This window comes from Polypterus senegalus, chromosome 4 (genome assembly GCF_016835505.1).
Source record: "Polypterus senegalus isolate Bchr_013 chromosome 4, ASM1683550v1, whole genome shotgun sequence".
Taxonomy (NCBI): domain Eukaryota; kingdom Metazoa; phylum Chordata; class Cladistia; order Polypteriformes; family Polypteridae; genus Polypterus; species Polypterus senegalus.
This window is the reverse complement of record NC_053157.1, coordinates 237,773,928-237,826,055: the sequence shown is the minus strand read 5'-3', so window position 1 is coordinate 237,826,055 and position 52,128 is coordinate 237,773,928. Positions and strand designations below refer to the sequence as shown.

Genomic DNA, 52,128 nt, shown 5'->3' with positions numbered 1-52,128 from the left:
ATAACCAGGACTGGTGTTCATGCCAGGTAACCTGGCACCTGTGGGACGATTGAAAGGCCTGCTCTATTAATACAGTAGATGGCAGCATTGCACCTTATCAATGTGTCTCTATGCCACCCTTTAGTAATATCAATAGTACAATTTGTGGAGATGCACCCTCTCTATTAAAATAAGTGCATTGTCTTTAGTTTTTCTTTCTGGCTTCATAAATTGAGATGTTTGGTTGAGTTTTCACAGCACAGACACTGCAGGCTTTAGTAAAGGGCCAAGAGAAGGGAGAAAGAACTGTGTGAGGAGTTCATCTAGAATGTGCCGGAAACTCCACTGATAAAGTCAGGTGAGTTGCACTTAAATCAGTTTAGTGGTACAGTGGAAAACAGAGAGTCCAAGGCAGGAACCAATCCTGGAGGGGGCGCCATCAGCGATCAATTTAGAGCTGAACTGGACACACACGTGAGTTTGGAGCTAAGCAGGTCTGATGATTTTCTGTTGGTTTTAGAGGAGACATAGAGTTCTACATGTGATGGTGATGGCACCTCCATTGTGGAATAGGAATTCTGTTAATTGGGGAGGATAGTCTTTACCTGACTGGAATAATGCATAGGAGGTGAAGAGACAAAGTCTGAGGAGTTCATCTTGAACATTGAGAAGGTCAGTTAACATGGCGGGTATTCAGACAGCAAAGTGAGCCACAGACCTGAAGGTACAAAGCCATCTGTTTTATGAACAGTTACCCATCCCTCCATTGTGACGGCCACTTTATTCAGTTTAGTGTTACAGTAGAAAGCCTGGGGTGCAAGGCAGGAACCGACCTGGAGGGGGTGCCAGTCCATTGGGCATCTGCAGTGAGTTTAGAGCTGAACTGGACACACGTGAGTTTGGAGATAAGCAGTTCTGATGATGTTCTGTTGGGTTTGGAGGAGACAAAGATGTTCTGTATGTGATGGTGATGGCACCTCCATTGTGAAACAGAAATTCTGTTAGCAGACGGGAATGATACATAGAGAATGAAGAGAAGAAGTGTCAGGAGTTCATCTTGAACCCTGAGCAGGTCAGTTAACATGGTGGGTATTCAGACAGCAACATGAGCCACAGACCTGAAGGTACAAAGCTACGCATCCATCCATTGTGACAGCCATTTCATTCATTTCAGGGTTACAGTGGGCACGGGCAGCATTGGCTGCAGTGTAGGAACCAATCTGGAGGGGGCACCAGTCCATCAAAGGAAACAATCCACAATCACCAGTCCATGCAGAGTCCATCTTGAACACTGACAAGGTCAGTAAACATGGAGGGTATTCAGACAGCAAAGTGAGCCAAAGTCCAGTAGGTACCAAGCCACCCGTTTAGAAACTGCTACCCGTCCCTCTATTATGACAGCCACTTCACTCAGTTCAGGGTCACAGTCGAGACTGGCAGCATGAGGTGCAAGGCAGGAACCAACCTGGAGGGGGATGCCAGTCCATTGGGCATCAGCAGTCAGTTTAGAGCTGAACTGGACACACGTGAGTTTGGAGTTTAGAAGATCTGATGATGTTCTGTTAGGTTTAGGGGAGGCAAAGACGTTCTGTATGCGATGGTGATGGCACCTCCATTGTGAAATAGAAATTCTGTTAGCAGACAGGAATGATACATAGAGAGTGAAGAGAAGAAGTGTCAGGAGTTTATCTTGAACCCGGAGCAGGTCCGTTAACATGGCAGGTATTCACACAGCAAAGTGAGCCACAGACCTGAAGGTACAAACCTACCAGTTTAGGAAATGCTAGCCACCCTTCTATTATGATGGCCCTTTTATTCAGTTTGGTGTTACAGTGGAAAGCATGGGGTGCAAGGCAAGAAAGAACCTGTAGGGGGTGCCAGCCATCAAAGGAAACAATCAGCCATCAGCAGTCGGTTTAGAGCTGAACTGGACACACGTGATTTGGAGCTAAGCAGGTCTGATGATGTTCTGTTAGTTTTAAGGAGATAATGGTGTTCTGCATGTGATGGTGATGGCACCTCCATTGTGAAATAGGAATTCTGTTAATTGGGGGTCAGGAATAATCTTTACCTGACTGGAATAATGCATAGAGAGTGAGAAGAAGTGTGAGGAGTCCATCTTAAACACTGAGCAGGTCAGTTAACATGGTGGGTGATCACACAGCGAGGTGAGCTGCAGTCCTGCAGATACAAAGCCATCTGTGTTATGAACAGTTACCCATCCCTCCATTGTGACAGCCACTTTATTCAGTTTAGTGTTACAGTAGAAAGCATGGGGTGCAAGGCAGGAACCAACCTGGAGGGAGCACCAGTCCATCAGTGGAAACAATCCGCTATCACCAGTCAGTGCAGAGTCCATCTTGAACCCTGAGAAGGTCCGCTAACATGGCGGGTATTCACACAGCAAGGTGAGGCCGCAGTCCTGTGGGTACAAACCTACTAGTTTAGGGACTTCTAGCCATCCCTCCATTATGATGGCCCTTTAATTCAGTTTGGTGTTACAGTGGAAATCATGGGGTGCAAGGCAGGAAAGAACCTGTAGTGGGTGCCTGTCCATCAAAGGAGACAATCAACCATCACTGGCCAGTTTAGAGCTGAACTGGACACACATGAGTTTGGAGCTAAGCAGGTCTGATGATGTTCTGTTGGTTTTAGAGGAGACAATGGGTTCTGCATGTGATGGTGATGACATCTCCATTGTGATATCGTAATTCCATTAACAGAGGAGTCAGGAATACATAGAGGGTGAAGAGAAGAATTGTGAGGAGTCCATCTTGAGCACTGAAAAGGTCCGTTAACATGGCGGGTACTCACACAGCAAGGTGATGCCGCAGTCCTGTGGTTACAAACCCATCAGTTTAGGGACTTCTAGCCATCCTTCGATTATGATGGCCCCTTAATTCAGTTTGGTGTTACAATGGAAAGCATGGGGCAGAAGACAATCAAAGGAAACAATCGGCCATCGGCAGTCAGTTTAGAGCTGAACTGGACACATGTGAGTTTGGGTTACGTAGGATTGATAATGTTATGTTAGTTTTAGAGGAGGCGACAGTGTTCTACATGTGATGGTGATGACACCTCCATTGTGAAATAGGAATTCCATTAACAGAGGAGTCAGGAATACATAGAGAGTGAAGAGAAGAAGTGTGAGGAGTTCATCTTGAACACTGAGGAGGTCAGTTAACATGGCGGGTATTCACACAGCAAGGTGAGCCACAGTCCTGCAGGTACAAAGCCATCCGTTTCATGAACTGCTTGCCATTATGTCAGCCATTTATTTTAGTTAAGTATCACAGTGGACACGGGCAGCATGGGGTGCAAGGCAGGAGCCAACTCGAAGGGTCTCCAGTCCGCTGCAGGACAGACTCCGCCATCAGCGGTCAGTTGGGAGCTTTTGTTGATCTGGACACACGTGTGTTTGGGGCTGGCGGTGGTAACTGCAGAGATTTGGGATCTGAGATTTCTGTGGTTGTCAGACGTGACACACGTGTGTGTTGTTTGTATTTTATTTGTGATGTCTTGCTTTTGGTCTTGCGGTAATCGTGGTGTGGCATATCCATACATCCCAATGTGAGCCCCTTTGAAATGGCGGCTTTAGCTTTAGCCAGATGTTGGATCATTCATAGTTGTTTGAGGGCCAGCCTTTTGTTTATCTCTGCTGTCGGAATGCGTTTGGTTGAATTAATTTTTCTCTTTCCCCTCCTCTCTGTGTTTCTCTTGAACAGTTGGATTGTGTGTCCATATCAAGCAGATTTCCAGATCGGCAGAGAGCTTCTTGGGCTAACCAGGGGGTTTTACAGCATTTGAGATCTCTTGGAGAAGTTTTGTTGCTTGTTTTCTGTGCTGGTACAAAACTGGAAGTTAACCTTGAAATGAAATGCTCTGAGTTTATGGAGCAAATATGTCACTTTTATGTTCACAGGGTGTAAAGGAGTCTCCTTCCCAGTTCATACGGCATTTCCGTGAGGTGTCGAATGGCCTCCAGGCCAAGGCTGTCCATGCGAAAAGGAAACGGGAGAAGAGAAGTGTAGACATTCGGGAGAAGAGAAGAGTTTTCCAAGGAGCCATGGAGGCAGCCAAAGACGATGACATGGCTGACAGACTGGCCCACATTAAACAAGAGGACTGTGACTGGGCCGCCCCAGAGGATTTGTCTGTGAAGGTGGAGGACTGCGAAGGCGCCGTTTCGGTTTTTAAAGAGGAGGAGTGCAAGGGGGAGACCCTTGAAGTTAAAGTTGAGGATGCAGAAGGTTTCTCAGCGAGTCTTGAACTGCAAAAGCAGGAAACCGGGAATATTTTCAAGGAAAATAGTTGCAGGTTACTGCCCCGGTTCACCGATTTGGGTCAAACGGCTACGTGGCAGAATTCCGTGAAAGTGAAAACCGAGTCGTGCGACTTTGAGGATGAAATCGTTGAAGGGAATGGGAGAGGAGAAGAGGAGCAGTCGCCCTCTGGGAGCATTGGAATGAGTAAGTTATGCGAGTAAATGTAAAAGTTAGTGTCCCTGAGAACATTTATAAATTTCACCTGTTGTTGCACTGGCATTTTTAGCAGACGGAGTGGGATGAACGTGTGATTGAATATGAACAGAGAACAGCTGCTTCGGTGCAAGATAATTAACAATGGTTGAGCTAATAGATCAGAAGTTGAGAAAGTCTCAGTGAATCCAGAAAATTCTAAAGTGTCAATTACGTGATTTTATTACATGAAACTGTGACTAATGTAACACCGTGTTTAATGAAAATAACTAAAGTCCTGTTTTGTTAGACATGAGAATTTCCTAAATTTTGCTTTAGTTTAAGAGTAAATCTGGTATTTTCGTCGTATGTGTTCATTTTCCACTTTTAATTGTGCTCTAAAGTGAAGCGTTTTTCATACATTTTAAAATTTCCTTGTTTGCTCTTGCACTTCACAATGGGGCTTACACTCTGTTACCATTGTGACAGTAGGGGTCGCTGTTGCCCCGTGAAACCTGCCGACAACACGTTCAGACACCGGGTAAAATATCAGAAATGATTTGAATTTCTCGAATAATGTGCACAAAGCACCTCCACAATAAACAGTAGTAATAATCACAATAAATCAATCCTCCTCTCCACCCAGCAGCTCTGGCACACTCCCTCCCAACTCCGGCTCAGTCTGCTGGGTTTCCCATAGTCCTTTTTATAGTCTGCAACCCGGAAGTGCTTCTGTCCTTCAGTCCATGTGATGCCATAGCAGTCCGGGTCAGATGAAAACTTCTCCTTTTTCTTCAGCCCGGAAGTACTTCATTTCTCCCATCCCCACGACTAGGGCTATAATAGAAACTTTCGTGCCTCCCTGCAGCGTCCCCTGGCGGCCCCCATGGTCTCCAGCAGGGCTGTGAAGATGAACTCCAATCTCCATGATGCCCTGCGGGAATTCGGGGCACCTCCATGTTGCAAGGAGGACTCCATCTAGCGGCCTGGGGGTGCTGGCCGGGATAAGCTGACGGCCATCTCTCACACCATACAAAGCTTTGTGTAAAGTTATGGAGGAATAAGACAGACGTCCGGGGTTAAGCCCAGCTCTGAAGATGACACATCTACAGTAGGGTCCGGTTGAAGAATAGGAGGATAGAAACGAGACAACCAACAAAAGAAGAGGATTCATAAGGGCCTTCAAACAAGGGGATCAGTGACCAGGGAACATGGAGGGGCTTTAATTAGAACTGGTCTGAATCATCATGAAAGCCCTCCATTTCATCAGCTCCACTTGTCAGATGCCATTCATCCATTACTTGTAATTTATGGCCACAGGTAGCTTTAGAAATAAGGTAGACGTCAACCTGAGCAAGAATAGCAGCCCACAGGTGCGCACATCCAGATTTAGTCACACCGGATGGCGATTAACACAGCAGTCATGTGTGTGGGATGTGCAATGAAGATGGAGACTTAAAAAGTTCATGCACACAGTGGACAGACCAAGAATAGAACCACATTGTGGGGCATAATAATAATGATAATTTAATATTGTTTAATATTGTTTTATATCAGTATGCTGCTGTTGGAGTATGTGAATTTCCCCTTATCTATCTATCTATCTATCTATCTATCTAGCTATCTAGCTATCTATCTAGCTACTATTGTGTGCCACCACTCTAATTGTTGTATTTAATTTGCTTAAAAACATGTAACTAAACAATTTCTGTTATTTCAGATTTACAGGAGAATGGCAGCATTTCCCAATCTTCATCTGCTCACGCACTTCTTCAATATGGACTGCAACACAAGTGGAACAAGGGGAAAGTGAAGAAATCTCCAGGAGGATTAGAGAGTTTGTCCCCAACCCCTGTGCAGTGTAGTTCTCTTTCTTCTGTGAACCTAACAAAGACAGAAGATCTCAAAACTGATCAACAGGTGAGAAAACACATCCAAATTCACCCTGGAGAAAACCCTCATTGTTGCCCTGAATGTGGCAAATGTTTCCCAGGGAGCAAGAGTCTTAACAGACACTTGAAAACTCACTTTGGAGGGAAACCACATTGCTGCCCAGAATGTGGCAAACAATTCTCAAATATAAGCAGCCTTCAAAGGCACTTAAGAATTCACACTGGAGAAAAACCTTATGGCTGCACAGAATGTGGCAAGCGATACTCGGACAGTAGCAGCTTGCAAAAGCACACGCAAATTCATTCTGGAGAGAAGCCATATTGCTGCTCTCAATGTGGAAAAGGATTTTCCAGTAGTAGCAGTTTTCGGATACACGTACAAGTTCACACCGGAGAGAGGCCATATGTCTGCTCTGAATGTGGCAAAAGTTTTTCAAGCAAGGGTATTCTTTATAAACATTCCAAAATTCACACTGGGGACAAACCTTATTGCTGTTGTGAATGTGGCAGACAATTTTTGGACAAAAGCAGTTTTCGGGAGCACACACGAATTCATACTGGAGAGAAGCCCTATTGCTGCTCTCAATGTGGAAAAAGATTTGCCAGCAGTAACAGTTTTCGGATACACACCAAAAGTCACACAGGAGAGAAGCCGTATGTCTGTGCAGAATGTGGCAAGAGCTATTCCAGTAAGAGCATTCTTTATAAACACGCCAAAATTCACACAGGAGAAAAACCCCATTGCTGCACTGAATGTGGGAAAAGATTTTTACACATAGGTCATCTCCAGTGCCACATCAGGTCTCATACTGGAGAAAAACCTTATTGTTGTCCTGAATGTGGAAAGCGATTCTCACAAGTAAGCAATCTACAGAGTCACATTAGAACTCACACCGGAGTGAAACCTCACAGTTGTTCAGAATGTGGCAAACAATTCTCACGCCTTAGTTCTCTTAACGTACACAGAAGAATTCATACTGGAGAGAAACCTTATTCCTGTTCTAAATGCGGTCAGCGATTCTCCCACAGCAGTTCTCTTGATAGTCACGAGAGAATTCACACTGGTGAGAAAAACCATAGCTGTTCTGAATGCGGCAAGCGTTTCTCAGACAGCAGACATCTTAAAGATCACATGAGAATTCACTCTGGAGAGAAGCCCTATTGCTGTCCAGAATGTGGCAAACGATTCTCCCATTTAAGCAACCTTAAGATCCACACAAGAACCCACTCTGGAGAGAAGCCATATGTCTGTTCTGAATGTGGCAAGAGTTACTGCAGCAAGAGCATTCTTTATAAACACGCCAAAATTCACACCGGAGAGAAACCTTTTTGTTGTTGTGAATGTGGCAGACAATTTTCGGACAAAAGCAGTTTTCGGGAGCACACACGAATTCATACTGGAGAGAAGCCCTATTGCTGCTCTCAATGTGGAAAACGTTTTTCCAGCAGTAACAGTTTTCAGATACACACAAAAAGTCACACTGGAGAGAGACCATATGTCTGTTCAGAATGTGGAAAAAGCTATTCCAGCAAGAGCAATCTTTACAAACACGCCAAAATTCACACCGGAGAAAAACCTCATTGCTGCTCTGAATGTGGGAAAAGATTTTTACATATAGGCCATCTCCAGTGCCACATTAGGTCCCATACTGGGGAGAAACCTTATTGTTGCCCTGACTGTGGAAAGCAGTTCTCACAAGTAGGCAACCTACAGAGTCACATCAGAACTCACACCGGAGTGAAACCTCACAGTTGTTCAGAATGTGGCAAACAATTCTCACGCCTTAGTTCTCTTCATGTACACAGAAGAATTCATACGGGAGAGAAACCTTATTGCTGTTCTAAATGCGGTCAGCGATTCTCCCACAGCAGTTCTCTTGATAGTCACGAGAGAATTCACACTGGTGAGAAAAACCATAGCTGTTCTGAATGCGGCAAGTGTTTCTCAGACAGCAGGTATCTTAAAAATCACATGAGAATTCACTCTGGAGAGAAACCCCATTCCTGTCCAGAATGTGGCAAATCTTTTTCCCATGTAGGCAACCTTAAGATCCACACAAGAATCCACACTGGAGAAAAACCTTATTGCTGCACTGAATGTGGGAAAAGATTCTGTAATAGAAGCCATCTTCAAAAACACACTAGAACTCATACTGGGGAGAAGCCGTATTGCTGTTCTGAATGTGGGAAACGCTTCTCTTGCAGTAGCAGTTTTCAGAGGCATAAACAAGTCCATACTGGAGAGAAGCCTGTTCGAAATGTGGCAAATGATTTTCAGACTGTCTCCAGCACCATGGAAAATGTGAAGGAAAACCTTATTGCGGTCTTGAATGAGGTAACGTCATTCACAAGTACATAAGAATTCATAGTGGAGTAAAGACTTATGGTAATTAATGTGGCAAACAGTTCCTAGGCAAAAGGTAACTTTGGAGCCACATCTGAATTCACACCGGAGCGAGGCCTCGCCGCTGTCTGGATTATGGCAAACGATTCACATATGGCAGGATCTTCACGAAGCAAACCTTACTGTTGTCCTGAATGTGGTAAATGATTCTCGCCCAACAGTGGCCTTCAGTGAAAGGATTCATACTCGTGGTAGCTGTTTTGAAGGTGGAGTGCAATTCTCTTGTATCAGCAGCAATCTTCAGCAAAACATAAGAGTTCACACCAGAATGGAAAGACAAAACATAACCCAAGTATCAAGAAATGACAGATGTGGGACTAAATGATGGAAATTGTAGGGTCTACGGGACTAATTGAAAGGAGTTTCTAGGACAATTTTGATAGCCTACTTATCTCCATAACCCTATATTAATTACAGGGTGGTCCAGATCTAATTATGCAGATCCAGATCGTCTGGATGACTTTGATTTATGCTGAAGGATGATTCCAGTTTGGCACGAAGACGATTCTTCATGTCGTCAGTTCGCGCACTTCTCGATGGTCCGGGATTTTTCGGGTGATTTTCTATGTGATAAGCTTAATAAGTAACGAAAATTGCATAATTAGATCTGGACCACCCTATACAAAGACAGGATTGAATAGGAACCATGAGATGAACAGCAGTACGACTTCATGTCAAGACTAAAGAGTGATGTGCTCACCTGTTTGATACTAAGCCATTTGGAGACACTAACCCCTGAGAGAAGCTGTAATGGTGTTGAGAATGTGGCAAGCAATTCATCCATCCATCCATTATCCAGCCCGCTAGTTCCTAACTACAGGGTCACGGGGGGTCTGCTGGAGCCAATCCCAGCCAACACAGGGCGCAAGGCAGGAAACAAACCCTGGGCAGGGCAAGCAATTCTCACAACAAAAAGGTTCTTTGGAATTTACAGTCTGATACAAAAACAAGTATAAGTGATTACTTCACACTCAGAACACTATACAGGATCTGATTTGTACACCGGTACTGTGATTTCAAAGAACTGAACTGTATTAATACCCAACAACAGAACGAGCTTCGAGGAGTACTGTGCTGTGTGAATGACTTTCAATCAAAGAGCACAGCCAAAGGTGTTTTCTGCTACAGTGAAAAATACAGATGCACATAGAAATCCAGTTCACAGTGTACTGCAAAGCAACAAGAAGTACAGCAGAGGACTTGAACGGGATTAGTGAGTGAAATTAGGGTAAGGCGTACCTGAATATGTTTGTCTAGGAGCTTTGGAGATGATCAGTTGTCCCTGTGGCAATGGAGTTGTGCCAGCTTTGGGAAGTAATGAGAGGAATGACAGCTGGGGTGATTGGAGAGTGCAGGAATCTTCCTCGCTCCGTTCATCAACCTGGAAACGAAGAAGTCATTTAGTGATGGAAGGTGACCACTAATGCCCTCCATAGCAAAGCAGCCCACCAGCTGTAGCCTGGTACTGGGAACGGAGGAACTGGAAGGGATAGGTAATGCAAGAACATTCTTGATGATAGCTAAATAAAAGCTTATTAGGATACCCAAAAAATGTTGAGCTTCTTAAGCTGGTTGTAGAAAGTATGTTCTCTGCTGTGGAGGTGATGTTCTTGTCCCAGACTGCTGGTAATGGTGGTCCACACAGATTGAAATGGCTCAGCCTGGCCGTAGATGACTAAAAGTGGACAGGCAGGAGGGAATCTGGGGAAGTCGATCTCCATTTGCACTGTCTGGATGATGTGGAAATCCATTAATATTACAAGGTGGTCTATGTCACTTGGTGGGGGGGCTAGCTTACTGTTACTAGAGAGTCATTTTCTCAGCAAAGTTGTTCATTGCAATTGAATTGTCACAGGTGCCGCAGTCAAGATTGTAAGTTAGAACAAGAGGAGTGACAGGGCAGAGACGTGGAGCACCTGTGCCAACAGAGATGGTGGTCCAGGCTAATATACGGCAGCCTTCAGGTCATCACGGTCTATTTGGGGGTCCAGCCAGACTAGTGAGCAACTCTGAGTTGTTAAGGGGGCAGCGAAAATGCACAAATAAGAGCCAAGCAAGCATTGGGAGCATCGAAGCGTGTAAGAATATGATGAAGGCACCAGCCAAGTGCCCAGTCAACTGAGCCATTTGGTCTGCCGTGGGGGGTCAATGAGGAGATCAGTACTGGCAGTGGTCCAGCATCAACCTCACAAAAGTGTTCATACCTGGTCTGAAATGATAAAGTCCACTAATTCAGTCATAATCTGGAGCCAGGACAGTTACAGCAAGCTGTAACAGTCCAGTGTGCAGCAAATAAATCAGACGCCCCGCCAGGTGACTAGAAAGGTGCAGGCGGCTTCCATCTGAATGAATGGGCTGCTCCAAAGATCTGTGATGTGACTTAATTGCTAAGCTTACACTTCATGTTTCTTCCATGCAGTATATAATCCTAATAATATGTAATAAACTAATGTCAACCATGACTTGTGTAGGGGTTGTCTTACTCTGTTATAAAGCCAATAGTTGTTTTTCGTTTGCCAAGTTATAAAAGGAGGAGTAAGATTTTCAAAAATAGAATTGTAAGATGGCGTGACCCAGGGAGTTTCGCTCTTTAGTGTAATAGACTGAAACATCTTAGCCTGTTCACAAAAAAATTAGAATGTTATTACTTTTCGGCAGATAAAGGAGACTGTGATTTAGTGGAGAGCTGGAAGTGTGAAATGGCTCACCACACTTCACCAACTGGGGGCTGTTCATAGTGGAAGATCAACACCTGCACACGCTTTTCATCCCAAGGTCGTTTTCTATGATGGTGAACAAATGAAAAGCCTCAATAACCAGGTTTCCATCCAAGGAGTTTTTTTGCGAAAAAATATTTAGCGCTTCAAATTGTAGCTGCTGGAAATGCTAATTATCGATAAAATGTTGTACATGTCGACATAATATTTTTCCGTTTAACTTTAGCTCATAAATTCCATATCGAAACTACATTGGAAACACTTTTTGTCGGGGAAAAAGGGCTTTGACGCAAATAAATGTGTCACATGATCCATTTTCATCACGTCCAATCAAAACGAGAATGGCGGAGCGGTTCGCACGGTCTGATGAAGAGACTCGTTATTTCTCGTGATGAGCCAATGCAGTAGTGGATAGGCTGGGTCTCCTGCCACTAAAAGGGGTCTCTGAACTCCCTCCACATCAACTGTAGCCTGGGGGTGTCTCTCAGGATGTCTAAATAATACAAAAACCGTAAAGGTAATTTACTGTGCCAGTCAAAATATTGAATAAACCGTGTGTTTCATTATCTAAACATTTTTTTTCTTATTATTAAATGGCAGATGTTTTAGCATATATGAGAAATTCTCTCATTAATATTAACTTTAGTTTTTTTTTTTGATTAAACGTCGTTATTTTGTATTAATTCAAATTTTAGTTTAAATTAAAAACCTTAAGGGAAGCAGGTTACAGTACTAATTCAGTTGTTATCGCACTGAGAAGGGATGTTGAAAGGTAGGCTCACTTGTACAGATCCGATGCTGCAAACACAGAGGCATCATGGGCACTTCCAGGAGTGCCAACGCAAACGTCTCGTTTCGTGCACCTGTCATCAACAAGGGCCTGGAGAACAATAGATGGCCACCCTTTGCGATTAATGTAATCGCGGTAGCCTTCCGTCGGGGGAAGAATAGGCGCATGCGTGCCATCCAGCGCACCGTAAATCTGTGGCACAAAAGGAATTGCGGTATGAAATTTCATTGGCCTCCGCTACAGTCGGAAGTCTGATATAACTTTAATAGCGGTGCACACAGCATATACACAGCGATGGACGGTAGTTTTACTAACCCCGAAAGTTTCTCCAACTACTCCATACTCGCCAGCTTGTAAAGGGCGATGGCAATCCGCTTTTGGGTTGGAACCGGTGGTCGGTGGCAACCTGTGATGGGCGCAACATCAGGACTGATGAATCCACACAACATCTCAAACGGCGGCCATGTCATTCTGAAATGTCGCAGCCAGAGATTTTCTGTGAAGTGTCTCCCCACCACCTCCTTCCGTCGTCTCTCCCATACCCGCACTGGGGTACTTTCTTCGAGCTCAAGGGCTATCGGACAAGCAACTGCTTCATTCTGCTGTCGTCTTCGGATATTATGTACAATTATTTGTAAAAGTGAAATAACAGTAAGCTGGCAAATTAAAAAAACTGAATAATCTCTCAATTTCTTTATTCTTTGTTTAGTGGGGGTGTAACGTGGAAAACAAAAGGTAGATAATTTGCGACAAACACAAAATTATGTATGGAAACGGCTCAAGGGCAGATTTTTTTCGCGATACAACAAAACTTATGCGACAGTTCGTTTTGGAGGGATAGCGTCATCACGCACACCATTTTATCGATAAAAAGCCAGTTGGATGGAAACAGGCTGGAGACAGCAAATTTCGCACATTTTTTTTTTTTTACGTATATTCTGTTTGTCGATAACAAAACGTCGCAAAAAACTGGATGGAAACTTGGCTAGTGAGAACTTGGGCTGCTATTAAATGGACGGTTGATCGAGAGAGTATTCAGTACTCATCACGTTACAGGTTTAACTTTTCCATTGTATTCATCAGTCTCCACTCGATAACCTATAATGACAAATTGACAACATGTTTCCAGAAAGGTTTGTATGTTTATTTAATAATCAAAAACGGAAATCTCTCCTTCCTAGAAGTATACACACCCCTTAATTCAATGCTCCTTAGAAGCCCCTTTAGCAGTCTTCTTGGGTAAGTCTCTTCGTAGACTTTGGGTTAGGTTTGTTTAAACAGTGGGCACTGGAAGTGTCTTACACAGCCTCACTGGCAAATACATGTTGGTCTTCACCATTTCCGCCTCGTTTCTCTTTTTTCCTTCTCATACTATGATATTACTGCCATCACTCCATAAAGGATTTTCACACCACTGAATCTGAGGTTCCCAATCTTCAATCTGAGTTTGTTTTCTTATTGAACTTCTAAAACTTAGATCTTTTGCTTACTTGTATCCAAATATTCACACCACACCACAAGAAGGTATGACGGCTAATAACATGGGGCCCTAGAATTATGGCCGTGTAGATCCTGTTATTATGGAAGTGGGCAGCATTGAGATTTCACCCTTACTCTTGGTTGTCTATTTAAGGGGGCAAATTGTATTTTCACATGAACTTTGGAGGTCCAAGTTCAGGGTCAACCATTGTTCTCAGCCCCTGGAGCAAATTTCAGGTTAAGGGTCTTGCTCAAAGGCCCATTAGAGTAGGATCCCTTCTGGCAGTAATAAGATTTGACTCTGTAAGGGTTGCTGTGGAGAGCCACATAAGCAAGTTCTGGCATCTGTTTTGGTTTAATCCAGAGATATAAGTAATATGTTCCTCCTCAAAGGTCAACTAATAATATCTATCTATCTATCTATTATATAGTGCTTGTCATATCTATCTATCTTTTATATAGTGCCTTTCATATCTATCTATCTATCTATCTATCTATCTATCTATCTATCTATCTATCTATCTATCTATCTATCTATCTTTTATATAGTGCCTTTCATATCTATCTATCTATCTATCTATCTATCTATCTATCTATCTATCTATCTATCTATCTATCTATCTATCTATCTAATCCTGCCAACTATGCTAAATGATCTATCTATCTATTGTGAGAGGTCACCCGAACACCATCAGACCAACACCAGCAGGGTTTTAAAACACACATATATAAGTCCCAACAGAGTCCCGCACAGCACACAGTGCTCCCGCATCAAACACCCGTCAACACAGGCTTCTCAAATGTCCATGGGCCGCCTTTCTTCCTCCTGTCGCTGAAGCTTCGTCCACCTCCAGATCCCGACTCTCGCTCCCTGACCGTAGGAAGGCAGCCCCCTTTACAGTCACCCGGACGTGCTCCAGGTGTTTGCTGATGTTCTTCCGGCGGCATTTCCTGGTGTGGTGGAAGTACCGCATGAGCACCCTGAAGCACTCTGGGTGTCGCTGGTAGGTCGTTCCTTCACCTTCCCAGGTATGGCGGAAGTGCAGATCTCCCGGGCTTTATGAGGCTTGGGGTGCCCCCTGGTGGTAGCCACAGGCCCCCCACAGGTTTGAGCCTCCCTGCTACTTCCCCGTGGTCCCCTTGCTATCCAGAGTGGTTGCCCCCTCATGGCCCGGGGGACATATAGATCGCCTCCCGATCCTTGCCCCCAGCCTCCTGCCACTCTATCTATCTATCTAATCCTGTCAACATGCCTTGAAATGTGGGGCCGATCAATGCACCTTGAAATGTCTGAGTCTGAGAAGTGGGCTTTACAGGCACACACTTGAGAGGGGGCATTGAGAAGGGGCTTCGGTCTGAAAGTGCTGAGACACATGAGAGTACTGAGGGCAGGTGCTAGAGCGACACACAGTGCCAGTGACAGAACATATTTTAAGTCTATTCTGTTACCTTTCTTTGACAAGTATCACAGCTAGCATTATAATATTTTGATTTATGCAATATAACACGATGATGTGTACAATTACACACATCATTAACATGTCACTCAGCTCGGGCTCATTTCCTACCATCTTCAAACACTTGTCACAAAAACCAACACTCGCCCCATCCCAAGTACGCAGTTTCAGGCCTGTCTCTCTCTCTCTCTCTCTCTCTCTCTCTCGCTCTTTCTCTCTCTCTTCTCTCTCTCTCTCTCCCTCTCTCCTTTCCTTTCTGGAATGTTCTGTCTCTTCCTTCCTTGTACATAATGGGTTTGCTCGACACCAGCCAGTCCAGTTTCAAGAAGGACCACTCGAACTGAGACAACTCTACTAACAGTGACTTGCTAGAGCTGCCCACATGTCATGTGTCCTGATCATGCGAGATCTCCCCTCTGCCTTCGATGTGACGTCAACCACGACATCCTTCTTGCCACCCTCTCTGACACTGGCATCACCAGAAATGCTCTCAGATGGTTTGAGTCCTACATTTCAAGCAGATCCTGCAATCTGTCCTGGTGAGGGGAGTTGTCAAAGGCACACCAGACATGCGCAGGGGTGCCCCAAGGATTGGTGCTAAGTCCTCTACTCTTCTGTATGTACATCTATCTATCTATCTATCTATCTATCTATCTATCTATCTATCTATCTATCTATCTATCTATCTATCTATCTATCTATCTATCTATCTATCTATCTATCTATCTATCTAATTCAGCCAACTATGCTAAGCTATGTATCTATCTGAGACTGGCATCACTGGAAATGCTCTCAGATGGTTTAAGCCCTTGTCGCATGCGGCTGGGGGTGGAGCCCAGCCGGGACGCCCAGGAGGACCAGAGGAGGGCTTGTGCCTCCTCCAAACCATGAGGAGGCGATCACCCTGGTTGTGTTGGGAGCCATGGGTAGAAGGCATGGAAGCCCAACCCTATAGGGGCCTGTTGCCAGCGCCCCGGTGCCAGAAGAACCCTGGACCTCAGCACTTCCGCCACACCAGGAAGTGCTGTGGGGAAGAAGACTGGGGACACCCGGTTGGCTTCCGGGTGCGCAACCGGTACTTCTGCCACACGGGGGTGTGTCCGCGGGGGATTGCCGGGAAAGCAGCTGGAGCCCATCCGGGTTGTTATTTAAGGGGCCGCCTCACTTCCGTTGTCAGCAAGAGTCAGGTGGAAGAGGACGGAGCTCGAGATTGGAGTGGAGGCTGCCAGAAGGAAAGGCATTTGGTGACTGTGAGGCCTGGACTTTGGGGGATCGGTTCTGGAAGCACTGGGACGTGCACTGAACTTCTTGTAAATATTGTATTTAATAAACGTGTGTTGGGTGAACTAACGATGTCCGTCTGTCTGTGTCTGGGTCCCGGTCCACACCCTACATATTGAGCAGATCCTGCAGTGTGTCCTGGTGAGGGGAGTTGTCAAACGCACACCAGATATGCACAGGGGCGCCCTAAGGATTGGTGCTGAGTCCTCTACTCTTCTGTATGGACTCCATCATCCAATGCCATGGGTTGTCTTATCAATGCTTTGTAGATGATACACAGGTGGAGATCACGTGATATCAGCCAGAGACCCTGCATGTCTTACTACAGGTGACCACCATCTACAGGTCAACCTGTTAAAAACCAAAATTCTTGTAATCCCAGCCAGCCAGTCTGCTCAACTCTGCATCTCTGTACAGCTCGGCTCATGGTCATTAACACCTACCAAGTGTATACGACACCATTGGGGGAGTGGTATGGCGGCAAGTGATGTGCAGCTATCTTCCTCTTACCACATTTCTGCTGTTTCTCACTCATGCAGGTTCACACTGCACAACAACTACAAGATTGGACCTCATCTGACACAGCAATGTAGCACAACTTCTGGTCCAGGCTCTGGTTCTTGTTGTGTCTGGACTACTGTATCTAACTTCTGGCAGGAGTACCCACATGTTCCATCAAGCCACTGCACTCTGGCCCATCTGCAGCAGCCCACCTTGTATTTTACCGGCTGAGACGGGTACACATCACTCCTCTCTTCAGGGCACCACATTGGCTCCCTAAAGTTCAAATCCCTGACGCTGGCCTTCAGAGTAGTCAATGTGTTGGCACCTGAGTATATGGAGACACTGGTGAGGTGTTTGACACCTGCTCGCCCACTTAGGTCTACTGGGGAATTAGGGGTTTGGTGATGGCACCTCTGTGTGACATCGAGTCTCAATGCCGATTCTTTTCCTGTGTGGTTCTGAGTTTGTTAAACGGGGTGCCCACCACCACCCATACTGCTGCCTCCCACAATGGATTCAAGAAGCGATTGAAGACCCATCTGTTCTGAGAACATCTGTCTGATTAATAGAAAAAAAAACAAAAAAAACAAAACAACTTTGTGATATTTTTAATTGTTGCTTAATTTATTGTTTAAGTTGAATTGCTTAATCAATTGTAACCTCTGATTGTAAATGTATTGGCTACTTCACTCGTGACTATCCCTGTCCTCCTAACCCTGCTGAACAGACAGGCCCTCACTTAATGTTATTTGGTTAAGTTGGCCTCTTTTGTGAGTCACTTTGGATTAAAGCGTCTGCCAAGCAAATATACTGCTCATAAAAAATGAAAGGACCCCGTTTGAATGAGAGTATAGCATCAAGTCAGTGACACTTGGGGGCTGTTGATCTGGTCAGTTAAGTAGCAGACAGGCTTGTTCATCAGTTTCAGCTGCTTTGGCGCACTAGAGGGGGACAATAATGAGACGACCCCCAAAACAGGAATGAATGGGTTAACAGGTGGAGAGAGGCCACTGACATTTCTCCCTCATCTGTTTTGTCACTCATTTCACATTTGTCTACGGTCTGTGTCACTACTGGTAGCATGAGGCCATACCTGGACCCTACAGAGCTGGCACAGGTAGTCCAACTTCTCCAGGATGGCGGGCACATCAATACGTGGCATTGCCAGAAGGTATGCTGTGTCTCCCAGCACAGTCTATAGGGCATGGAGGAGATTCCAGGAGACAGACAGGCAGTTACTCTATGAGAGCTGGACAGGGCCCCTCATAGAAGGTCCTTAACCCATCAGCAGAACCCACCGGTATCTGCTCCTTTGGCCAAGGAGGAACAGGATGAGCCCTGGCAGAGACTACAAAATGACCTCTGAGCAAATAATCAGAAACAGACTTCATGTCCTCTAGTGGGCACTGTGGAGCTTGACTGGTATTTGCCATAGAATACCAGAATTGGCAGGTCCACCACTGGCGGGCACCCTGTGCTTTTCACAGATGAGAGCAGGTTCACCCTGAGCACATGTGACAGACGTGAAAGGATCTGGAGAAGCCATGGATAATGTTATGCTGCCTGTGACATCATTCAGCATGACCAGTCTGGTGGGGGGGGTCAGTGACGGTCTGGGTAGGGAGCCATATCGATGGGGGGACACACAGATCTCCTCAGGCTAGACAACGGCACCTTAAATGCCATTAGGTTTCAGGATGAAATACTTGGACCACCCATTGTCAGACTCTATGCTGCTTCCTCTTGGACAATGCCTGGCCTCATGTGGCGAGAGGACGAAGGATTTGGTACCATTGACTGGCCCCCCTCACGCTCACTCATTTGACCTCAATCCAACAGAACACCTCTGGGTGGGACATTATGTTTCACTCCATCCAATACCTCAGCCTGTCCAGGAGATCAGCGATGCTGTGGTCCAGATTTGGGAGGAGATCCCCCAGGACACCATCCGTCATTTCATTAGGACATTGTCATTTATATGGGGGGCATACAAACTACCAAGTACGACTTGGAGTTGCTGCAATGAAATTTCGGCCAAATGGACTCGCCTACCTGCCTGCCCCATCATTTTTACCCTTTGTAGTGTCTTTGAGTTCAGCCCTCTCTCTGTTGGTTGATCATTTTCATTTCCATCATTTCATTCCTAACATATCACCACATCAGTCCATATCAGTAGAGACAGACAGCAGGATTTGTTTATCCCATGGAGACCTGATGTGTTTTCAAAGTGGTCCTTGGTGGCGCAGTGGTAGCGCCGCTGCCTCAAAGTTAGGAGACCTGGGTTTGCTTCCCGGGTCCTCCCTGCGTAGAGTTTGCATGTTCTCCCTGTGTCTGCGTGCATTTCCTCCCAAAAACATGCAGGTTAGGTGCATTGGTGATCCTAAATTGTGCTTGGTGTGTGCAGAGGTGTATGTGCGCGCCCTGGTGCCCTGCCCGAGATTTGGTCCTGCTTTGCACCCTGTGCTGGCTCCAGCAGACCCCCGTCACCCTGTTTTAGGATATACAGTGGTGTGAAAAACTATTTGCCCCCTTTCTGATTTCTTATTCTTTTGCATGTTTGTCACACAAAATGTTTCTGATCATCAAACACATTTAACCATTAGTCAAATATAACACAAGTAAACACAAAATGCAGTTTTTAAATGATGGTTTTTATTATTTAGGGAGAAAAATAATCCAAACCTACATGGCCCTGTGTGAAAAAGTAATTGCCCCTTGTTAAAAATAACCTAACTGTGGTGTATCACACCTGAGTTCAATTTCCCGTAGCCACCCCCAGGCCTGATTACTGCCACACCTGTTTCAATCAAGAAATCACTTCAATAGGAGCTGCCTGACACAGAGAAGTAGACCAAAAGCACCTCAAAAGCTAGACATCATGCCAAGATCCAAAGAAATTCAGGAACAAATGAGAACAGAAGTCATTGAGATCTATCAGTCTGGTAAAGGTTATAAAGCCATTTCTAAAGCTTTGGGACTCCAGCGAACCACAGTGAGAGCCATTATCCACAAATGGCAAAAACATGGAACAGTGGTGAACCTTCCCAGGAGTGGCCAGACGACCAAAATTACCCCAAGAGTGCAGAGACGACTCATCCGAGAGGTCACAAAAGACCCCAGGACAACATCTAAAGAACTGCAGGCCTCACTTGCCTCAATTAAGGTCAGTGTTCACGACTCCACCATAAGAAAGAGACTGGGCAAAACGGCCTGCATGGCAGATTTCCAAGACGCAAACCACTGTTAAGCAAAAGAACATTAGGGCTCGTCTCAATTTTGCTAAGAAACATCTCAATGATTGCCAAGACTTTTGGGAAAATACCTTGTGGACTGATGAGACAAAAGTTGAACTTTTGGAAGGCAAATGTCCGTTACATCTGGCGTAAAAGGAACACAGCATTTGAGAAAAAGAACATCATACCAACAGTAAAATATGGTGGTGGTAGTGTGATGGTCTGGGGTTGTTTTGCTGCTTCAGGACCTGGAAGGCTTGCTGTGATAGATGGAACCATGAATTCTACTGTCTACCAAAAATCCTGAAGGAGAATGTCCGGCCATCTGTTCGTCAACTCAAGCTGAAGCGATCTTGGGTGCTGCAACAGGACAATGACCCAAAACACACCAGCAAATCCACCTCTGAATGGCTGAAGAAAAACAAAATGAAGACTTTGGAGTGGCCTAGTCAAAGTCCTGACCTGAATCCAATTGAGATGCTATGGCATGACCTTAAAAAGGCGCTTCATGCTAGAAAACCCTCAAATAAAGCTGAATTACAACAATTCTGCAAAGATGAGTGGGCCAAAATTCCTCCAGAGCGCCGTAAAAGACTCATTGCAAGTTATCGCAAACGCTTGATTGCAGTTATTGCTGCTAAGGGTGGCCCAACCAGTTATTAGGTTCAGGGGGCAATTACTTTTTCACACAGGGCCATGTAGGTTTGGATTTTTTCTCCCTAAATAATAAAACCATCATTTAAAAACTGCATTTTGTGTTTACTTGTGTTATATTTGACTAATGGTTAAATGTGTTTGATGATCAGAAACATTTTGTGTGACAAACATGCAAAAGAATAAGAAATCAGGAAGGGGGCAAATAGTTTTTCACACCACTGTAGCGGGTTGGACAATGACTGACTGACTTTTAAATGAAAATGAAAGAGAGAAGCAGAAAGGCTCTTTGTACAAAGGTACATCACCAGTCCACACACTTTATTCCGTTAGACTGAACGAGTCATTTGAATGAGTGAACATACCAGACGAAATTAACCCTTTCCTTCCATTCATTTATTACAAAGCCCACCTAATCCGGTTTTGAGCACTGGGTTGTCCCAGAGCTTATATCATAGTACAGGAAGAAGGTTGATTAAAAGTTCGTCACATTCATTATCATTATTATCATACATTAAATCAGGGTCACAGAGATCCAGAGCCTGTCTTGGCATCATCGGCCGGGATCAGCGCCTGGCAGAGTGGCACTAATTCTCTATTGAATTGTACTGAAGTATTTCTAAGGCACGGACGGATGGTCTCCCTCCGTGCTCTAGGTGGCAGTGTTTACCCGCCTGTGATCACTTTTCCTCCCTTTCGAGTTGCTTGGGGGTCGCACGCTGATGACTCAAGTCTTTTTTTTTTTTTTTTTTTGTCTTTTGCTTTGATTCCGCCTGCGGACATCTCCGACTGTCATACGGGGTGCAGGTCGGCAGTTTCTTCGGAGACAAAAGCGATCAGAAGCAGACAAGCAAGAGGAAAAATAGCGGCGAATAGCATTGCCGGTGAGTAACGGAAACAGCGAGCGGGGAGGGCTAATAGAATAGAATAGAATAGGAGAGGAGAGGAGAGGAGATGAGAGCGGGGCACGGGCCGAGCTAGAATTTCGGGGCGGTTGAGGGCAGCAGACAGGAACATAAAATGATGATGAAGTCAGGGATGGAGAGGAGAAGCGGCCGTCCGCGGAGGTGCCTCAGTTCGGTCTCTGAACGGCACCGCCCGTTTGTATCGACGCAGCCCGGGGCTTCAGCTGCCGCGAGAACCTTCCGCTCGTCCCTTTCATTCTGCCTGCCTGAGTTTAGTGCGCCCGTATGTTCTGGGATTTCGCGGCCCCCGAGTTACTGCATGACAGTTTCAATCGAATCGTAATTAACGGAATTAAGATTATGATTCGTGTATATTCGAGCAGAGCTCAGCCCGACTCCTTGATTCCAGCATTGTCTCGAAGCGGAGGGACTGACAGAACTTAATCACTTGAGGTAAACTTGACATTTTACGGAAGCGCATTAAATAAATAAATAAATAAATACATAATACAATAAACACACGCTAGAATGACTAATAAGGAAGAAAACTCGCGTCTTGCAATTCCCAGTCGCAGTGAGGCGCTATACAGATATATTGCTGTGTCGTTTCTGCAGAGTGTGTCACTGGCCGGAAGTCATCGGTGTTGGTGTGTCACAAAGAGCATGTGCGGCACTGGTCATCTTGGGAGATAAATACACAGTGGGTACGGAAAGTATTCAGACCCCCTTCAATTTTTCACTCTTTGTTTTATTGCAGCCATTTGCTAAAATCATTCAAATTAATTTTTTTCCTCATTAATGTACACACAGCACCCCATATTGACAGACAAAAAAAAAAGAATTTTTGAAATTGTTGCAGATTTATTAAAAAAGAAAAACTGAAATATCGCATGGTCCTAAGTATTCAGCCCCTTTGCTGTGACACTCATATATTTAACTCCGGTGCTTTCCATTTCTTCTGCTCATCCTTGAGATCACCTTCATTTGAGTCCAGCTGTGTTTGATTCTACTGACTGGACTTGAATAGGAAAGCCACACACCTGTCTGTCTATATAAGACCTTACGGCTCACAATGCACGTCAGAGCAAATGAGAATCAGGAGGTCAAAGGAACTGCCTGAAGAACTCAGAGACAGAATTGTGGCAAGGCACAGATCTGGCCAAGGTTACACAAAAATTTCTGCTGCACTTAAGGTTCCCAAGAGCACAGTGGCCTCCATAATCCTTAAATGGAAGACGTTTGGGACGACCAGAACCCTTCCTAGAGCTGGCCGTCCGCCAAGCTGAGCTACCGGGGGAGAAGAGCCTTGGTGAGAGAGGTAAAGGAGAACCCAAAGATCACTTTGGCTGAGCTCCAGAGATGCAGTCAGGAGATGGGAGAAAGTTGTAGAAAGTCAGCCATCACTGCAGCCCTCCACCAGTCAGGGCTTTATGGCAGAGTGGCCTGTTGGAAGCCTCTCCTCACTGCAAGACACATGACAGCCCACATGGAGTTTGCTGAAAGACACCTGAAAGACTCTGAGATGGTGAGAGATAAGATCCTCTGGTCTGATGAGACCAAGATAGAACTTTTTGGCCTTAATTCTAAGTGGTATGTGTGGAGACAACCAGGCACTGCTCATCACTTGTCCCATACAGTCCCCACAGTGAAGCATGGCGGTGGCAGCATCATGATGTGGGGGTGTTTTTCACCTGCAGGGACAGGACGACTGGTTGCAATCGAGGGAAAGATGAATGCGGCCAAGTACAGGGATATCCTGGACAAAAACCTTCTCCAGAGTGCTAGGGACCTCAGACTGGGCCAAAGGTTTACCTTCCAACAAGACAATGACCCTAAGCACACAGCTAAAATAACGAAGGAGTGGCTTCACAACAACTCTGTGACTGTTCTTGAATGGCCCAGCCAGAGCCCTGACTTAAACCCAATGGAGCATCTCTGGAGAGACCTAAAAATGGCTGTCCACCAACGCTTACCATCCAACCTGACAGAACTGGAGAGGATCTGCACGGAGGAATGGCAGAGTATCCCCAAATCCAGGTGTGAAAAACTTGTTGCATCTTTCATAAGACGACTCGTGGCTGTATGAGCTCAAAAGGGGGCTTCTACTAAATACTGAGCAAAGGGTCTGAATACTTAGGACCAGGTGATAGTTCAGTTTGTCTTTTTTAATAAATCTGCAACAATTTCAAAAATTCTTTTTTTTGTCTGTCAATATGGGGTGCTGTGTGTACATTAATGAGGAAAAAAATTAAATTAAATGATTTCAGCAAATGGCTGCAATATAACAAAGAGTGAAAAATTGAAGGGGGTCCGAATACTTTCTGTACCCACTGTGTATATATAATACACACACACACACACATATATATATATATGCACATACATACATACACACACACACACACACATATATATATATATATATATATATATATATATATATATATATATATATATATATATATACATATATACATATACACATACAGTTGTGCTTGAAAGTTTGTGAACCCTTTAGAATTTTCTATATTTCTGCATAAATATGACCTAAAACATCATCAGATTTTCACTCAAGTCCTCCTCAAAGTAGACGTAGAGAAACCAGTTAAACAAATGAGACAAACATATTATACTTGGTCATTTATTTATTGAGGAAAATGATTGAATATTACATATTTGTGAGTGGTAAAAGTATGTGAACCTTTGCTTTCAGTATCTGGTGTGACCCCCCAATAACTACAACTAAACGTTTCCAGTAACTTCTGATCATTCCTGCACACCGGCTTGGAGGAATTTTCACCCATTCCTCCGTACAGAACAGCTTCAACTCTAAGATGTTGGTGGGCTTTCTCACATGAACTGCTCTCTTCAGGTCCTTCCACAACATTTCGATTGGATTAAGGTCAGGACTTTGACTTGGCCATTCCAAAACATTCACTTTATTCTTCTTTAACCATTCTTTGGTAGAACGACTTGTGTGCTTAGGGTCGTTGTCTTGCTGCATGACCCACCTTCTCTTGACATTCAGTTCATGGACAGATGTCCGGACATTTTCCTTTAGAATTCTCTGACATAATTCAGAATTCATTGTTCCATCAATGACATGAAGCCATCCTGGCCCAGATGCAGCAAAACAGGCCCAAACCATGATACTACCACCACCATGTTTCACAGATGAGATAAGGTTCTTATGCTGGACTGCAGTGTTTTCCTTTCTCCAAACATAACACTTTTCATTTAAACCAAAAAGTTCTATTTTGGTCTCATCCGTCCACAAAACATTCTTCCAATAGCCGTCTGGTTTGTCTTCGTGATCTTTAAAAAAGTACAGACGAGAAGCAATGTTTTTTTTTTTTGGAGAGCAGCGGGTTTCTCCTTGCAACTCTGCCATGCACACCATTGTTGTTCAGTGTTCTCCTGATGGTGGACTCATGAACATGAACATTAGCCAATGTGAGAGAGGCCTTCAGTTGCTTAGAAGTTCCCCTGGGGTCCTTTGTGACCTCGCCGGCTATTACACGTGTGCCTTGCTCTTGGAGTGATCTTTGTTGGTCGACCACTCCTGGGGAGGGTAACAATGGTCTTGAATTTCCTCCATTTGTACACAATCTGTCTGACTGTGGATTGGTGGAGTCCAAACTCTTTAGAGATGGTTTTGTAACCTTTTCCACCCTGATGAGCATCAACAACTCTTTGTGAGAGGTCCTCCGACATCTCCTTTGTTTGTGCCATGATACACGTCCACAAACGTGTTGTGAAGAGCAGACTTTGATAGATCCTGTTCTTTAAGTGACACAGGGTGCCCACTCACACCTGACTGGCATCCCATTGATTGAAAACACCTGACACCTCACCTTCAAACTAACTGATCATCCGAGAGGTTCACATACTTCTGCCTCTCACAAATATGTAATATTCGATTATTTTCCTTAATAAATAAATGACCAAGTATAATATTTTTGTCTCACTTGTTTAACTGGTTTCTCTTTATCTACTTTTAGGACTTGAGTGAAAATCGGATGATGTTTTAGGTCATATTTATGCAGAAATATAGAAAATTCTAAAGGGTTCACAAACTTTCAAGCGCAATTATATATATATATATATATATATATATATATATATATATATATATATATATATATATATATATATATATATATATATATATATAATATGAAAGCCAAATACCGCTGACACACACCCATCACGAAATCTCCCGAAACTAAGAGGACTTGGGACTTGAAATTTGGAATGTAGGTTACCATGTGTTCACTATGAAACGGTTTTAAAAATTTCGTGGTCCAAGCGTGTTCTGTCTGTATGTCTGTCCGCTTTTCACGAGAGAACTGCTTAACGGATTTAGATCGTTTTTTTTTATATATATAATTTACATGAATTTGTCGGTTGATTTTGCGACTTCTCTTGTCGCGCTAAGTACCAGAGTTCTCTTGCGGTCCCGATGTATGAATGCAAATCCAACAGAGTGCCTGTAGACCGAGAGCATGGGGGCGGGGCCTTCCTCATTCACGTCTCTCCACGTGTTGGAGCGCACCTCGCCTCCGCTTAGCTAGCGATACCCGTTTGTTCAACAGACGTCGTCATCTACATATTGTTAAGGAGTAACGTTTCACGTTTTTGAAAGAGAGACATCAGAGCTCCGTGTGTTTTAGAGGGTAGCTGCTGATTGCTAGAGATATCAGGACCATGTGGTTTTCTCCTCACGCGGGGAACGCTGAACACGATCAGATAGAGTGCCAACGTCTATTGATTTTTAAAGTTTGTCCAGTTTCATTACAATGTGGGCGAAGCCACGGGGTCCATAATATATATTATTTTATACGCTACCGTGGCTGTTCGTTTGTCTGTCCGGGATTTTAACTCACCTGTAGCTCGCAATCCATTTGACCGATTGACCTGAAATTTGGTACACATAATACGTGACATCTACTATCCGATTTCGTGGTGATGATTGACCTCCGAGGTTATTGCTCTTTTTTTTTATTTTTATTTTTCATTGTAGAATCAACTCTCATCAGCGATCAGCATGACGGCAATGTGCCGCATACGAGCGCCGTTCTCATTACCTTCCACCTTCGCGTCACTTCCCCTACCTCTTCAAATTTTAAATCATTCTTGAGGCAGATTGAAGGCGTAAGTGCCAGCTGAAGTGAAAATTTAAAGAAAACGTACTATGTAATTGAACACAAACACGGACTTAATCAGTTTTAACGCAAAAAGATGCGATGGAAGAATAAAAGCAGCGGGCCGCTAGGGTGGAGAAAAGAAAAGCCGCTCAGGAAGCTCTGAGCAAATGAGTGGCAAACGTACAGAGAAAGAAAGAGGAGGAAAACTGGGAATGCTCAGGTCAAGTGTATAACGTGCAGTGCACCATTAATGATATACACTCACCTAAAGGATTATCAGGACCACCATACTAATACGGTGTTTGACCCCCTTTCGCCTTCAGAACTGCCTTAATTCTACGTGGCATTGATTCAACAAGGTGCTGAAAGCATTCTTTAGTAATGTTGGCCCATATTGATAGGATAGCATCTTGCAGTTGATGGAGATTCGTGGGATGCACATCCAGGGCACGAAGCTCCCGTTCCACCACATCCCAAAGATGATCTACTGGGTTGAGATCTGGTGACTGTGGGGGCCATTTTAGTACAGTGAACTCATTGTCATGTTCAAGAAACCAATTTGAAATGATTCGAGCTTTGTGACATGGTGCATTATCCTGCTGGAAGTAGCCATCAGAGGATGGGTACATGGTGGTCATGAAGGGATGGACATGGTCAGAAACAATGCTCAGGTAGCCCGTGGCATTTAAATGATGCCCAATTGGCACTAAGGGGCCTAAAGTGTGCCAAGAAAACATCCCCCACACCATTACACCACCACCACCAGCCTGCACAATGGTAACAAGGCATGATGGATCCATGTTCTCATTCTGTTTACGCCAAATTCTGACTCTACCATTTGAATGTCTCAACAGAAATCGAGACTCATCAGACCAGGCCACATTTTTCCAGTCTTCAACTGTCCAATTTTGGTGAGCTTCGTGCAAATTGTAGCCTCTTTTTCCCTATTTGTAGTGGAGATGAGTGGTACCCGTGGGGTCTTCTGCTGTTGTAGCCCATCCGCATCAAGGTTGTGCGTGTTGTGGCTTCACAAATGCTTTTGCTGCGCATTACCTTGGATTTGTAGCAGTGGTTATTTCAGTCAAAGTTGCTCTTCGATCAGCTTGAATCAGTCGGCCCATTCTCCTCTGACCTCTAGCATCAACAAGGAATTTTAAGCCCAGGGACTGCCGGATACTGGATGTTTTCCCTTTTCACACCATTCTTTGTAAACCCTAGAAATGGTTGTCGTGAAAATCCAGTAACTGAGCAGATTGTGAAATACTCAGACCGGCCCATCTGGCACCAACAACCATGCCACGCTCAAAATTGCTTAAATCACCTTTCTTTCCCATTCTGACATTCAGTTTGGAGTTCAGGAGATTGTCTTGACCAGGACCACACCCCTAAATGCAGTGAAGAAACTGCCATGTGATTGGTTGATTAGATAATTGCATTAATGAGAAATTGAACAGGTGTTCCTAATAATCCTTTAGGTGAGTGTCTGAATGTATGTGTGTATACACACACACACACACATAAACATATATAGATATACATATATATCTACCTATATACATATATATCTACATATATACATATACACACATATATATGTGTATATATATATATATATATATATATATATACACCTACACATATATTCACACATACAGTGGTGTGAAAAACTATGTGCCCCCTTCCTGATTTCTTATTCTTTTGCATGTTTTGTCACACAAAATGTTTCTGATCATCAAACACATTTAGCCATTAGTCAAATATAACACAAGTAAACACAAAATGCAGTTTTTAAATGATGGTTTTTATTATTTAGGGAGAAAAAAAATCCAAACCTACATGGCCCTGTGTGAAAAAGTAATTGCCCCTGAACCTAATAACTGGTTGGGCCACCCTTAGCAGCAATAACTACAATCAAGCGCTTATGATAACTTGCAATGAGTCTTTTACGGCGCTCTGGAGGAATTTTGGCCCACTCATCTTTGCAGAATTGTTGTAATTCAGCTTTATTTGAGGGTTTTCTAGCATGAACCACCTTTTTAAGGTCATGCCATAGCATCTCAATTGGATTCAGGTCAGGACTTTGACTAGGCCACTCCAAAGTCTTCATTTTGTTTTTCTTCAGCCATTCAGAGGTGGATTTGCTGGTGTGTTTTGGGTCATTGTCCTGTTGCAGCACCCAAGATCGCTTCAGCTTGAGTTGACGAACAGATGGCCGGGCATTCTCCTTCAGGATTTTTTGGTAGACAGTAGAATTCATGGTTCCATCTATCACAGCAAGCCTTCCAGGTCCTGAAGCAGCAAAACAACCCCAGACCATCACACTACCACCACCATATTTTACTGTTGGTATGATGTTCTTTTTCTGAAATGCTGTGTTCCTTTTACGCCAGATGTAACGGGACATTTGCCTTCCAAAAAGTTCAACTTTTGTCTCATCAGTCCACAAGGTATTTTCCCAAAAGTCTTGGCAATCGTTGAGATGTTTCTTAAGCAAAAAGAACATTAGGGCTCGTCTCAATTTTGCTATCCGTGGTTTGCGTCTTGGAAATCTGCCATGCAGGTCGTTTTTGCAGGCCAGTCTCTTTCTTATGGTGGAGTCGTGAACACTGACTTTAATTGAGACCTGCAGTTCTTTAGATGTTGTCCTGGGGTTTTTTGTGACCTCTCGGATGAGTCGTCTCTGCGCTCTTGGGGTAATTTTGGTCGGCCGGCCACTCCTGGGAAGGTTCACCACTGTTCCATGTTTTGCCATTTGTGGATAATGGCTCTCACTGTGGTTCGCTGGAGTCCCAAAGCTTTAGAAATGGCTTTATAACCTTTACCAGACTGATAGATCTCAATGACTTCTGTTCTCATTTGTTCCTGAATTTCTTTGGATCTTGGCATGATGTCTAGCTTTTGAGGTGCTTTTGGTCTACTTCTCTGTGTCAGGCAGCTCCTATTGAAGTGATTTCTTGATTGAAACAGGTGTGGCAGTAATCAGGCCTGGGGGTGGCTACGGAAATTGAACTCAGGTGTGATACACCACAGTTAGGTAATTTTTAACAAGGGGCAATTACTTTTCACACAGGGCCATGTAGGTTTGGATTTTTTCTCCCTAAATAATAAAAACTATCATTTAAAAACTGCATTTTATGTTTACTTGTGTTATATTTGACTAATGGTTAAATGTGTTTGATGATCAGAAACATTTTGTGTGACAAACATGCTAAAGAATAAGAAATCAGGAAGGGGGCAAATAGTTTTTCACACCACTTTACACACACACACACACACACACACACACATATATATATATATATATATACTCTTTGGGGTGCGGCAGCTATTGCTGGGGGTGCTAGAATCCATTAAGGAAGAAAGATTAAAAACATTATTTGTACAAAATCTTAATTTATTTATCCATTCCTAAATCATTAAATGGGCAGACTATTTCGTATCAGTGCAATACGCTGCTTGTTAAAACGGGTGACTCCCGCTCTTACGCTCACTTAGTGCTGTGTGGATATTATGAACTATCATATCTGTTCAACTTCTATTTAAATTTTAAATATAAGTCATTTTTATTTTGTCGACAGAAATATCTTTGGTAGGAATGTAAGCTGAATGCAGTCATCATTGCATAAATTTTTCTTCACCATAGAAATTTAAAGACTAAATTCAACTTACATTCCTACCAAAGATATTTCTGTCGACTAAATAAAAATGACTTATATCCAAATAGAACTTGAAAAGATTTTTTTTTTTTTATCTAAGCGCGCATTTTAGATCGACTTGACACGCACTACATCGAGCTCCATGCTATTGTGCTTTCGCCTGCCTGCCTCAATAAGTCACCGTCCCTTCGCTCGTACTTTTTTACCGTTCATTTAATCATGAGCCTCTCTACAGTTTTGTTTATTTTCAGGTTGTAATGTTCATTAAATTTACGTATCATCTGGTCCAGTGGCGGACCGTGCATTTCACACCTAGGCCTTCAATACTGCCCCATCTAAATCAAACCGCCCCTCAAAAACTAATTTATGGTTATAAAAACCATCTTAATATGCAGAAATACAGTATAAAGAGCCGCTGCATTGCAGATCGATAACTCCTGTAGCTACAATAAATGCCTTTATTGAATAGACAAACCAGGGGTGAACAAGTTCCTTTCTACTGCAGCCACAGCCGCGACACTCACAAAAAACATCAATAATAACTCATAAACTTGCAATATTATTTAGGAAAATCGCAACATTGTACTCACCAAAAATTTGGATTATTTGTAAACAAAATCCATCGTCCTCTCTTTCCTCAAAAACAGTTGAATTTCTCTGTCGTACGGATTATCTGTGCGCCTCAGTTCCACCAAAAAGTCCCTTTCTATTGCCATCAAAGCTACTGCTGAAAGTCGAACCTGCGGCTCCTATCCAATGAATGGGTCTGAATACGGTGACATTGCCGTACTGACACCAACTCAAAACATGATTGGTTGAAGCAACAGTTTAATCGACATTTAGTCTGTGTTAGAGTGCCTGCACAATGGATTGTGAAGGCCTCTCTGCCTGGCAACAAATGATAGCTGAGATGTGATTGGTTAAATGCTTTATTATGCCTGGAAGCAGCACAACCATCGGAAAAGCTATGAAAGGAAGCGGGCAGACTATTTGGAATTAGTTAATAAGTATTCATGGACAAAATATAATTAACATCAGTTTGTGATTCAGATATTTTTACTTATGAATATGCTAAGCAGAGTCCTTCACCCACGAATATTTACCTTATATGGGCAGGCACTCAATTACACAGGAGGCGTGATGACGCGAGACGCAACTCCGCCTCCCTCGGCTATTGAGCTGCAGTCTATTACAGCATATGGGCGAAAATATGTTCCAGTTATGACCGTTACGTGTAGAATTTCGAAATGAAACCTGCCCAACTTTTGTAAGTAAGCTGTAAGGAATGAACCTGCCAAATTTCAGCCTTCTACCTACACGGGAAGTTGGAGAATTAGTGATAAATGAGTGAGTGAGTGAGGGCTTTGCCTTTTATTAGTATAGATATGTATGTATATGTGTGTGTCTGCATATGTGTGTATATATATATATATATATATATATATATGTATATGTATATATATATGTATATGTATATACGGACACTGATGAAGTGTGTGAGCCGATCCTTGTTTACACCGAGCAGGTTTGAGGATTTGGATCTGTTGCTATGACAGCACATCCAGCAAGAGTTTCGAAAAAACCGACAGATCCAGGATCAGGCCAAATCGTCAACAATTACATCCGGCTAAGCGAGTAATCCACGTACGAAAAATACCCCCCAGGTGTCTGCTATGCTGGTTGCTAATTGTCACTATTAGTGTTAAATGAAGGGAGCAAACTACACAGGAAGAGGGGAGATAATATGAAAATAACAAAAGAGAGTTAAGCATTTATATCTTTTGAAAAAAAAAAAATTTTTTTCTAAATGTTTTATAAATATAAAAACCATAGTTTTTTTTTCTGAATGCAGAATAACAGAAGAGTAGAAAAGACCATCTCATTAAATGAGATCAGTTGTTATCAATTATTATCACAGATTTTCAATCTGGTTGGAGCAAAAACCTGCAGCCACAAGGGGTGACCAGGACCGAGTTTGGGAACCGCTGCTCTTACCCATCCATTCATTATCCAACCCATTATATCCTAACTACAGGGTCACGAGGGTCTGCTGGAGCCAATCCCAGCCAACACAGGGTACAAGGCAGGAAACAAACCCCCGGGCAGGGCACCAGGGTACTGAAGTTTAATTCTAACCCTTTTATAAAATTAAGTTCCCTGTTTGTGCTGTTAATTAACTTCTTGTGTATTCCTTTTAATTTGTCACCCTGAATTTCTCCATCATTCCTCTGAATTGCTTCATTTCTTATCTTAAACGGCACATAAACAAAAATGAAATGTGAAGTGAGGGAGCCAAGAGAAGACCAACTAAGTCAGGGTTTCAAACTCCAACCAGCGTCTTGTCGTTCATTACACCCGTTCTTTAATTCCATGGCCTGTTGCTGCTCTCGTGGCGCATTAGCAGACACGTCCGAAATTGTGGATTTCCTCTTTTCTAAGAGCTCTGCTAAAATGTTTTGTGGACCTGAGTAGATCGACATTCCTGAGACCTTCATCTTTCTTTATTTTGAAATATTGTGTGATGGACACCAGTTGTTTCGGCTCATTGTTTGGCTGCTAATTTAGGAAAAAAGAAACAATTAAGGTGTCCAAGTCTTCAAGCGCAAGTCAATTCAGTTTAGTTCAAAAGACGTTAATTAGCAACAAAAGCGGGTCACTCATTAAGAAAAGGGTTAGAATGAAAACCTGCAGCCACTGGTGGTCCTCCTGCTTTAAAACACTGAACACCTAGGACATGTATTCCAAAGAGAATAAGGGGGCAGAAACAGACACCACACATATAATATGTAGCAACCGTTATACCAGTGGCCCTAGGGGGTGCGATGTAACAAAAAGGGGGGCACCAAGATGTGAAAAAAGGAAAACAAGAATCAAAAATATGAAAAATACATCTATTGAAACCAAAACAAATTAACTACATTCTGATACTAGAAAAATAAATGTCAATAAAAGTTAAGTAGGTATAATAAAATATGCATCATTAAAAAAGAACAAATTGGTATTAGTGGGCTCCTTTCAAAAAAAAAAAAAAAAAAACATTAGGAGGGTGCGATTAAAACTGTTATGAAAACTTGGGTCGCAAATACTTGAAGGTTGAGAAACGCTGGGTTACACCGCATGCAGCTAAAGCTCATAAGATGTCCTGAGTGAGACGCTTTATGTTCTGAGGATGGCAGCTGCTCTGACTTATCCATGACACTGCAGAGCCCGATTTCAACCCACCGCGCCTGAGGTGAGAGGTGTCCCTTTATGGGTTTGGTTGCTCTGACCCAACACCACTTAGTGTGGGTGACCTGCAGGGATGAGAAAGCAGATCAGAAGGTCCACCGCACCACTGGCAACACCCTTCAGACAGGGCAGTTGCCAAATCAGGATGTGACTGTCAGTGTGAACGCCTGTGTAAAATGTTTCCTGGCATCTCTGGATCCCCCGGTTGCCACAGATGGCACAGAAGTGCTGCCTGGCCTTTTTGACCTGAGCTTTGGATTTGCAGAAGTCCCCTGTCGGGTCCACAGAAATGTGAGCACCGAGATACACGAAGCGGCTCACATTTTCCACAACATTCAAAATTGCACAGAAAATGCCCAAGACACAATTTGGAAAAACATGCAGTAGCTACAAAATAAATGGCAGATGTTTAAAAGTGGGCGGTGTCTTCAAATGCCAAACAATAATACATACAAAAAAAGGCTCTAAAAGAACAAACCAAAGAACAGAAACATCTCAAAAATGGTCCAATGCTGACTGGCACAAAGCAGAACAGTGGGCACAGCAGTGTTATTGTGTTAGGTGGTACTGAGGAACCTGTTAAAAGAACCTGCAGCTGTAATGTAATTTGTGGGTTTGGGTCTCACCACTCCACAATACTATTAATGATATAATCAACCAACCACTGGGCAGAATACATTCATCTAACAAAATAGAACAGAATGAGCATGAGCAATGAGGGCATTGCAGAAGAAATAAAATGCAATGGAAGCAAAAAATGAAAATGGCTTGGAGAGACCCCCCTATCAACCGGCATCCTCTCTCTCTTATCTTCTCCTTTCTCACCCTTCTGTTTCTGTGTGTAGGCCACCAAACCAGAGTTCTCCAGGCATCTCAGTCAAGAGCCAGTCATTCCAGCTACCCCTTAACATTCGCCTCCATGTTACGTTGGTAAGCGTTTCTTTGCCGGCATCTCTTCCTTGGGGTTGTGGGTAGTCGCTTGTTTGGTGATGCTGCAATCGCCCCATTGCCATCATCTCATCCTCCGTGGGCTCCTGTCTTGTTCACTTTCACAGGTCTTGGTTGCCGATGGTACGAGGCCAATGTATAGGGTGGTCCAGATTTAATTATGCAATTTTCATTACGCTATAACTTATTAAGTTTATTACATAGAAAATCACCCGAAAAATCCCGGACCATCGAGAAGTGTGCGAACTGACGACATGAAGAATCGTCTTCGCGTCCGAAAATGGAATCGTCCCCGCATAAATCAAAGTCATCCAGACGATCTGGATCTGCATAAGTAGATCTGGACCACTCTGTATCTGCAGGGTCCTTCTCAAAGACAAGTGATGGGAGAGGTCTGGATGTTTCTGCGTGATGGTGACAGTAGTCCTCCAAGACTCTGCTCCATGGAGTAGGTCTGACTTCATGTTGGTACTGAAGAGCCTGATTTTTAATTGTAATGGACGGGACCCTTAATTGAAGGAGAACTGCTCTTGCCTTGCCGATCCTAACTCTTGTCATCAGTCTGTCGCCCCCATACTTCTCAAAGATGCTGGTGAAGTTCTCCACTATCTGTAGCACTTCACCTTCCAGCATGATGGGGGTTGTGTTAGCAGCCTTTACCCCTGAGGACTTTGATCCTCCCTCTGTGGAAGCCCCCGTGCCTCTGTTGGTGGGTCTGAGAATGAGTGGCCAGATCATTCAGGGTGTCCACTGGCTGCCATTTCACTTCAGTGCTTCTGATGTCATCTTCGTTTGTTCCCCAAGAGTAACTCCTGTATCATGTGATCTAATGTGAACTAATGACACTGGGTCACCATGCCTCCTACACTTTGCAGTAATAATCCCCATCAGGTAAGTGGTGGACCAAGGTGCCCTCTCATTCTAAAAGTACTCACTTCAATGTATCAATATCTTAATTTCAAAACACTTTGCGGTTGTGAGAATCGATTACATTCAGGTTGAAGGACTGCCTACTGGCAGGAGGTAAAAGCAGAGACGCAAGGTAAGAAGAGGGGTGACTTAGGCAGTGAAACAGTAGGCAGGTTGGCAAAGTAGCCCCTTTTTAACACACGGGGGTCAACAGCCAATCAGACATGTCTCAAATATGACACCATTGGTCAGCTGTCTCCATCTAGTTTTTCACTCCCAGTGTGCTAAGAGCTTCTTAGGCTTATCATGGAATGTTTACAGTATTTGAATTCTCACCTCAAAACCTATTTTTTTTTTGGGGGGAAGTTAATCTTGAAAAGTGTATTATCATAGTATTTTCCTCTACTTACCCTTTACCTGTTTTCCCTCGAGGGTAAGTGTTCTCGTCAAGTTCGTCATTGGGTTGGTCTGTTGTTGCACTTTAAGATGAACACACACATATAAAGCTATACACATACACACAGACCCTCACCACAACAGTGCCCCATGAATGACACACACACACTGATTAACCTCTGGAACTTTAAACCACACAAGTGCTTTAGGAATAACACAGCCTGTCACTCAACACTTCAAGAGACTTACTTATTATTGGCAGGAACAACATACAATGTTTTAGTGATATCTCAGACCTAAATATTACTTTTGGTCTACAAGAATACATTTAAACATACAAAGACTCGGCACTCTTGACTATAGGCCATTTATCAGCCAAGAATTGCTTCTTTACGCCCTTTTCCCTACTATTGGGTGGAGCTCTCACCCTCAGCCTTAATAAACCTCGCAGCACATGGCAAATATCCATGCTGCACTAGGTGCTCAAAGAAATCTTAACATTATTTCAATCACTCTATAGACATTAAGACAAATCATAGAAAGCTAAAAGCAACATGGTATTTATTACAAGAATAATAATAATACCACTGGAACAAAGAATAATAGAAAATAGGTACTGACAGGAAAGTCTGAATATATATAGTTTTTAGAAATAACATACCGAACAAAAGTTACAGATGACAAGGATGAATGTCCCAGGGAGGCGTTTGATTTAACAATCGATGTTCATGATGCCTTTCTGACGACCAGTGCCATCTTTGTCCATTCCTCTTCTTCTCCTTCTGTACTTTCTTCTTCTCTTTCTTATTTGCTTTTCTTCTCACATTGCTTTCAAACCAAGGCATATTTATTATGAAATGTCATGCCTTGGTTTCACAACACATGCACCTGATTGGCTGGCTGTCAAAATGATTGATGAAGTAATTCACTGTCCATTTTCCCAAACAATCAAAACCTGTAATGTTCTCTGAGGTGTCAGTAGATCTTCCTTTCCCAGGCTGTAAACCAAATTGTTGTCCCAGATGTCCATATCAATAGCCTGAGGTGTCGACTCAGTCTTCCTTTCCCAGGTTATAAAGTAATTGAGCCACCAGCATGTCTTCCTTTCAATGTTGGAACAGATGTTTTAAAAGTGAGGTGTAAAGAAACCTGCTTTGATTTGTCTTAAATGTAGTTCATCTGTTGTTTTACCTTGACCAAAATATAATGGAAAATTAAACCAAAATGTACAGATTTTATACACCTGAACAAAAGTGTTCCAAGTTATTTTTTGATGACATTTTGAAATAATTCTATCATTTTTATATTTTCACAGATAAAAAGGAGTCTCCCTGCTGATTCATTGGGTCGTGCAGTCATCTCTCCGCAGAAAAAGGGAATCTTAAAAGAGAATAGAGCAGACTTGTGCAGGGTGGGAAGAGTTTTCCACAGCATGGCCTCAGCCAAAGGTGATATCCTGGATCACATTAAACAAGAGGACATTGAGTGGGGCACCCCAGAGGATTTGTGTGTGAAGCTGGAGGATTGCGAAGAAAGAATTTCAGTGTTTAAGGAGGAAGAGGAGGAGGAGGACTGTGAGGGGGATATTGTTGAGGTCAAAGTCGAGGATCCTGAAGACAGTTTTGAACTGCCAAAGCACCAGAGTTGGAACGTTTTTATGCAGGAACTTCCTGGAGAGCAACACCAGTTCACCAAAACGGGGCAACTGCCTACCCATGAGACTTCCCTAGAACTGAAATCAGAGTTATGGGAGTTTGAAGGGAGAAGCTCTGAAGGAAACAGGGGAGAAGAAGAGCAGCCATTATTTGGGAGTGTCGGAATAAGTAAGTAACTAGAAGGTGACAGTGAGAGCATTGATGTTTGTGCTGGGTGGGAAATGAGAGTGGGATACGCAGTAAGGCTCAATAGAGACCAGTTACTCAGGTGGATGACGGCTGACTAGCCAACCCCAGAAGTAACACAGTGGACTGTAAAGTTTTCCGGGCCCCTTTACTTTCTGCACACTTTACAGTGTTGTAGATTTCATTTGAAATGGGGCAACTTGACGTGTTTGCTCGTCGGCCTACACTCAGTATCCTATAAAGACATGAAAAAGGGTTTTCAGAAAGTTCTGCCAGTTTATTAAAATCCCAAAACTGACATCTTTAATTCCTAACGGTACTGAGGCTAGGGATCTGCACTGGCAATCGGAAGGTTGCCGGTTCGAATCCCGTAAATGCCAAAAGGGACTCTGTTCTGTTAGGCCTTTGAGCAAGGCGCTTTGAGTAGTGAGAAAAGCGCTATATAAATGCAAAGAATTATTATTATTGTTATTATTATTTCTCAGACCCTTCTTTCCATACTTTGTAGAAGGCCCATCAGCAGCCTTCATGGGTTGCACACCTGGATTTGGACAGTTGATCCCCTGTCTCCCTGTCATATCGGGATGGGGAGCATCTGTAAATGGCCATCTACAGGTCTCTCAACAGGGTTGTAAGTCTGGGACACTTGCCTTGTCCAGCGTTGTCTTGGCTGGGTGCTTCAGGCCATTGAACCAGTTTGAGGTCATAGGGTTTCTAAAAGGACCTCTCTGTTTTTGTATCTTTCCCTCAGTTCTGACTGGTCTCCCTGTTCACACACGGGTTGGCATCAAGCCGGTGATAGGCAGGGTCCGGTCTTCACCAGATGAAGCTGCCCAAATGTTTGTTTACTCAGACCAGAGTTGTTTTAATGCTGATTGGCAGACAGTGAGTGGGCTGTTCACATGCGTTTTACTTAAGAATGGTTTCCTTCTTGCCACTCTACCATAAAGAGCTGGTTGATGGAGAGCTACTGAGATGTTCATCCTTCTGATAGCTGACCAACCATCATCTTATGCAGGGGACTTCCTAAGCTCTTTTGGGTTCTCAGTCAACTCCTTGGTCAAAGCCCGGTTACTCAGTATGGCTGGACTGTTTCCACACTTTTTCTAAGTCACAATTCTCAAGACCTCAAGGTTTGATCCCCTTTGCAGTCTGATGGAGCTCCTCGGACTTCAACGCTAGGTTTTTTGTCCTGACGTGTCACGTGAATTGCAGGACCTTCGCCTCGCAGGTCCACGTGTGCCTTTCTGAACGATGCCCAATCCATTCAGTTTGCCACAAGTCAACTCCCACCAAGTTCTAGAAACATCTCAAGGGGTTTGCAAGCAAGCGGGAGGCACCTAGAAGTTCCACAGCAAAGAGTCGGAATGCAGTGTTTGATTTGTAAGCATTTAGCATTCCCTTTTTGAAGTGCGTGTTGGGTCACTGAGTGTAGACTGATGGGCGACAAGGCCAAGTGTGCGGAAAGTGAAGGGGTCTGAAGCCTTGCTCAATCTGCCGTACCTTTCAAAGTTAACCTCAAATCTCCGGCACACGACTTGTCCCCTTTGAAGCTGCCATTTGTGCACTGAGCATTACCTTATGGGCAATGAAAGTTTCCGATCTTGACCAAAAGCGCACATTTCTTCCGCCGTGCTGCAATCAATGTCCTCGGCGCCGAGTGAGGTCAGTAGGGTTGTGTTGTTATTACCTATGGAGGACTGGTCTCAGCTCAGATTGAGTGATTCGCTTTCCGGTTATCGCATTCACACACTCACATTCTCTCATATACAGTTGTGTTTGAAAGTTTGTGAACCCTTTAGAATTTTCAATATTTTTGCATAAATATGACCTAAAACATCATGAGATTTTCACTTCAAGTCCTAAAAGTAGATAAAGAGAAACTAGTTAAACAAATGAGACAAAAATATTACACTTGGTCATTTATTTATTGAGGAAAATGATGGAATATTCCATACACAAATTAGTGGAACACTAATCATTTGACGTATCCCCAAAGGAAAAAGTCCCATGGGGTGATATCTGGGGATCTTGGAGGCCAATGGTCGTGTGACAAATCTTGATTCCCAGATCTTCCTATCCAACGTTGGGGATGGGTCTCCTTTAGGAAGAGACCAGAGAGGTGGTGCCCCATCCTGTTGAAAAATGAACTCGGCTGGTTCTTGACCTTCCAATTGAGGAAACAGCCAATGTTGCAGCATTTGCAGGTACACAACGCCTGTTACTGTGGTTCCTTCAAAAAAGTAAGGCCCGTAAACTTTCGAGTTGAAAATCGCGCAAAAAACGTTAGTCTTGGGGGAGTCTCGTTCATGTCTGATAACTGCATGAGGGTTTTCTTCACCCCAAATTCGTACATTATGACGATTTGCCGTCCAACTAATTTGAAACGTGGTCTCATCACTGAAGATAATCAAGGAACAAAAAATCTTCATTGGTCTCCAAATTTTGCGGGATGAAAGTTGAAAAACTCAATTCGACGCGTCTTATCCCCTCGTCTAAGGGCCTGAACCAAGTGCAGACGACACGGGTTCATAACCAACCGGCGTCGGAGAATTCTCCATGCTCTTGACCTTGGTATCTGTAACTCATGACTTGCTCGTCAAACTGATTTTGATGGGCTCTGAGTGAACGCAGTTTGCACTCGGGCAAAATTCTCGGCAGAGGAGGAAGTTTGAGGTCGCTTGGTGCCAGTGGCATTACTGGAATTACTGTATACACTCACCTAAAGGATTATTAGGAACACCTGTTCAATTTCTCATTAATGCAATTATCTAATCAACCAATCACATGGCAGTTGCTTCACTGCATTTAGGGGTGTGGTCCTGGTCAAGACAATCTCCTGAACTCCAAACTGAATGTCAGAATGGCAAAGAAAGGAGATTTAAGCAATTTGGAGCGTGGCATGGTTGTTGGTGCCAGACGGGCCGGTCTGAGTATTTCACAATCTGCTCAGTTACTGGGATTTTCACGCACAACCATTTTTAGGGGTTTACAAAGAATGGTGTGAAAAGGGAAAAACATCCAGTATCCGGCAGTCCTGTGGGCGAAAATGCCTTGTTGATGCCAGAGGTCAGAGGAGAATGGGCCGACTGATTCAAGCTGATAGAAGAGCAACTTTGACTGAAATAACCACTCATTACAACCGAGGTATGCAGCAAAGCATTTGTGAAACCACAACACGCACAACCTTGAGGCGGATGGGCTACAACAGCAGAAGACCCCACCGGGTACCACTCATCTCCACTACAAATAGCAAAAAAGAGGCTACAATTTGCATGAGCTCACCAAAATTGGACAGTTGAAGACTGGAAAAATGTTGCCTGGTCTGATGAGTCTCGATTTCTGTTGAGACATTCAAATGGTAGAGTCAGAATTTGGCATAAACAGAATGAGAACATGGATCCATCATGCCTTGTTACCACTGTGCAGGCTGGTGGTGGTGGTGTAATGGTGTGGGGGATGTTTTCTTGGCACACTTTAGGCCCCTTAGTGCCAATTGGGCATCGTTTAAATGCCACGGACTACCTGAGCATTGTTTCTGACCATGTCCATCCCTTCATGACCACCATGTACCCATCCTCTGATGGCTACTTCCAGCAGGATAATGCACCATGTCACAAAGCTCGAATCATTTCAAATTAGTTTCTTGAACATGACAATGAGTTCACTGTACTAAAATGGCCCCCACAGTCACCAGATCTCAACCCAATAGATTATCTTTGGGATGTGGTGGAACGGGAGCTTCGTGCCCTGGATGTGCATCCCACAAATCTCCATCAACTGCAAGATGCTATCCTATCAATATGGGCCAACATTTCTAAAGAATGCTTTCAGCACCTTGTTGAATCAATGCCACGTAGAATTAAGGCAGTTCTGAAGGCGAAAGGGGTCAAACACCGTATTAGTACGGTGTTCCTAATAATCCTTTAGGTGAGTGTATTTTAGTCTTTTAAATTGAAATACCTAAATAAGGGGGCGGCGAAATTTTCCCCCGCCCCAGGTGGCTGACACCCACGCTACGCCACTGCTTGGTGCTTTTACCTTTGCAGATACAACCAGTATTCCAAAATCGCCGGTATCTTCGACAGATGTTATTGTCATTCTGAGGGTCAGTCAGTGTTTGTGGCACAGCCATAGCTGCAAACATAAATAATCAAAACAACACACTGTTATCTTTCTGATAAGCACTAGCACCATCTACCAGCAACGAAATGAAACTAGATTAACTCCTCAAGACGCCACTATGTTGCTCTCATGTCTCCGATGAATGGGCGCCAAGCTACAGCTCTTTAACACTCTGATATTCTTTTTGGGACACCCGGTATACAGTACTCCCCCAAAAATTCGCGGGGGTTATGTTCGTAGAGCACCCATGAATTGTGATAAAACGCAAATTTTGGATGTGGCTAAAAAATGGCTATTTTCATAGTTTAAACCCTAAATATACCCCCAAAACACTTTAACTTAATTTCAGACTTGGCTTAATACATGACCTAAAAGTAAAGAGTGTAAAGGTAAACCCGTATACTGCACAGTACTGTACTGATGTGTCTCTCGCAGTGATAGAATGTAAAAATACCAATGTTACCGCTATATGTGCTGTAATTCACACAAATGTGTTTTCATTGCCAGAAGCCTTAGAAGGTGCCGGGTGTGTCAACGGCATTTTGGGGTTTTAACTCTTAAACTGCCACATACTTGGGGGTTAATGCCTCCCTGGATGCCAATTACTTTTTGCTGCACTTTAAGTAAACGTCACAATTAACAAAGAAAAAGTGAAATTTTAAAGTAAAAACATTTTTTTTTTTCATGCAAAGATCACAATTACTGCAACACGGATCATTTTACACCCTGCTTATGAGCTGTAAAAACTATTTGAAAAACTACTGGAACAATACATACAAAAAGTGCAAGTGAGACGCCATGAATGTAAATCACCGCGCCAACTGCATTTAAACTGACTGCAGGCAAGCACACAGTTGAAGTTGTTCTGTACGGAGGAATGGGCTAAAATTCCTCCAAGCTGGTGTGCAGGAACGGTCAGAAGTTACCGGAAACATTTAGTTGCAGTTATTGCTGCAAAGGGGGGTTCACACCAGATACTGAAAGCAAAAGGTAACGCTCATGCTGGCAGGCTAGTCTTAGTGCAGCTTGGGTCACAGAATTAGACACAAATACTTTAGTCAAACACTTCACACAAACACGTCTCTTTTAGAAGTAAAAGGTGCTCAGCATGCAGTTAGTTAACGATTAAACAATAGACAAACATCATAGTGGAGCACAACCCCTGTCTGGGTGGAGGAGAGAAAAACAAAGCAATCGGCCAAAAAGGACAGGTACTGTTCAGGCTTGTAGTGTCGCGCGAGAAGCCGCAATTCAGAAGACAGTGATTTATTTATTTTTATGGTTGAGATTCCAGCCTTGACCCGACCCGCACGCACTCCCAAACAGAGACAAAAACAAAGCAAACCAGTAATCAAACAACAAGTAAAGAATGTAATAAAAAACAAATGAAATAAGAAAGCAGCGATACCACCCTGTCCCCTTACGGCGATTATACCTTAGATACAACAAAGCACAAACAAAACACACACACAGTAAATCGCGAAAAATTTCATGAAAAATGGCAACGGATGAAATGTAATGACGAAAATAGATAGTCCGGAGATCCACACGTTGAATGGGAATGTACAGATAGTCCCACCAGTAGTTCCTGAAATGGTGAAGACAGGTGGACGGGTTCATGAGCGCTCCTTTCTTCGCTGGATGGCCATGAATCTATTTACAGTCCTCATGTACATAGGCAGACAATCCAGACGTCGAGGACAAAACGAATAAATACAGGTAACCCAACAGAAGGCAGGCAGACAGACAGGAACTTGAAACACAAATTAAAAGGGTCACCAGCCCCCTTTTTTAAAAGCTACGCTGACATCCTTTGACCCCAACAGCCCCAGCAGCCTCAGCAGAAGGCCAATCAGAGCCACAGCAGGGACTCCTGGGAGTTGCAGTTTCAAATTCTATCGGCTACTTTCACCATCCCAAGTCGCGGTGTTCTCTACAGTTGCTTCCTGTTCTCTCTACAGTACAGTATTGCCACGAAAAAAGCCATAAAAATTGCGGAGGATATTTGCGATTTCCGCTAACAAATATTAATTAGGTTCTAAAGAAAAATCTGCGAATGACTGAGGCCGCATACTCTGAACTGCGACTTTGTGGGGGGTCCACTGTACACCTAAAGAATTTGTGGGGAATGTTTAATGATTCAGTGCACACTTTGAACAATTAGTGTCACAGACAACACAGGATGGATGGTTGCTTAACCAGCTGAGACACTTTTATAGTAAATGGCCATCTCAGTCGAGTTAGTTGTTGGTACTTTTCCTAACCGGGATGCCACAATAAAGGAAGGACAGAGGAAGACTCCCTCCCCCCCATACCATGTATTTCCCCAAAACACTAGGTGGCAACATTCATCTGTTGCAGCTCGCATTTGTACACCCAAAAATCAACATGGGAGTTGTAGTAGTGATGGCTTTCAGTGTGTGGCAACCAGTGTTTTACCACTCTATTTGAAGTATTAATTTTAAAATATTGAAACTTTTTCTATCATTGCAGATTTCCAGGAGAATGACAGCCTCTCTCCATCTTCATTTGCCCAGACCTCTCTTCAGTGCAGACTGCAGCAGAACCAGGACAATGTGGTGAAATCGACTCCTGAATCAGAGAATTTGACAGCCGCCTCTTTTCAGTGTAGTTCTCTTCCAGCTGTCAAACTCACACCGACAGAATCCATCTACAGTGGTTACCAAGAAGTGCAGAGGTACATTGGAATTCAGAATGAGGAGAAGCCTTACCGTTGTTCAGAATGTGGCAAACGATTCTCCCACAGTAATAATCTTCATAAGCATAAAAAAATCCACACTGGGGAGAAACCACATAGCTGTTCTGAATGTGGCAAACGCTTCTCCCAAGTACGCAATCTTCAGACCCACACCAGAATTCACACTGGAGAAAAACCTTTTTGCTGTTCCGAGTGTGGCAAACGGTTCTCCGACAGTAGCGCTTTCCGGCAGCACACGCGAATTCACACCGGAGAGAAGCCATATTGCTGCTCGGAATGTGGCAAAAGATTCTCCCATAACAGCAGTCTGCACACACACTTGAGAGTTCACACTGGGGAAAAGCCGTATTGCTGTTCTGAATGTGGCAAGAGATTTTACCTTAACAGCAGCCTCCACAGACATGCAAAAATTCACACTGGAGAAAAACCTTACTGCTGCTCTGAGTGCGGCATGAGATTCTCCTTTTTAAGTAGGCTTCACAGACACTCGCGAATTCACAGTGGAGAGAAGCCTTACTGTTGTACTGAATGTGGCAAACGATTCTCAGAAGTAAGCCATCTTCAGAGCCACAGCAGGATCCACACCGGAGAGAAACCTCACTGTTGTTTGGAATGTGGCAAACGATTCTCACACAGAAGCACCCTTTATAAACATACGAGAATTCACACTGGAGAAAAGCCTTACTGTTGTACTGAATGTGGGAAAAGATTCTCAGAGATAGGCCATCTTCAATGCCACATCAGAATACACACTGGAGAGAAGCCTTATTGCTGTCCTGAATGTGGTAAGCGATTCTCAAACAGCAGTGGCCTTTGTAAACATAAAAAAAGCCATGCTGCGGAGAAACCACTGAGCTGTTCTGAATGTGACAGGCGTTTCTCAGACAACAGCAGCCTTAATAACCACATGAGAGTTCACACTGGAGAGAAACCCCATTCCTGTCCAGAGTGTGGCAAGCAATTCTCACAAGTGCGCAGTCTTCAAATCCACAAACGAAACCACACTGGAGAAAAACCGTATTGTTGTTCAGAATGTGGCAAACGATTTTCTGACAGTTGTAGTCTCCACAGACACAGGCAGATTCACACTAGAGACAAGTCTTATAGCTGTTCTGAATGTGGCAAACTATTCTCCTGTAAGAGCTATCTTAAGAAACACGCAAGAATTCACACAGCCCTTGATGAAAATTTAAAGGAATAAGAATAACAATAGGACAATGGAAACACCTGGAATAAAAAGTGGGGGTTTTCTTCTGTCCCGGAAGCACGTTTAAGACGTTTTGGAGAAACACAACCTGAGAAAAGCTGTATTGTTACTCTGAATGGGGTAAGGGATTCCCACAAGAAAGCCGTGTACACAGTCACACAAGACTGACCAGCTGCTATTTCATTCAAAATTCAAGGGAATATGCGCTACCACAGAAACATCATGCCTGCAAAAAGTGAGGGGGTCCCACCCGTCTTGTCAGCACACCAATAAATTTCAGAGAAACTGACCCTGAGAAAAGTTGTATTGTTGGTCAAAATGTGGCAAATGATTCTCAGAAGTAAGCGTTTTTCACAGTCACAGAAGAATTCACAATGTCATACAGCCTGAAGGAGCAGTTGCTATTTAATAATAATAATTTAATCCTTAAGCAGCTTCTCTCTGTGCTCCCCTGAGGACTCATGAGTGAGTATTCACCTCAGGTTTCGATGATTGGAAATTCTGGAAGAACATAACACATAATCCATCCATCCATTATCCAACCTGCTATATCCTAACTTACAGGGTCACGGGGGGTCTGCTGGAGCCAATCCCAGCCAACACAGGGCAGCACTACCCTCTGTGCCACCGTGCCACCCAATAATACATAATAATAAAGCTAATTAGTTAGTATGGCAACCTTTGAAAAAATATTAATTACTCTTAAATCGTGAAAAAGAAAGCCAATACACATTCCACAGTATTTGTATTATAATTATTTGGATGGTGGTTCTAGATGTGCTGCCACCATCGAAGGTAACTTGACTTTAGTTGTATATCAGAGGACTCTTCAGCATCATGTCAGGCCACCCGATTGTCAAATGGAGATGAAAGAATCAAAACCGTATTCTAAAATACACTAAACAATTGTCTACAAAATAGCAGGAGATAAGGAAGTTAGAATTCTGTCATGGCCCACTTAGCCTCCACTGTGATGTGACAGAAGCCAAAGCGAGTTTAAAATCTTGAAGAAGAAAGGAAGTTAGAATTCTGTGGTTGAAGTGTTTTTGCAATGCCAAGTGGGCCAGAATTCTTGCACTTTGTGCTGAGAAACTGAGCAATTAGGACAAGAAACGCGAGGACATGGGGGGTACTGAGACAGCTCTTGGGGGGGAGGGGTGTTAGGGGGGTAACCCGGTATGGAGTTGGTGGGGGCAGGGAACACATTTTCACAGAACAGTGCATGACTTTCTTTACTAAATTATTGTATTAACAACGTGTTTTATTTATTCATGTTATGTCCATTTTATTTAGAAATATGCTTTGTTTGAAACATTGAAAACATTCATTGGGAAAAATATATAATGATGTAAAAAAAATCAGATGCGAACAAATGTATATAAATATGAGGGGAGGGAGGGGTGTTGTCATGAGTGCAGCCTTTAATAATATGATTTGAAAGAATACATGAAGAGGAGGAAATTTGTGTCAGAATTGTGTGTTTTGTTTTTTATTATTATTTTAATGAGACTGTGCCACTCCTAGTGAAGATTTGAACCTTCAAGCTCCGCAGGCCAGAAGGGGCAGGAACAACAATCCAGAAATCCAGCATGACTGACCAGTCAGCCGTCTCCATATGAGAGCCACCAGGGCCAGAATTCAGTCAGGTTGGTTTGATTTGACTTGTCTGGCTAATCTTCATCGTCGAGTTTATTTATGCAGTTCAGTTAATTTTTTTCATAGCGCCATTCTTAGGTAAAATACAAGTACAGATGATAATAAATACACACACACTCACATATATATATATATATATATATATATATATATATATATGTATATATGTATGTATATATATATATATATATATATATATATATATATGGTATATGTAGGTATATATATATATATATATATATATATATGTAGGTATATATATATATATATATATATATATATATATATGTAGGTATGTATATGTATATATATGTATATGTATATATATATTGTGGACTTGACCCGGACACAGACAGCTGGACATGTTGTTTGTCACCACCACACGTTTATTATACAAAGTATTTACAGATATGGTCACCCAGACCCAGTCCAAAATCAGTGCACAAACCCCAACACAGTCCTAGCCACAAATGCCACTTCTTGGGGCCGCTCCACTCTCCTCTCTTGCCTTGTCTTCCTTCCAATTCACCTAGCCCTGAAATGAAGGGAGACGGCCCCTTTTATATTCTCCCGGATGAGCTCCAGGTGATTCCTGACACTCCTTCATTGGCGCAGAAGTGCAGCTCTCCATGCGCCCTTTTAATTCTTGCCCCAGCACTTCCTGGTGTGGCAGAAGTGCTGAGGTAACCAGTCCCCAAGGAATTGGGCGCCTCCAAGCGGTAACCACGGGCCCCCTACAGGGTGGGGCTTCATGCCCTCTTAACCCTGGGCCCCCAAAGCAACCAGGAAGGCGGCCCATCTATCCAGGGTGGCGAACTCACATCCGTCCTCATGGCGCCCCAGCCGGTCATTGCCCCTGGCATCCCTGACACACACACACACATATATATATATATATATATATATATATATATATAGTGAACGCTGGCCCGACACACACAGACGGACAATATATTTTCAAAACCACACACTGTTTATTTACACTTATTTACAATATAAAAGTCCAGTGCACACCTCACACGACCCCAGTGCCTCTGCACCATTTCCCAAAGTCCAGGGCCCACAGTCTTTATGCCTTCCTGCCTCCCGCTCTCTCTCTCCAGTTCAGTCTTTCTGCCTCCCGACTTCCACCGCTGACTGGAGGGAGGCGTGTTCTTTATGGGGAGCCGGATGGGCTCCAGCTGCTTCCAGGCACTTTAACGGTGGCCACACCCCTGTGTGGCGGAAGTGCGGCTGCGCACCCGGAAGCCGCCCGTGTCTCTGATGCGCTTTCCCCTGGCACTTCCTGGTGTGGCGGAAGTGCCGGGCTCCCCGAATAAACAGGCACTGGGGCGCCTGGCAGTGGCCGGGGGTCCCTACAGGGCTGACTGCCTGGCGCCCTGTCTAACCAGGGCCGGACGCCGGTCTGGAGGAAGCGCCATCCTCCGGTCCTCTAAGGTGTCGGCGGGCTCCATCCGGTTCGCTGGCCACCTGGGATGAACGGCATGGGCGCCTGGCAGTAACCATGGGCCCTACAGGTAGGGCTTCCCTGCCCTCGACCGTGGTTCCCAATAGGACTCAGGGCGGGGGCCCCTCGCGGTCTGGAGGCAAAGCCCTCCTCCCGTCCTCCTGGGCGTCCGGCCAAGGACCACAGCTCGCCCGAGGACCATTGGTCGAACGGCACAACCCGAAGGGCAGCACGTCCCGGTGAGGGTCTCATTTATGCCCCCAGGGTCCAACGCGGCACCCTGGGACATCCGCCTTCGGCATTCCCCCGGAGCAAATGTGCCTGTGGTCCGCGCGCCCGCCCCGCTGTTCCCCGCAGCGGGTCACCATCAAACCTCCCGGCGCAGCTCTCCAGAGCAGGCCTGCGTTCCAGGAGGGCAGGTCCCTGCCGACCGCCGGCCCCAGCGCCTGCCGGGCTTCGGGCCTGTAAGAAACAGAAACAGAGGGCCAGAAGCACTGCCAGGACCTCACCCAGTGTCTGGCCGTCTCCGCATCGCAGTGCTCCTGCCCCCCTTCCGAGCAGCCCCTGACGCAGTTTGCTGAAGTCACTCCGCCTGCAGGTTCCATGCCCGCCCGCTAGCTGTCCGCGGCACCATCTCTCGCATGGGCTCGCCCAGCAGCCCAGGGATCTCCCTCTGCCCGCACAGAGGACGGCCCTTCTCCGGGCCGCGCACACCCAGCGCCGCCTTTCCCTATCGGAGGAACCGGCGTTCAGCGCTTCGGTTCCTCCTTCTTCTCTTGGACGCCCACGGTCTTGGTCTGAGCACAGCAAAAGCACAAATCCAGCCCCGCCTGGCGCCCAGGCAGAGCGACAGGAGACAGCTCCGGCTTGAAGAGCTGGGTGCTAGGACCCAGGGCACTCAGCAGCCCCCGATCCTACCAGCTCCCTGCGTGTTCGATCTCCCAGCCTCTTCAGCCGCCTGCACCGCCGCCCGTTGTAGGAAGTTGCCTACTCGGAGCTGATCGTCCCTAAAAGGTCACAGCCATGTTCGCAAACCCTCCTTTGCTTTTACGGAACGGCAACACTCACCATTCCGCTGTATTCTGCCTGCCTCCGGTTCCAGCGCCGCGCCGATCCTCCGTCTCACGCCGGCGCTCTCCCACGACACTGCCTTCCCCATCAGCTGCTCACACTGAGCGGCGAGAACACATAGCAAATCTGCAGCGGCGATCCGGCGGGCCGAGGATTCCCCGACTCACGCCGAGCCTGCTGGTGGAAACAGAGACAGACGCCAGTGGGCTTACCTGTCTATCAGCTCCACTCGACGCCTGCCTCCTGTGGGCCCACCCTCTGGCCCAATCGGGTCTCTGTTTGGCACGAGATTGACGTTCCTAGGTCCCGCCCATCCAATCCTCGGCGGGCACACCAGACACACCAGCCAACCCGTGCCTGTCAGCGGCGGGACATCCGCCCGCGGCCATCTTGCCTTCCCTGCCCGAGTGCGGAGACGCCTCGCCGCCGCTGTGGCTGCGCCATTCCTTGAGCCACAGCAGCCCGCTTTCAGCAGCCTTCTTTGCTGCCGCCGCCGCCGCTGCCGACCTGGCTCTCTGCGTCACCGGGGCGTGCTCCTGCCATTTGACGCGGATCCGTTCCGCCCCTCCCTGTAGGAATAAAGGTAAGACCGACCCGGCGGCCCGATGATTGCAGGGCAGGGCACTTACCTCCCGGATCCCGCTGCGCCTTTTCCCCCGCCTTGCTTTGGCCTTTCTGTGCTGCCACGCCGGGTTGTCTGTCCGAAACAGCGACTCCTGGCAGCCCGGCGCCCGCGATGTCGGGTTCTCCTCCGCACATCTGGAAAGCTTATTCGCCTGTCCGGGCGGCGGTTTACTGGGCGAACGCCTCAGCTGGAAATAGTGTAAAATAAGCCTCCTCGCCAGTGTGGGGTAACGTAACATGCCGCGCCAGGCCGTTATCACAGACCATTTTTCTTTTCAGGTTAATAACACAGGTCCCGCACTTTGCACCAGTAAAGATAACGGAGCATCCTGCCGACCACACGCCACTGTGAACGCTTGGCCCGGCACACACACAGACGGACAACATATTTTCAAACCACACACTGTTTATTTACACTTATTTACAAATATAAAAGTCCAGTGCACTCACTCACATGCCCCAGTGCCTCTGCACCGATTTCCCTAAAGTCCAGGGCCCACAGTCTTGTGCCTTCCTGGCCGCCTCCCGCCCTCTCTCTCTCCAGCTCAGTCCTGCTGCCTCCCGACATCCACCGCTGACTGGAGGGAGGCGGTCTCTATGGGGAGCCGGATGGGCTCCAGCTGCTTCCCCGGCACTTAACGGTGGCCACCACCCTGTGTGGTGGAAGTGCAGGCGCGCACCCGAAGCCGTCCCAGATCTCCCCAGTCGCCTTCCCCGGCACTTCCTGGTGTGGCGGAAATGACGGGCTCCCGGAATAAACAGGCACTGGGGCACTGGCCTGGCGGTGGCCACGGGTCCCTACAGGCCTGGGCTTCCAAGGCCCCTACCCGAGGCCACCTGCATAACCAGGACGGACACCCCCTCGGGGTCTGGAGGAGTCATACGCCCTCCTCCGGTCCTCTAAGGTGTCCCGGCCGGGCTCCATACCCGGCCGAGGGCCACACGGGATGAACCGTCTGCGCCGCTGGCGGTAACCACGGCCCCTACAGGGGTAGGGCTTCATGCCCCTCAACCCGTGGCTCCTAATAGAACTCAGGACGGACGCCCTCGGGGTCTGGAGGAGGCAAGGCAGCCCTCCTCACGCCTCCTAGGCGCCCCGCCGGGCTCCAGCCCCGCCGGGGACCACAATAGATATATATATATATATATATATATATAGATATAGATATAGATATATACAGATATATACAGATATATAGATATAGATATATATATATATATATATATATATATATATATATATATAGATAGATATATACAGATATATATATACATATAGATATAGATATATAGATACATTGGGATGCAAAAGTTTGGGCAACCTTGTTAATAGTCATTATTTTCCTGTATAAATCATTGTTTGTTACAGTAAAAAATGTCAGTTAAATATATCATATAGAGA

General features: G+C 44.6%; 1 protein-coding gene across 1 annotated transcript; it reads left to right on the top strand.

The window, feature by feature from the left end:
• The first annotated feature begins 1,016 nt into the window (after positions 1-1,016).
• On the top strand, positions 1,017-47,070 carry LOC120528927 (zinc finger protein 845-like). The gene is made up of 7 exons (XM_039753004.1): positions 1,017-1,278; positions 3,902-4,448; positions 6,157-8,679; positions 14,557-14,722; positions 34,629-34,713; positions 37,352-37,859; positions 44,496-47,070. The coding sequence occupies exons 2-7, from the start codon at positions 4,046-4,048 to the stop codon at positions 45,920-45,922; spliced, it is 5,112 nt and encodes a 1,703-aa protein (XP_039608938.1). The 5' UTR covers positions 1,017-1,278; positions 3,902-4,045; the 3' UTR covers positions 45,923-47,070.
• The last annotated feature ends 5,058 nt before the right edge of the window (positions 47,071-52,128 follow it).

Coding starts and splice junctions, on each gene's coding strand:
- LOC120528927 (XM_039753004.1), top strand. CDS start 4,046: ATGGAGGCAGCCAAAGACGATGACATGGCTGACAGACTGGCCCACATT. Junction 8,680..14,556: donor TGAGGTAACGTCATTCACAA/GTACATAAGAAT, acceptor CTGTCGCTGAAG/CTTCGTCCACCTCCAGATCC. Junction 37,860..44,495: donor ATTTGGGAGTGTCGGAATAA/GTAAGTAACTAG, acceptor CTATCATTGCAG/ATTTCCAGGAGAATGACAGC.